This window comes from Phaenicophaeus curvirostris, chromosome 5, assembly GCF_032191515.1.
Source record: "Phaenicophaeus curvirostris isolate KB17595 chromosome 5, BPBGC_Pcur_1.0, whole genome shotgun sequence".
Classification (NCBI taxonomy): Eukaryota; Metazoa; Chordata; class Aves; order Cuculiformes; family Cuculidae; genus Phaenicophaeus; species Phaenicophaeus curvirostris.
In genome coordinates this window covers 51,780,124-51,846,811 of record NC_091396.1, presented here as the reverse complement: position 1 = coordinate 51,846,811, position 66,688 = coordinate 51,780,124, and the positions used below count along the sequence as shown (strand labels likewise).

General features: G+C 41.7%; 1 protein-coding gene across 1 annotated transcript; it reads left to right on the top strand.

Annotated features, from left to right (window-relative positions):
• The first annotated feature begins 6,584 nt into the window (after positions 1-6,584).
• On the top strand, positions 6,585-42,277 carry TC2N (tandem C2 domains, nuclear). The gene is made up of 13 exons (XM_069858733.1): positions 6,585-6,807; positions 15,205-15,423; positions 21,329-21,453; positions 22,112-22,345; positions 25,574-25,738; positions 28,799-28,890; positions 29,488-29,563; positions 30,606-30,706; positions 31,574-31,690; positions 32,552-32,743; positions 35,473-35,587; positions 36,061-36,260; positions 38,617-42,277. Exons 3-13 carry the CDS (start codon positions 21,387-21,389, stop codon positions 38,725-38,727), a joined length of 1,470 nt encoding a protein of 489 aa, XP_069714834.1. The 5' UTR covers positions 6,585-6,807; positions 15,205-15,423; positions 21,329-21,386; the 3' UTR covers positions 38,728-42,277.
• Positions 42,278-66,688: the final 24,411 nt, after the last annotated feature.

The window sequence follows — 66,688 nt, the reverse complement described above, 5'->3', positions numbered from 1 at the left end:
TGTTGTGATTTCTGGGATGGCTTTTTGCCCTCACATCCTTCAAGCAAGGAAAATGAAGTTTACTTTTGCCTGAAAACGAAGGGGTAAAAAAAAAAAAGAAGAGTTTTACAAATGTAAACAGTACACAATTTTTTGTGCTTCAAAGGTTGGGCATGTTTCTTGACTCAGTCCCTTTCAGGAAGGACCTTCTGTGTGTTGCCTTGGCTCTGCGTGTGGGTGACACCTGGCTGGCCTCTGTGTCCCAGGGAGGGGAACATCTGCTCATCCTGGGCAGTCCTGTGTGGTTTTTTGGGAGACAGGCCAGCTCTGGGGCCCTGAGCAGACCCCAGGGAGATGATGGCATGAAAACACAGGGCAGGGCACGGTAGCACCTGGCACTGAGGTCCCAAAAAAGGGGAGGAGAGGAGAGGAGCTGGGTAGGCATTTGGACATCTCCTGTCCCTTCGGTGGCTGCCTGCTCTGCCCTTTGCATGGCTCCAGGGAGGTGGGAGGGCCTGAGGAGTTGCATCTCATCACCTTTACCACCTTGAAAAAGGCATTTCTGGGCAGTGTCACAACCAAGATCACCTTCTGCAGATATGAGCTTCACAAATAGCCCAGAAAGCATCCCCTGAGTCTGGGGAAAAGGCTGCTCCCATGAGGTTTTCACTGGCCGTGCAGGAGAGGAGAGAGGGCGAGACTAGGAGTGATGGTCTCCAGCTCCCCACAGCCCTGGAGTCCTGCCTGTCCCCAGCCCTAGGGACGTGCCTGGTGCCAGGGCTGGGGCTGCCTGCCTGCCCTGCTCCTCAGCTGCGCATGCAAAGGGGTGGCCTGGCCTTCCCCTCAGCCCTTGGCTTCCCCAGCTACCCAAGCTCTCTGCCAATTCCCTCCTCGCTGCCTTCATACAGCAAAATTACAGATGTGCATTTAAGTGACTGCCTGCATTTGGACCTCCCTTCCCAACCCATTTACAGTGCTCAAACCCCACAGATTTTCACTGTAAGCTGGTTGCAGCTTTCATTCCTTGATTCACTTTCGAATCAGATGAACTAAAATAGTTCTGTGAGATCTGTTATGTCTCTGGCTTGTAAAATATAATAATTTCTTACTAGGTTACACTAATATTTCGTAATTCATTATTAATATTATTCTTCAATAAAGCTCTGCACAAACATTCTATCTCACAGGAGGAACTTCTGCCAGATCCCAGATGTCAAACACATTTGCTTCAAATACAGGAGTTCATGACCTTTTATGTTTGTTAATGTGACGCCATGGAAATTATTTATAATAAATAAGCATATTTCAGAGTCAGGTGCTCCATGGGGCCTTCTTCAGTGATACAACTTTCCTGAAACAGGTTTTTCCTGTTTTGTTTTGGTTTTTTTTTCTCCCTAACAATGAAGGTTTGGGAACTGTTTGAAACCCTGTTATTGAATTGAGTCCAACTACTGCACTGAAAGGTGGACAGGAACTTAAAGATATCTCAGATTTCAAATCTTTCCTGAAATCAGCAGCAGATAAGGTTGTTCCTTCCCCTTTTATCCTTTACCCTGCAAATGCAGTTTTCAAACAGCAGACTGTATGGATCCAGACAAACACTAAATATACTGGCTTAAAGCACTGAATCAAACAGGAAACTACCGGAATTGTTTGAATCCCAACAACAGATTTGATATGCCATGTGATTTTTGCACGTAGCATGTTCATTTTGAAGCTCAAGCAGCACCATCTACCCACAATCTTGCAGGTGCAAGAGTTCTCGAAAATATCTGAAGGTGTCAATATGTTTTTGATAACATTTAATCCTATGATCTTTTTTTCAGCAGGTGTGTCAACGTACTCCCAAACCTGTGCTCTTAATGAATCCAGGCAAGAAAAGGATCCAATTGGAAATCACTGGAAGGAGAATGCCTTGGTTCTGTTTCCTCCTTTTGTCAACCATACGTGAAGGTTTAATAATGCCTTTTGAGTTTATTGGATTCATTGTCTTCGGTTCCTAGACAGTAGCAACATCAAGAATTGTCTCCTGAGGAGGAAATGGAACATTTTTCTCCTGCATAATTATGCACCCACAGGCATCCCTCTTTGTCACTCCAGGCAGGAGTTAATGGCGTGAAATCTCCAGCGTAGGCCTAGCACAGCATCCCTGTGCCTCAGTGGTTCCCCTTCCAGCAACCTCACCTTGCCTTGAACTAGTCTGGGGTTGGCAGCCCTTTACAAGGTCGAAGACTGCCAAGTAGCTCAGGAGCAATTGCTGCAGCCCACACATATGTGAGACTGGCTGTGGAGATGCAGGGCCATAGTGTTCTGATGCACAAAGGACCAGCCCACCTCAGATTTATTTTCAGAATGTATATTAATGATGTGTTTGTGCACAAGGAAAATCTGGCTTATAGCATAACAAGACAGAACATCTCTTTAAATTCACAGTACATCAAATCTAAGTAAGATAAAGAGAGGGTCTAATTCAGACAACAAAATATCTCCATGCAATTGCTCCTCTAGGCATCCCAACAACATTTTCAAAAGATGCAAGACATTGTGCAACAGAGCTGTTCTGCAGCACTGCGGGAGGAGGCAACTGGCTGCAGTCTCAGATGGTGGACAGAATTACAGCGAGTGTTGTCAGGAAAGCGTGACATTAAATAGGCATTTGAAAAAAGAGAAAACAAAAAATAATAGTGTCAGACTGAATTACAGCAGCTTTCTATAATGAAGTGTGTGGACTCCACCCAGCATCTGTAGTAGAGAGGGAAGGTGTCTGCTAAACCCAGAGGTTATGATGGGAATGGAAAAAGCCAGGCTCCAGCTGAGAGTAGGACAGGGAGGATGAGGAAACAGTTTCATGTTTCTCCCAGCAAAACCTCAGGGGATAAAGATTATTGCTGAAAAAACTTTTATGGTAGTAAAAGCCTCTGGCTGCAGAAGTTGTTTACAATGAAGGTGTATTAACTGCTTAGAGACTTCAGCTGAAGTCTGACTACGACATTTGAATGAAATCTAAGTCTGCAAAATCATTTTTTCTCTCTCAAAAAGCCTCTCCATGATAAAACTTAATTTAGTGTCTATACAAAGAGTTTGGCTGTGTGACACTCTGTACTGTGTGGTGGACGCGTCCTGATAACGCCCTGCTTTTAGGTCTCAATAGCTAAGCTCATCAGTTGGCTGTTGCAGGATACATTGGATTTTAAGTCTCGTCATAAGTACATGAATTCGTGTGAGTTTCTGAAACTAAACTATTTCACAAGCAGTAGTGTTTGTTAGATGCTTGCTTGGTCTGATGGATTCTCAGAATAGCTGGGGAAGCTATTTGCAATCAATTGCTTAATCACATTTGATCTTTTGCAGGCTAGGCAAGAACTACTAAGCAATGATGTTTTCTACTTTTTTGCTTGAAAGATTTCAGTCTGCTCTGTGCCAACATGATTCAACCTCTGAACTGCTTGATTTTTAACATGGAAGTTTTCATGATTCATTAAGTGTGCAGAAGTGGGATCGGGTTTCTGATGCAAAGGATCACGAGGGAGAATTCAGGTTTGATTTATGTAAAGCTGCAGCCTCCATCAGAATTCCTGCGTAACACCTTACTCAATGGAGTATTTGCACAAAGTGGAAAAAAGAGTCAGTCTGAAAGCTTTTGCAGATATAAAGAATTACTCGAGAACATCTGTGCCAATATTTATACATGGTGGTTTTATTACTTCAAGTCTACTTCCTCAAGGCCAAAAGATGATAAGCTCCTGCTTGTAGCTACATTCTACAGTCTTCTCTTCTAACTACTCTTCTTTCACTGAAAAAAACACTGGGAAGTTGTAATCCAATAATATAAACAGCCTCGGCAACAAGTGAAAAAGTGTGCTGTGCAGAGGTTCAAAACAGATTAGACAGGCCTTGCTGGGGGATATGAGAGGTGAAGCATAGCTCAGACTAATAAATTCTCCTCTGCAGGCTTTGCCCAGGGCTGCTCAAGTGTCTCAGCCCTGCATTTCTGGAGCTGAGAGCACCATGGTTTGGCACAGCCAGCCGAAGCCAGCCTGGTTTATTAGCTTTGTCCCAGCACCTGGGGTGTTCTAAGCAGAAGCAGCATGAGGAGGCAAGAGCCACTGCAGAACACCAGGAACTAGTGAGGACAAGTGGTTGCAGTGACAGACTGGGAGGGACACAGGAGAGAGGGGCTGAGAACTGGTGTCAGTGGGGCAAGGGAATATCATCAGGTTTCTTGAGCGAGGTTCAGTTACGGAGAGATCAGCAATTGCTAGAGTCAAAAGAGCCCCGGCCATGTGAGAAGAGGCACCCTCAAATTACAGAGAATAACCTTGCCTTGAGAAAGAAGGAAGGTGGTCTAGCAAAATGTTCTTTGCCTTTAACTGCCAAAAATAGCATGTTTAATGTCCTTTCCTTCATCAGAGAGGCAACCAGCAGTGCCAAAGGCTGGATGTCACCAAACTGCTGATTCCAGCAGCTGGAGAGCCACTCACACAGAACTGGAAGTTGCTGAAGAGCCTGAAAAACCCTTGAGCATGAAAACACTGATGTAACCTAATAGCAGCAACTTGCATACAGGGACCTTATAGATAGTCAAACAGCGCAGTTCTCGGAAGAGTGAAAACAAAGCTGTTCGATCATGCAAATTAATTCAGTGAGAAGCTTTGAAATGTGTCCTTAATGCGGACCTCAGGACAGCTCAGATAATGTTGGAAGCATACCAGGCTACTGGTATTTCTTTAAAGTAGAGATCACGCATAATCTCATGAGCCCGGTTAGTAGGAATCAGAGCTGCTCTGCTATGTGATACCCAGCACTGTGCAACTGCCTCTGTGCAGGGGTGAACAGAGATGCTTTGTGAGCCCAGGTATTCTGAGTCTGTGCTTTTGGCAGAGTTTCCCTTTACAGTGGCTCTGGAGCTCGACACAGCTGCGTCACACTGCATGATGACAGGCATGAAAGTCTAAATTAGCTATCAAACTTAAAGTAAAAAATATCATCATAGAAAACTACAGTCTTGGTGGATGGAGAGTTCACTAAAGGCTGGAGTTCAAGAGCTATCAGGACAACCATGCAAAACTTCACTGGCTGGAATTTTTAGAACTCCTAGGATACTGCATTTCATTCAGGAAAGATTCCCTATTTCCCAGAAACACAGTTCCACTTCTCACTCACATTTGCTTGCTGGGGTACTTCAGCAGTTCCAGCTCTTTCTCAGAGACCTGAATAGAGAGGGAAAAGGGAGATGGAGAAAAGATGTGAGCACCTTGACACTCACAAAACCTTTGCTTCCTGCAGGGAAATTTTGGAGCCAGAATTTCCTGCTGACACTTCTGAACCACTCCACCCTCTCTGATCCATAAATCAACCTACAGAACGGGCACGTTTTGGCAGGGGCTTTCTCTCAAGAGTCTACATAAACCCTAATTTGAATCATATCATAGAATCATAGAATGGTTTGGGTTGGAAGGGACCTTAAAGATCATACAGTTCCAACCCCCCTGCCATGGGCAGGGACACCTCCCACCAGCCCAGGCTGCCCAAGGCCCCATCCAACCTGGCCTTGAACACCTCCAGGGATGGGGCAGCCACAGCTTCCCTGGGCAACCTGTGCCAGTGCCTCACCAGTGTCACAGTGAAGAAATTCTTCCTTATGTCTAGCCTAAATCTGCCCCTCTCCAGTTTATACTCATTGCCTCTCGTCCTATCACTACAAGCCTTTGCGAACAGTCCATCCCAGCTTTCTCGTAGCCCCTTTAGCCACTGGAAGGTCAGGCCTTATGAGGAACAGCTGAGAGAGCTGGGGTTGTTTAGCCTGGAGAAGAGGAGGCTGAGGGGAAATCTCATTGCTCTCTACAACTACCTGAGAGGAGGTTGTAGAGAGGAGGGTGCTGGCCTCTTCTCCCAAGTGATAGGGGACAGGACAAGAGGGAATGGCCTCAAGCTCCGCCAGGGGAGGTTTAGGCTGGACATTAGGAAAAAAAATTTCATGGAAAGGGTCATTGGGCACTGGAACAGGCTGCCCAGGGAGGTGGTTGACTCGCCTTCCCTGGAGGTGTTTAAGGCACGGGTGGACGAGGTGCTAAGGGGCATGGTTTAGTGTTTGATAGGAATGGTTGGACTTGATGATCTGGTGGGTCTCTTCCAACCTGGTTATTCTATGATTCTATGATTCTCTCCTCCAGGCTGAACAAACCCAACTCTCTCAGCCTGTCCTTGCATGGAAGGTGCTCCAGCCCTCTGATCATCTTTGTAGCCCCCTCTGGACCCGTTCCAACAGCTCCATATCCTTCTTACGTTGAGGATTCCAGAACTGGAATTTCAGGTGGATGTGCCATTTACTAAGACCAGTTAAAAAAAAAAATAAAAAAAAAAATTTAAAAAAAATCAGAACTTTACTATTTTTTCTCGCTGAAACACCGTCCGTGCGGTGCCGCTGCCCGGCGAGAGGGGCAGGTCCCGGCAGGTGCCGGGCGAGTGCCGGGCGGGGCTGGGCGAGCGAGCGCCGAAGGTGCCGGGCGGGGAGCGGGGGAGCCGGGGCTGAACCGGGGCTGAACCGGGGCTGAGCAGCCGGGCTGAGCGGGGCTGAACCGGGGCTGAGCCGGAGCTGTGCCGGGGCTGTCGGGCTGTCTCGCTTTTGCGTAGAGATCGTTGCTGCTGCTGCTGCTGCTGCTGCTGCCGGCGATGGTGATGAACGTCACGGCCCCGTGTGTTGATAGTTGGAGCATTTAAACGTGAACACACGGCGCTACCTGTGCAACCCGCGAAGTATTGTTCTCTCGCTGTGTTCCTATAAGGCTCCCGGGAAAGGAAAAACCTAAAGATCGGTTTTACAAACCCGTAAGTATTTCACTTGATGCGTTCCGATGGATGTACTGAATGGGACGGCACGTTTTTAAGGTCAGGATTCGTTAACGATGTCAGCATATTGATCTATGTGGTTTCTTAAATTTGGCAGGCAACTCGGCTTCTCTCATGGGCTGAGGAAGGCAGCGTTAGCGAGCAGTTTGTGCAACAGGTGATGCCGCACGTCCTTAGGGCCTCGCCACCGCACTACAGGATCAGCAGGGATTTTGGAGTTAAGACCTTTCAGTTCCTGGGGTCGGTTTGTTTATTTATGGCTGTAGGGGTGGTAATTTCACAGGGTGCTCCCAAAAGTTGGCTTGCGACTATGTTTTCTACCAAGTGACAGATGTTGAGAAATGGAGGCAGGTAGAGAAAGAGTTACTACAAAGTTATATTTTTATATAAGTTAGGTCAGAGATTAAACTGTATTTAAAACAGCCTCAAATTGGTATTGCTATAAAAAAATGTCCTTGTCAAATCAAAATCTTCTATGTCAATTAACATCTAAGCATTACCATAGGCAAGAAATAACTAATTAGAGCACTGTCTCTAGAAGCACTTAAGGTAATTAGAGATTTGGTTTTGCCGAAATTCAGAAGGAATTTGTGAATATAGTTAAGACAGTGTCCCTTCTGTCCTGCAGAACCTTGCTCAAGAAACCTGGTGATATTCAAGCTCCACCAGGGGAGGTTTAGGCTGAACATTAGGAAAAAATTTTTCACAGAAAGGGTCATTGGGCACTGGAACAGGCTGCCCAGGGAGGTGGTTGAGTCACCTTCCCTGGAGGTGTTTTTAAGGCACGGGTGGATGAGGTGCTAAGGGACGTGGTTTAGTGATTGATAGGAATGGTTGGACTCAATGATCCTGTGGGTCTCTTCCAACCTGGTGATTCTATGATTCTATGAAATTAGCATCAGTAAATACATTATCTTTATTGAAGTTATAACCTGCTGTATCCTTGACTGCTGTGAAAGCAGCAGTGATGATCATAAGTGGTTTCAGACTGTGTGGTTCAAAAGCCACAGTGTACTTTTTTAATGCATACCATATAGGTGGATTCCTGCATGGTTCAGATCACTCTAGCTATTAAACAGAAGTCTGAACTAAGTATCATCTTAAATTAAGCTGGTCTTGTTACTTTCCTTTGATGTAGAAATGTGCCCTCTGTCTCACGTGATGCATTTCTCTACAATGGGAAGGTCGATATCGGGGCCATTCCTTCCAGTCAGTGCCATTGTAATCGTGCAGGATGAGAATTAGATCTCAAGGGACATACACTGGGCTACAGCTGTGAAGTGCTTGGGCTTCTAAATGATCCTATAGGCACCTGCTCCTCAGAGCTAGATCCTTGAATTCCTAACCTCAGTCCCTGATCTGTGCACACTCATTTTTTTCCCCAGTAATATTCACTGAACGCATTGAAGTCTGCTGCTCGGTGGACCTCTGGTTTTGACAGTGTTGATGAGTTAGCTGCCCCAGCTGTCCAGGGATCCAGAAGTGAGGTGTTTCTTGACAAGTTGCTCTTGGAAAGCCCAAGTGTCTTCAGATTGCTTCTAGATGATCAGAACCATTTAACATGTGGGGGAGTACACTGCCATCTTTTTTTATTCATTATTATTATTATTATTATTATTATTATTATTATTATTATTATTATTATTATTCCTAGGCCTTGTCTAGGGCTGTTACTCAGATGTGAAGAGCCAAGTTCTGAATTTACATCTTTCATTTCTCAAGACAGTGCTAGAGCCATAATCCTGTCTGTTGTTCTGGGCTGATGGTCTCTGCCTCCTTACTTCTGAAACTGTATTGCCTTGCCTTCAATACAGAAATATTCATTGGATGAGCTGTGATGCTCCAATTCAGTGGCTAGCGCATTAATCCAGGAGTGGGGAATTTTGATTTCTAGTCCTTATTCCAGCTGTATATTAAGTATTAAAAATATTTTTGCAGAATGAATGTGGTTAAGTATATCGAATTTCAAGGAAAAATTATATTATTACAGTGTTCCTTGATTCTTGCAAATACTTCTAAAAGTCAAACCTACTAAAAACACTGCACCCAAAGGATATGTTGGACTCCACAGAAGTCCTGTCAATTCCACTACCCTTCCCTGCACTTAATTTAGGTGATGGATCCCCAGGTGACTAAGTCCTCTTTCTTATGCTGTGGAACAAATGAATGTGGGCAGGGTTGTTCAGTCAGTCCTCTGCGAGTAGGCTTTTAATTCACAATGTTAGGGGAAAGGCTCAGACTCTAGTCTCTCTTTCTTTGTCCTAATCATTCAACTCAGTGATTTTACTTGTTTGTTCTGTCACTTGTATTTTATATCAGCTGGTTTGCTTTTTGCTCAGCCTCTGTTTATCGTCCTGGTAGGTGTTTCAGTTTCAGACGTACTTCCTCTAAAGGCACTCCCCAGAGTTGTGGGTTGGCTGTGAAAAGGGCAGTCCTGCTGTGGCCCCGCTGTGTTCCCCACTGCGCATTCTGACCCCACCTGGTGCAGTCGGTCATGAGGGGAGTTGGAAAAATACTTTTTTTTTTTTTAATGTTTATTTCAGTGGTTAGGTTTTCATCTAACCAGTGAGCTGGGCCAACTCATTGTGCAGCTGCATGTTTACTACATCCAACAGGAACAGTTGTTGGCAAGTTGCCTCTCTCAGAAGCAGCGAGCGCTTCAGGGAATTTCAGGAGAGAGGGATGCAGCCTCCATGTTTGGTGGGCTGAGCCTTAGCATCCTCCACTAGGAAGCCAGACTTTGGCTGCCATCTGCCTGTGAATCCTACCTGCTCTGGTTTATACCAGAAGTACCCCTTGACTTCAGTGGAAGCATTTATTGAACTTGCTTCCTTGATAAAAATGCTACTTTGTTTAGTGAGTTTTGCATGATGCATATCCTGACCTATTGCTCCCCTCTTTAGACTTTTGTTTCATTTTGTAAAAAACTGACTTTGTTTACTCTGTATTGTTATCTCCCAAGATACCTTAAATCTGGTAAATATTCTCTCTCTAATCTAAGTAGGACAACACCCAATCTCTGTAAGCAGAGAACCTAAGATTTCATCCCTTTAAAGCAAAAGGCAAAGCAGGCTCTGACATTACGTAGGACAGGCTGAGTGTGGCTTAAGCCATGTTGTCATTCTGGCTAATAATGCTGTGCAGGCTCCCTCAGCAAAATTTCTTACGCAGAGAAAAATGATGTTGATAGCCTTTTGCAGCTGGGATGAATCTTCAGACCTAAACCGATGAGACTCATATGGGAAAAGGTTCAAATTCTGGGTTTGGTTTGAAATCATCTGTATTGCATCATATTTCTTACTATGTTAATACATCAAACTATGTAGAATTAGTGAGGACACTTCTCTTAAGCTTAGTACAAGTGTTTGTTTGCCTCTCTCCACAGCTGAAGTTTACATTAATTCAGTGCCCCCCAAAAAAATTATGTCAGAATTCTGATGCTTAGACTTCCTGTTAATTGTACCGCGGTGATTTTGTTTTGAAGCTTTGCTTTTCAGTGATCTAATAAACCGTGCTTAAAGTGGACAGAACAGATAATTAGGTCCCAAATGAAGGCCCTTGGTATTTGGAGCGGGAGGTTGTGGGCATTACAATGAGCTTTGGGTCTGGCCTGAAGAGCAGGTTCTAGGGTTCTAGTTCTCTGGATGTGAGCCTGTCCACCCTGCTCATTGAAGCTAGACTAGCATGCACAGCATCAGGTTGTTCATGCAGCCCAAAGGTGACCCAGCCCTTGACCTGGACTTGGCAGAGGCTGGGGGAGGCTGGTAAATGGGGGCTAAGGAAGCTTTGAATTTGCAAAATTAAGCCACCCACCATACTGTGGAGACGAGGGTTAGAAGGCGGTGTGAAAGTATCTTGAGCTAGCAGCGCTTTTGTGGTTAGCAGTGAACTGGTACAAAAACTAGTTGTGCTTCCTGTTTAAGAGATTTATGAAATGTGATTTAGCACTGAACTCCTAGGCAACAACAAAGCATTCTCAAGACCAGTTTCCTTTCACAACAGAGGAAAATTCAAAACCTCTTATTTCTGGGTTGGGTTTGGGTTTTTTCTTCCAATTTACTTTTGCAAAATGGGATTTTTGGCCTCTAGATTGAGAACTCTCGGTCAGTCTTTCATTCGGGTTCTCTGTCTGCTGAGCAGTGACTGGAGTAGCTAAAATTTCCTCCATGAAACCTCAATCAAACCCAAAACATCACCATGCACTCTTCTGGCTTTCGCTCAGTTCAGTGATACATGTACTTCCAGATTTCATCTCACCAATGTGTGAGATCATCGGTCAGAAATCTCCAGCAGAGTGTTTATTTCAACTCAGTGGGATAACACACCCCTTCTCCATACGTTCATGGTGAATCTATTGGGTTTTTTCAAGCAAATCTGTCCTGAGAGGTGGAAAAGAGAGTGATAAGCTTATGCTACCAACTTCTCTCAGGACTTCTGTCTTCTCAGAAGGGAGTGGAGCCTCATCACTGTGCCCCATAGTTGTAGCAGAATTTGACCAATAATAATTGGCATGTTAGATACTCCCATAAAATGGAGACAGTTCTGATTTCTTCTGTTTTCTTCCAACGTCTACACAGAATTATTTACAAATAATTCTTTTCTGCAGTGCCTGTTGACCACTCATTCGCTTGGGCAGCTGCCAATTGCTCCAGCCAGTACAGCTCTTTGAGGGGCACTGCTGGGGCTGTTAAACATGGCTTCATCATTTTAGAGCAAAAAAAAAAAATTAGTTGCATCTTATAAAGGCAGGATCCTCCTGCCTCTATTTTAAAGTGTGTTTAGGCAGATCCTTGAGCTTGGTGCACATGTCCTGCAGAGCTATACTCCCAGTCTGGTTTGGATTTGAATTAATTAAGATTACTTCCCATTTCCTGTTCTCAAGTCATTAATTTAATCTGTTTTCAGATATAAGATATGCTGGAGTCACCTGTTTCCTTGCCTAACCTCAGCCATAGTCTCTCAGCCTTTTTTAATACGATTTTTATTTCCGTCTGCTCCCTACAATGTTGTAACTGGTTACAAAGTGTGACAATGAAGAGCAGAACTGCTGAACAGGGAATGCTCCTTTTGTGGAAACTCCATAATATAATGTTTTTGTTTTCATCATAAAACAGGATAGTAACTATATGTAAAATAAAAAATAATTCATGTAAAACAACTAATAAAAACCTCTTTCACCCAAAATAGAGCGGGGGTGTTGGTTTGCATGTATATAAAAATAAATACTCTATCCTAACTCTTGTAGGTCAACAGGGCTACCATAAAATTCTTTTAATAGTAACACAACTGTATTTTTCCATGAAAAACTGTTTGGGTTTTCTTCTTTTTTTTCATATATACAGGAGGAGCTATTTTTCATCAGACATCTGGATATTACATGTGTACCCATGTGGTTTCTGTGTAGCTCTGTGGTCATGGCAGAGGCTGAGAAATCCTGGATGCCATTCAGTGTTCTCAGTGTTGCATTGAGTTGGTTTCCAAGGCCCATCTTTTCAAAACTAGACATGTTTAGCCATGGTAGGCAATCCACTGCACAGGCAGATGCTTCTGCCTAAAATACCTTCTTCCTGGCTGTCCTGTTGAAAAATGCATCCAGATGTTTCCAGTTCTCTTTGGTATCAGGACTATAGAGGGACTGCTGAAAGTTCTATTTTTGTGGCTTCCTGGCATTACTGCAGAAGGAGAAAAAAAATGGATTAAAACCTGATACAGAATACATAAAGTCTTACGTTTAAAGTTAGATTATAAAATAACCATCGGTGATTGTCATGATTTTTTCCTAATCTGCTTAGAGCGAAGGACTTATCTTACATGGAATTCTTTCCATGTTCTCATCAAAAGCCAAGTTCTTTTTACAGAGACTTTAGTCTCATAAATTTTCTTTTCTGGTGTCCTGACTTCAACTCTTGCTTTGCTGTTTTCCATCTGAGTCCGAAATGATCTGCAGTCCAACTTTTATTTATTCTTTTGTGTTTACTGCCCCAATACATACCATATTGTACATCTCTGGCCAAGTCAGTGAATTTATCTACAGTTTGCAGGAACAGTGTTGTCAGTTCAGTAATTGAATGAATTGGTTACTTGCCTAATGCAGCATTAGGAAGAAACACTATCAACTTTTACAGCCTAGAGCACAGGGAATTCAGCGTATTAAAATCCCAAGTTTTAAGCTTTATCATGGGATAGATTTATAACGTTCCCTCCTTAATTCAAATATAAATCTTGCATGAGAAAAATTGGCTCAGATTTATGAAAATTGTTCTTTTGGCCCTTGTAAATGATGTTATTAATCTTCTGCATACTGGGGCAGGCTTGGATTAAGTTTGCATTTAAGGCTGCAGGTGCAAGCCTAAGCCAGAGTCAGGGTGTCCCTGGGGGCCGTGTTAGTAGGATGACTTTGGATCATGTACTCATGCCAGGGCTTGTTCCCCTTCTCCAAGGGGTGCCTGGAAAGCAAAGACAGTTGTTCCTGTAGTGCACTAGCTCAAGCACACACACCTGCTCAGATTTATTTTTCTTCAGGGAAGTAGGCAAGAGCAATTAGTTCCTCGTGACGTACTCTGTCTGGTGGTCTGTGCCTGGGCTGCGTGTGCGGATGTGCTGAAGGCCATTTGGCCTCCTCCAGTCTGGAGCCCTGGGAAGAAGCAGCTGCTGAGCTGAAGGAGACCATAGCTAGATTGCACAAATGCTCTTTCCGTAGGGTTCATCTCAGGGCCTGCACAAGGGGAGACATATATTAGATCATCTTTGTCTAGGCAGAGAAGCTGGAGGGAGAAGGGAAGGTTGCACTGGGACACAGCATGGTCTCTCACAACTGCATTTAGGAAGACGTGGCTGTTTCTGATTCAGTTAGGAGCTAGACCTCCTTGGCAGAACAGCATACAAAGCAGCTCATGGGATCACAGCGAGCTCTGCTTTACCACTATGAGAACAGTTCAGCTAAACATTGACTGCCAAGGTGGTTTCTATGCCTCAGGAGAAGCCTGCTAAAGGTGAATGAGTAATATTTTTGTACAGTTGTCACATCCTGACTGGTAGCAGTGAAGTATTGAGGACTCCTGCTGATTACAGGGATTTTAAACTTTATGTGCAGCTGTTACCTCTAGGAGAGCCCAGTAAACAATACCTAATCTGAATGCTTCAGCAGTCACCAGAGGGACTGTGGAGATGTTCTCTGCAGGCTCCCATCCTCCTCCTCTTCTCCACTCATGCAGAGTATAGTTAGGAGAATGCAGAGGCAATGGTGGACGAGTAACAGTGTGGAATCTCAGTACAGTGCTGTGGCAATGCAAGCAATCTTGCCCTTACAAGTATTAATTGATGAAATACATTGTCACCTGAGATTATGCCGTGACACTGAGTCTGAGGTGCATAGTTCAGTTGTGGTATCAACTTGAATAAAACTGGTCAGAGAAGTGGGATAATGTTTTGAGAAGAACTACAAAATAGACTCAGATGGTGTAAAACCTACAGGTTTAAACTTGTCAGCTTGGCTTGCTTTGGTCTACTTAGCTTACTGAAGAGAAATATAAGAAAAATGCAGATTCTAATCTTTCAAGATCTGAATGAAAGAATACTGCTGATAATGAACACTTAATATAGCAAAGACATTAAAAGTTACATTGGAAATAGAGTTAAAATGTTAACACTGAAAGCCATTGTCTGTTGGAATATTTTCTGAAATAAAGCCCAAGTACCGTCCTACTTAAGTTGCTTAGTGTGGGATGCACCCTGTTGCTCAGCGTAATGGGCCTTCTGGTCTTCAAAAGTAGGATTCTGATTTAGCAAACTGTAAATGAATGAGAGGAGTTTGCTCCTGCAACGCACTGTGCTGGTTTGAACCAATGGTCCATTCAGTTCCCTTTCCTGTTTCTGGGATCAGTGAGAGGAACCCATAAAGCTTCCCCCGAGGGCTGTTGTGCCATCGTTTACCAGGGCAGGAAGGTGCTTCCTGTGCCTAGGCAGTTAGCGGTTTGTTTGCGTCATGAAGCATGACACTTCCCAGCAACTTTTACCATCGATTTCTGTTACCAGGTTTAACTGTGTAACTACTTAAACACCACCGCTAGGCTCTCTGCCCCAGGAAAGTGTGCAACAGTCCATCATAAATTCCCTGTCGTCTAAACTAGGTTAATGATGCATAGTCGATTTTTTTAGTTTAAAATATGTAATTGCCGTTTTTCTTCATTTCTTTGCTGCACTGGGAGAGCTTTGCATCTCTTTATCCAGTTTCTGTCAAATTACAAGTCTCTCACAAGAATGATTTTCTGGCTGTGTCCTTCAAAAGCCTTCTCAACTTCTCCTTTTCGATTGTGTGATTTCAGTATCTCCTTTGTGATCCACTGCATTCAGGGTGAAATCTCTTTGTCTTTCCAGGCACAAAAGAATGTTTCCCTCATTTCGTTGGACGGCAGAAGAACTGGAATAATCTCTGTGTGCAGATTCTCAGAGCTTTCATATTTTCCTCAGAGTTGCAATTGCAAACAGAGAAGGAATGTATGTACACCACCCACCCACTGGTTACTGCAGATACCACTGTTGTGTGGTTCTCCTGAAACAGACATAGACACGAGCTATTTATCATGTACCTGGTAGGTATGTGTTCACGTGACATTTTTTGTTTCCTTCTTTTTGTTCTCTTCCTCCAGGCATCCTACTGCTGCCGAGGTTTATGATGAACAGGAACAAAAGCTTGTGTCCTGTCTTTTTACATGCTTGGACCCACTTGAATTGTCTTTCTGTCCTGCATGGGTGACACAAATCACACCTGCCTACAGTTCCCAAAAAAACAGGGCTTGTGTACGCCCCTGCAGGGCACTGTGGTGTAGGTGGGTGCATGTGCTGTCCTTGCTACTACAGTAGCAAAGTACCTGGAGGCAAATTACTCAAAAATATTTAAGGTGTTTACTAGTGCTCACTGTTTTTGAGATGCAGCGCTCACAGGTCACCTCTCTTCAGACAAAGAGCTGCGCTCAGACTGGTGCGCAGCTCCTCGAAACAAAACTACAAAGCAGCTGGACATGGAAGTTAAAACTTTTGCAGCATCTCACCATCAAAAGAGAATCCATCTGACCTGCAGCAGAAGCAGCCTTTGCTGTGCTGTGTTTTTGTTAATCATCTGGAGACCTGTGGTGCTCTTTGAAGGATTTCTATGACTGGGATTGACTGCATCTCCTGGATCTGCAAGGCAGAAGGACACAGAGGCAGCATAGATGTGGTTCTTGGCTGAGGTGTGAATTGGCAAGTTTGAGCTCGCTTTCTGCACAGGACAGGTCATGGGTCCACTGGGGCTACTGGAGCTGTAGACACTAATGTCTTTGGAGAATCTGTCCCAGATGCTGAATAACAACCAATCATCCCTGTTTCTGGATATTGTATTTTACACCTCCCACTTTGTGAGGACTTATTGCTACTAGAAATTTTGCCATGACGTGTTTCTGGAACGCAGATCTGGGAATGTGCTTTATACATTTATGGCTAGCAATAAATCTCATAACACTTGAAAGCTGTGGTTTAGCCAGCTTGCCCAGTTTGAGATCAGCTATTTCACCTTTGTGTCTATTGCCTAGTTTTAAATGTGTTATCTGACCAACTCCTATGGAGCATATTCCTAAATGCAGTAAAATACATTGGCAGCCTACAGACTAAGTGCAAAACACACCCTTTCATCATAAGACAGCAAAGACCTGACATTTCAGACAGCTTTCAGTTTTTCATATTTAATAATGTGATCATCCATTTTCTATCATGTTCTTTTTATTTAATGAGTTGCTGAAAATATTTACTCTCTTCTCCAAACATCTCTGTCTTGTAGTCATTCTGGAGGCATCTGGAACTGACGTCTTTGAAACTCTGTTTATCTGATTTTAGCTCATTCAAAATTTCTATCAGAGTAATCTGGAAATCATTGAGATAATTTATGTTCTCCATCTAAACCGATTAAAATAGTAGTAATTGTAATTCTCTAGGCTCTGTGTATGTGTGTGGTTGGCTTTTAAACTTTGTTGTTTCCAGGATGTTCTAATAACCTTGGCTCTCCTTCTGACTTAGTGTGGAAGGACTATTCCTGTGTTACATTTGATCATCTTATTTTGCCTTGATACTGGGAAGAGTGAAATTAAAAAGCTCACTGAAATTGATGGAAAACACCAAGAAAGAGAGAGAATCTGAGACAGAGTGACAAGATCTGTGTTCAGCTCCCTCTTTTGATGCAAGTGTTTTCATTTATCTCAGGTCTGTGAGCTGAAAATGAAGGATAATTCTGCTGCTCCTCTGTCCTATTCTCAGTCTAATATCTCCAGACTGGCGGATGTCTGTGACATGTGCGTTTTGTCTAACAAAAACTGACCCCCAAAAGTTAGAGATAGGGTCAAGGAATCCTAAGGTTTTGTTAAGATGGATGGCATTGCTGGGAAGTGGAGTGCTACTTCGGAATTTCGTAGTCCATCTAACAAACATCTTCTACAGTTCAGGTCTATTTGGTAAATTTAGTCGCAGAACAATGCACGGTATTACAATCTTTGAGCAACTGTTAAATGATATACTGAGGGTTTTTTGGGTAGCTAACACCAGCAAAAGGTTCTAGCATGTAGGAGAAGTTTAGTCTTTGATAGAAATGTCAGCTTCTGTCAAGATCACAGAATACTTGTTTAACTGTCTACAAGATTTTAGTTAATTTGTTGTTAATAAAATAGATAACAGAACCTGCTACATTTCTCTCTGTCCCACATGGTTAAGACAAAAACGTTTGCATACAGGGAAAGTTGTGTAAACTGTAGACAGCTTGGGAAATACAGATATGAGAAAATAAATTAACTGGGATCCAAGCCATCTAATTTACTGCCAGGATTGCTCTTCTGAACTAAATAAACTAAATATACTTATCTCTGTAGCTTAATTAGATGAAGTAAATACTTATAAAGTAATTGAGACCATCCTAGTTACGATTTCATGAGCAAAGAAAAGCGCTCTAAGTGGAATGAATGAGCACTGTATCAAACTGCTCTGTCCTTCAGAAAATGCTGTCATTTCTTTGTAATGTGGTTGTAGTATAAGTCTAGGAACACAAATGCAAATTTTACCACTGAAACCATTACATTTTTAACCTTAAAATGTAAAGCGTTACTCTTGGAACTTTATTTTCAAAATACTGTATTTAAGCTCAAACTGAACTGGAGACACTAAGCTATGATTCTACATATGTTGGCATTGGCTACTGATAACTACCTTGCCTACAAAAAAAATATCTGTAAGTAATGTATGCTCTTCTGTACAACAGGCAGTGATGAATTCCTTTGTAATTGTCTTTAGATAGACAAAAAATTTATAAATGCTTGCATATTGATAAATGGCTGGGGGGTGAGGGGAAGGTAACAGTAAAAGACCACCACAGGTTATTTGGTCTCACAGTGAAAAACATTATAATTTTTTAATGCTAGAAGTGCAAAAAATGTAGAATTGCATTATTACTGTTAGATCCTCAATACTCATATGTAGACCTTTTTTTTCTAAATAAGACACTCAGTGTTGTGATGGAAAGGCAGCTGCTTGCAATAGATGATTTACATTTGGTTGCTTGCTCACATTAATTGTTCCAGCTAAAGTTCTGAGGAAGGAAGTAACTACCATGAACTGAATTTTCTGTGATGCAGAAAAACTTATTTTCCCACTTCATGTAGCTGTAACACAGCACACTTACTAATATATTGGTTTCTTCTCCAGCAGCAGGGAATAAATTCAGTCTGGACATTTTGAGATAAAAGACTCTTTTGCCTGCAGAAACTGCCACTGAGGCTTAGATACCATTGTTGCAAAGCTTAAAGCAAATGAAGCAGCTGTTTCAGCCCAGTTTAAATGTGGTGAACAACAGTAAATCATATTAACTCCAGCTGTGTACTGATAACAGTTGGGAGGGAAAATCACTGTAAGAAAATCTTCAAGTAAACTTTGAATTCTAGCAAGCCTAGCTATCGTGAGTGTGCAGCTGAGGGAGGAGCATCAGTGAAAATTTGATCCTTAGAAATGTGGAGAATGTAATGAGAAATTCCTATGTCTTTCATTGTGCTTCTGTAAAGATGCAGAGCAGGTTCTGGTGTCAGTGGCATCGCCTCTGAAGATCGCATACTGTATTATGCTTATGGGCAATACTGAGATCAGGGCAAGTACTGAGTGATGGATTCTGTGCAGAGTAGCGGTGTTCCTTTTAAAGCAAGATATTGCACCCCTGCCCTGTCTGGTTAGAGACTGCGTTGTAACCTCTAGAAGAGTGACAAAGCTGGTGAAGGGGCTGGAGAACAGGCCTTATGAGGAACTGCTGAGAGAGCTGGGGTTGTTTAGCCTGGAGAAGAGGAGGCTGAGAGGAGACCTCATTGCTCTCTACAACTACCTGAAAGGAGGTTGTAGAGAGGAGGGAGCTGGCCTCTTGTCCCAAGTGACAGGGGACAGGACAAGAGGAAATGGCCTCAAGCTCCGCCAAGGGAGATTTAGGCTGACCATTAGGAAAAAGTTTTTCACAGAAAGGGTCATTGGGCACTGGAACAGGCTGCCCAGGGAGGTGGTTGATTCACCTTCCCTGGAGGTGTTTAAGGGACGGGTGGACAAGGTGCTGAGGGGCATGGTTTAGTGTTGATAGGAATGGTTGGACTCAATGATCTGGCGGGTCTCTTCCAACCTGGTGATTCTATGATTCTATGATTCTATACTTCTGAGCGGTCACTTGCTTTTTGTTCATTTTCATCTACTGATCACGAAAAGCAGTATAAAATTAGAGGAAATAATTAATGTCACTTAGTGGTAAAACCAGCAAAAAATTATTCAGAGAAATTGTATTAAACCAAATCCTCCCTTAGGTCCTTGTTGCAGTAGAATAATGACTTAGATTTAGGTCTAAAGAAATATATTTTAAGGATTTCCTTCTAATCAGTTCTCTGATAGCTCATGATTAAGAATCCTTCTGGAACAGTTACGTAGCTGTAACTGAAATCTTCACTAATACGTCTTCATTGTATTTCACACTTTTATTTTGAAGATAGCAAGTCAATTCAAGGCTTCCTCATGGAGCCGTGTGCTCTCAGTGACTTTGCAAAACCCTTAATTTTAAACATAAGTAGCAGTGCTGAGGCACTGTAGAGCACAAAAGAGCCAGTCAGTATGTGCTGCATTTGGTCACTATTTGCAAAGTGAGATGTCTGTTGATAACTTTCAGTTGTACCCCACCTGTGGAAATAAGTAATATTACAACAAGAAAGCCTGTTTTCTAAATTACAATGAAGTGTTGGTAGCTTAATATCTCTACCTGGCATCCATCAGAGTTTTGAGGCGCTTTTGAAAGAAAAGGTTTTTTGGATATTAATGGTATTTCCATTAACAGTATTCATGTGGTTCCCTAGCTGTTTTGAATAGACATACAAAGAAAACGATGGCACTGTTCAAGCTGCAGGTGGGAATGGCTTCTGTGCTGGAGCACAGAAGCTTTCAGCAATTTCTTGCAGTTGAGATAACGGAGAAAACATGTCCATTTTTGTGTAATTGTCATCTCTCTGAGCTTTCCCCCTTTCTCTCACTTGTCTTTCCCATCCCTTCAACTTATGTTCATGCTCTATTTGGTGTCGTCTTCTAACCTCTGTGGAGCTGGAATCATGTCTTGGGTATGTTCTACAAAGAACCTTGGGTACTTTAGGTACATGTAAAAGGACTAGACTTAGACAGCTAACGTTTTGGACAGGAGGCAGCGCAGCTGTCTGTCTCTCTGAAAAGAGAACAGAAGGATATGGATAAAGACATTTAAATGAGGCCAGTTAGAATTGTCATAAAGTTCTTTTAATGTTAACCAGCTGTTATAGACTTGTTCTCATTGTTTAGTAGATTACATGCCTCTTATTTTGCTGGAAGTCAGCATTCTCTGTATGCATAGTAGACAATTATATAATAAAGCAGGTCTTCAGTTTCATGTGTGTACAATTATGAGAAAGCAGTAGTTCCTCAAAGGCAGCAATTTTGGCATCACTCATAAAGAGCATTTTCAAGTCGGGAGCATGTTGAGTGAAATATGTAGATGCATATGGATGTATGTGAAAATAGTGCCTGAGTAAAAGAGAACAGGAGAAACACGAACAAGGGAAATTGAATAAAAAACATATCTTGCAAGTGACTTGACAAGACCACATCAAAACAGCTGTAAAGCTGAGCAAATTCCAAAGCCAAATGACACACATGAATACGAGGAAAATTTCATTGCTCCTGAAAGACAGGGACCCAAGTGGGCCACTGAAAATACTTGGATACTGTACTATAAAATTATTTGCTCCCTTCCCATGCTTTTATATAAAAAATTATTTGTCTCAGTGAAAGAAATCTGATGGCTCTGATATTTTTATGACTGAAGTAATGTTCTCATTGACCCTGGGACTGTGTCCAATAATCAACCTTCAGTCCTCTGCAATACTGTTTTTTTATTCCAATTATTCCCATCTAATATGGTTTATTTTGTTGCGCTTTTCAGGTTTGATAGCTACACTGGATCTTTAATTGTGGTCTTCTCTAAATTGCAACTGAAAACAATGGCAACAGAATGTATAAAAAACTGCTGTAAATGGTGTTTCTGCATGGAAAGAGGAATAAAAGATCGTAAGTTCCTGCATAATGACATCAGCTAAGGAGTTTGCCGTTCTAGCTTCATTAATGATGAGATTTCCCTGTGTCACCCCTGATAAACTTGAATTCTTTTACAACATCCAAAATTCTTTCCATACCTCCACTTGGAGATTGAACACATGCTTGTTAGTGTTATGAATTGGAATTGGAAATGAAAAATAACAGTTATCTGAAGTCTGCTCCTTGCAGCCTGGAATGCTGTCCAAAAAAGCCAACATTTTTTACCCAAGTCTGTGAAAAGGTTTTGTATCTTTCAAACTCTTAAGAGTGAACATATTTTTTTTAAAAAAAAATTGGTTTTTAACTCCCTGTGGATTTGCTGTTAGGATTTTCTTTGGTGTCTTAGTAGTTTTAAGAGCTATTCTATGAGACAAGTCTACCTCTTGTTAAAATTCACTTAAGAGGAAGGTAGCTATAAATATACAAGCTTGAGCAGCAAAGAGTTTGGATCAGTACAGGTGTCATGAGGATTAATATTTTTTTCCAGGTGCAAGTCCTGAATGCTAGTAAAACTGATTACTAGGAGCCATTAAATTATATATCAAGCACAGATCCTATTAAATGAAAGAGATCTTTTCATTGTATTGTTCAAAATTTGATGCACATATGCACTGTTTTTCTTTGTTTTTAGCAGTTTCTGTGCTGCAGGGATCTGAAGCAGTAGCTGCAAGCAAGCCAACTATTGTAGAGAAGCCTCCATTGTCTTCTGTGTCAGTGAAGCGTCAAGTTGGCTGTTCAGAGGATTATCTGCTGTCTAAATTGCCCCTGGATGGTCAGGAGGTACCTTTTGTGGTCCCTCCATTCAGATTGGCTTATGTACAGCCAAAGAACCTTCCTACTATCTCACATGCTGGAGGTATTCAAGGTAAAATATAAAAAGCATTGCTGAAATATTTGTTTAGCTTCTGCTACTCCTTGAAAGTTGTCAGATGTTCCTACTGAAAACATGTATTTGCAGAACTTTACTAGAAGTCTGGTCTTGTTTCTTTCCTCTGTGAACATCCAGAGAGGTTTTGGGAAGCATGTCATCCTTCTATGCATCTCAGTGATGTTGCATGAATAAAAGTGAAAGGGAGGATTGCACCCCAGTGCTCATACTCCAAGGTAATGGAAGACACTTAAAGTAAACAAGCTTTAGTTAAGAAATTATTACAGGCAAGGAAAGACCTAACACATCCCTAGCTTCCAGATCACCCAAGTAAAGAAGGAATATGGTCTGGCTTTCATGTTTAATGTACTGACAGGTTTTAACATGCTAACACAGCTTTCTTTTCAAATTTCACCAGTAGATAGCATGTGCTACTACATGGTAAATTTTTTTCCCCTACCATTTCTTGCTCTTTTTGCTGCTCTTTGGGAGACCAGGGGTCACAGATTTTAGTGGTATAAAGCTGTACGTGATACTGTGATTCTTTGCTTCACAACAGTCTTGTATTTCAGCCTCTGCTGTTTAGTCCCATGCTCAGACTGCCATACTGATGTGCATGGAATTTAGGCACAGTAGCATTTTAAAAGAATAGGAGCCTGGCCCAGCACCATGAGTTACAGAGCATATGCTGTCACTAGGCTCTTGGTCCTGCCAGGAGATGCCTAGAATCAGATAAGGGAAGGTTTTGGCACAGGGGCATACCTGAACGGTTAATTTCTGTAGAGTTGCTTTGACTCGAGGACATGATAAGCTGATAATATGCTTTTAGTCCCCTGTGACTGCATTTCTTTTCTGAGGGCGGAAAACTTAATAACTGAAAAAAGTCAGCCACAGGTTGCATAATAACCAATGCAGTACTACCTAACGTTTTTTGTGTGTGTATGGTTTTATTCCCACCCTTCTCTCTTCTCCCCAGGTTCTTGCTGTGGCTTCTTTCCTCCTCCTGCATGCCTATTACCAAACTTCCTCCTGACCCTTAACAGCCCCTGCTGGTAACACTGGCACCAAAACTAGGCTGATCTGGCTAGCAGAGCTTTTCAGAACAGATTGGTCATTCTGTCCCCAATTGTTTTAGTGTATTTGTGGTGTCCACCTCACCAAACATGGACAGGCAACCTAACAGTTGGAGGTAGAAATCATATGAGGACTTCTTCATCTCTAAGTGTGATCTCTTTCAGCCTCCCTTCTTCCCTGCTACTTCAGTAGCTAGTTCTTTTAAGTGTGTGCTTGGACAAGGTATGAAAATGTAGGACATTATGCTGGCAATCCCCTTCTCCCTGGGTCTGTGCTCAGGCTCTGCCTTACTTTGTCCTACCTCATGCTCAAGATACTGTACAGAGAAGTCCATCAGGGACTCTGAGGCATGAATTTTCTCCAGGGAAAAGGAAGATGTGTCTAACAAATTTCAGATAAGTGTTTTCCTTGTTCATGCTGTTCTGCACAACCTTATCAGTCAGTGACTTATAAACCATAGACTTGTCTTCCTCGGGAAATCTGCTTCATCATCATTTCTGAAGAACCTGGTGAACAGGTGGCCCTTAGGGTATAAAGCCGGTAGCTCTTCTGGCAGGATGACCTGACTTTTCATAATTGTCTCTCTTGAGCAAATATTTTAAATTCTTGAACAAACATTTGAAAAGTGACGTATGTCAAGTAAGTGATTTCCATTTCTCTTTCCAAATATAAATATTTATTTTCTAAAGTACACCTTTTTAAGCTTCATTAAAGTTATGTTTAAAAATGCAAAGTTTGCTTTTTAGGGAGATTGACTAAAAGCATTGAAGTGTATTGTCATTCCTTCTTCACAATAGCTGAAACATATTAAAAAATGTATTTAGAGTGTTTGCTTCCTAGGCTGTTGTTAAGTATCTGTAGAAGTCCAAGTTCTGCTCTCAGTTCCACTCCATTTTCTATGCATGTCTGACCATTTTCCTCTAGTGAAACAGGACATGCTCAGTATTAGCTCTTAGCATCCCTTCTGAAAGCAGTTAAGTTCTCCCAGCCTTTGTCTTCAGTACTCACTGCAGCGTCTCATGCTCTTGCTAAAGTAAGCTAGCAGGAAGGAGTGTGCTCCTGCTCTGAAACACTAGGTCTTCCATCATCTGCTGTGCAGCAATTCTTTAAGACCTCACTTCTAGCATTCATCCTAATTTATGTCTTGTTCAAGCCTATTATACTTGAATTCTTGCTTTATCATCTCTCATGTTCTATCTCATTGTTTTAGTTATTCCTCTTTATTTACTCTACTAATACCTGGAGGAAAGTATTTGACAGCAGTAATAGCTTCCCTCTTCTGGTATAACACACTTGCAGAGCTGAATGCTCTGTAAAAGAACTTTTTAACAGATAGGTTGAAATCTAGGGTGGTGAAGTGAAGAATGGAAATGTCAGAGCTTGGCAGAGTTCATGTCATCTATCCCCATTCTCCACTGCACTGCTATATATGACTTATTTTCACTCCAGACAAAGTGAAGCACTACAGCAATGTTCTTTATTGTTCTGCTGACCAAGATGAGTATGTTTTTTCTAAAATGATAAAGGAAAGACAAATAGGACAGCTGTGCTATATTGGGCTGAGTAAAGGGCTGGGATTCAAGCATTCTTGGATCTGTCTACTTGTGCCTCCACCAACATTTCAAGTCATTTTGGACCAGTGATTTTACCACTGACAGATTTCCTGTGGAAATTGGATGACAAGGAGACTGCAGTCACAAGTTGCATTATCTTACCATACAAGACCCTCCTGAAGGTCTGGGGGCCCATTAGCTGAGGGGGAATGTCGTGGGGGTAGGTAGCTAAATAAGTCAGAGGGTTTCTGTACACATGGCCTTACTTTTCATGTTCATTTGTGTCTTGCTGTCTGTCTTTGGACCCTTCTATATTTTAATTAGTTAGGCATTTATTGTGGAGCTCCAAGACAGAGTGTGCATAGCTTTTTATGGCCAGTTTAATTCCAGCATTTGCTAGCACACTCTGGAAATCTGAGATAATGCATATGTGTATTTGCTTTGCATTTGCTTTTTTCTTTTTTTTCCCTTTTCCTGAAGTAGATAATATTGAAATATTTTGTCCTTTGCCCTGAAGGCACTCTGCCTGCCTTATGAAGCCAGCCAGCATGTGTTATGTCTGAAACTCTTGCATTTGATGTTTACTTGTGCTCCACAGAATCTGCCAGAGCCTCACTGGGTGACCGGAAAGCAGAAATGCATGGCATGTACCAATGGCCCAGCTATGACGTGTACAACCCATTCTATCTGGAGCATCGAGTTTCACCAGATCTGATTAGACGCTTCCAAGCAAAATCAAATAATGGGAAATTATATGGATCAGGTGAGAAGGACCACACTCTTACTTTTCTGTCTTCCTTCTTTTCCCAAGTTTATAGGTAAGAGAAGAAAGCCAAGAAAATTCTACGGAAGATGTGTTTAATTATAGCAGTTCTCAAACTGGTCTGTATGCTTGGTTAGTGAATCAGTCTGTACAGACAGCTCTATTTGATTTCCAGCTGTGCTGCTCCTTTCTGTCTTTGGGGGGCTTGCTTGCACCACATGAAGGTAGGAAGATTGGCAAAGCAAGCTAGTGTAGCTGCCTCAGATCCAATACAGGCTGCAGCACTCAAGATTCCAGCTAGCAGTAACAGGAGTGTTTGAGGGAAATGGAAAAAAGGAAGTCAGGCAGCATGTTGAGAGGAGGAGTGCTTGAGAAGTATATATAGAGAGAAAGGAACAAGCACCAAAAAGCATTCAGGAGCAGATGATAATGAGGAGATGGAACATGGGAAGTGATGCTCTATGCCAACTTTTATGTAGTTTGCTTTTGAAGACGCAGAAATGTTCCCATTTCTCATTACATGTTTAAGAATGGGGAGGGCTGTGAGGTAGTAAAAGTGTAGATACAAAGTGTTGGCTACCTACATATTAATAAAAATTTTCTTCTGGCTGTTCATTGGTGTATGTATCCCATAACAAACGCTGTCTAGAGTGTAGTAGGTGACTAAGTGTTGCCTGCTGTAAGTGATTGCTAAGGCAAACACATTCAGAAATCCCATATACTCAGACATGTACACACCTCTGTTGAGTCAGAAGCTGGCAACAGCATACATTTTTGAAGATGTTTTATTTAGAATGGTATAGCATGCTTATTTTACATCTAGGGGAAGTGTCTCAGTATGCATACTCTTATAAAAAATAATTCTGAATCACCATAGAAACTACATGAAAAGTCAAGGACCATATATATATATTTAAGAGATCTAAACACATGTAGAATTTTAGCAGCCTTTAATGCATGTGGTTTTGCTAGGCATTGTAAACACCTGTGACAGGAGCCAAATGGGTTTAATAAAACAAACATCTTCCCTTCAGTTCATCATCTCTTTTTCCAATTTTCTTCAAGCTACGTAAACCTGCACTAGTTATGTCTTAGTAAGCTTAAACGCATGAACGTCACTTAAATGTGTCTAGAGTACAGTCCTAAAATGCCTTCTTCATCCAGAATTTTTGACAGCTGTCTCAAAAGCTGAATGATTCTCTTTATGTGCACCTACAGACTATTTAAGGAAAACTCTAAGACCATTTTGTTGCAGCAAGTGCAAAGATACTTTCCATGTGTATGGACTTAGAACTATAGAACGTGTTTATTTGGAAGGTATGAAGTGAAATTCTTGACTTTTCATGTGAAGTCACTCCTCTTTATTTAAAAAAAAAACACAAACAAACAAAAACCCAAAACCACAACACCATAACAAAAGACCTGAAAAATAAATTGATTAATATTTTTCCAAATTTCTAGTTATTATTGGTAAGCAACATATAATTATGGTTAATTTTTTTGTACTTTTTTATAATTTACAGACAGCTTTCTCAGTGTAAAAATTGTCATTTTTTCCATTGAAAATGGAAGATTTTGAAAAATATGCCATCTCTTACCCTCACCATCCACATGTTCTTTGAACATTTTAGCCAGCTTTACTAGGAACAGCAGGCCAGACTGTCTTTAAAGTATTTGGGTGACTTGTAACCTCTAGGCTGCAGTGGATGTTTCCCAGTGGTTTGCAGAGATCATGAGTACAGAATATGGAACTACTTTCCAACATAATCAGTTTCAAGCCAAGTAATGGGCTGATCTTTTCTATTTGCTAGCATTACATCAAACAAAGTTTCTAGGTCTTACATGGTATTATAATGCTATTTCTGTACCACATTCAGTGAACAGCTCAGCCCTTTTGTGTCATGCACAAGAAAGAATTTAGAACTCTTACTAAACATACAGACCCTCATTAAATTTTATCTAAATTATGTTGTTACTTTCCTTTCCCTGCCACGGGCTGTTGAAACTTTCTTCATATTTTTTTTTCTTTTTTCCTAGAGAAAGGTAAAGAATTATTCTTTATTGCCACATCTGACAATAAACATAATTAGCTATTTCTTTCGATAGCAGTTAAAGGGAGATAGTAACAAGTGATTTAATTCTAGTAAGATATGATCAGTAAATTGTAATGGAAATACTGTAACACAGCACTGCAACGAAAAGTAATCTGTTGCATCAGATAGTCCTCGAGTTTAAATCATGCTGCTTTGATTAATTTCAGTATGGGTCAGTTTTGAAGTCAGGAGGCATTAAAAACCCCTTGAACATTACTGGACTGAGCAAAGATTCCTGAAACAGTGTCATTAGTTTAGCTCTCATTTTCTGCTGTTGCTGCATAACGTGCATAAACAATGTTCTTTAGCTCTGTACCGCTCTGAGGTCAAATGAAAACTGATAGGACCTACCTAACCACCTCGAACTGCTGCAGAAACTACCCTTCTACAAAATGAGGGTCTTGTTTTTGTGCTATAGCAAAGCACGTGTCACCTTAGAGTTAAGGCTTGCTTTTTGTGAGATCCAGTAAGGGTGCAGAGTATGGTGCTTTAACACAGTGATCAGTAACGCCAGGGAGACAAGGCCAAGTTCAGCAGGCAGCATGGTTTTGCCACTGGGCAAAATTTACATAAAGTTTTTAAAAAGGAGACCAGACAAAGCCCCAGTTCTGGTTGACTGGATTTAAAGTACGGCTTTTCTGTTTTGCTAAAACATCTGCTAAAAAACATTTCCCTTGTGGAAATAACCTTGAGGCAGACTCCCCATTCTACCAGTGCTACCAGTGTGACCAAGTAAGTGTGAACTATTACTAAGATGGCATTGATGAAGATATTTTAATGGCTTGTTCTTCATTTTGTCATTTCAGGAGAGTGTTTTGGGAAAGGTGCTGATATCCTTCTTTAGATGTTATTTAGCTAGGTTTCAATACTGCCATAGGTCTACGTAAATTAAGAAAAAAGCTTTTAACTTACTTTTTTTAAAGCAATGATGCTCACATGTTTTGAATTGTTCTCTTTGTCTCTTTAGTTAGTGATTTAAGACCTAGTGCTTTGCCTGGCTCATTTGATGTCAGTCGTTCAATGTTTGATCTCAGAAGCCCACCTCATCGATTCATGAAGGTGAGTTTACTTAGGTTATACTGAAAGCTCAGCTTGCTTGTTATATCTGTTCCTTTCAAGTATTTTCAAAGTAAACAGTCTAGAGCATTGTGCACTGAAAGTACTAGAGGGAAAAGTTCAATGTCTTAACCAACTTCAAGAGGTTATTTCCTGATGCTTTCTCTGACTCCTGCTGTTCTGGCTGGGCTGTTGAGAAACCCGAGTAGGCTGTTAGGCAGGACAAGACAGACAAGAGGTTGTGGTTTGTCATCTTGTGGCTTCTTCATCAGTTAAAAAGTGGAACACTAGAAGTGTTCATTGATGTAAAAAATACTGCCTTTTTCTTTTTTTTTCCAAATAATCATCTTTTCCATACAGATGAAATTGCACATGTATCAGTGAACAACAAAATCTGTGCTGGCCATATGTGTCCTGTATTAGGTCTTTGCGTCAAAGTAGTAATTCCGTGCTGCTGGATCAAGAGATTAGTAGGGAAGGAAACAATTACTTGAAACTGCATGTTGTCTTGTTTTCATCATGTCTTGTCTGATGGTAGGATCTCTCTAGCTTTTTGCATCTGTTGCTCTGAATGAAGTGACTTTTTTTTTCTGCCCCCAGAGATATGATTCACTCTCTAGTGTACCTAGCAGTACCTCTTCCAGGAAGGATTCGCAAGGCAGTAACAGGAGTCTGGGTAATGCTTTATTTTGTTTATCTTGTGATTAAATATTTCCCTTTGCACTTGAAACATTAAGCTGTCTCTGCTGTTGCTGATTCTTTAATTGAGATTAATCTGATTAGCAAGTCAGTTTGGAGATTGTTTTGCAATTTGAAATTAAGAGTTTGGGACTTTTGCCTTCCTGTTGTCAAGAGACTGAGCAAATGAGCCTTTGAGAAGTTCTTGTGCTTTTGAAAACTTCATCCCTTGATTTACTACCCCAGTGAACTAAGAAATTACAGATGTTCTGTTAGGATAGAATGCAGCACCTTGGTCACTGCCTAGTCCTTTTTCATATTATCAGTGGGGTTTTTTGTGGGAAGTGCCTCAAACCCAATACCCATATTACACTGAGAATTAGGCAAGAATATTGCATGCAAACCTAGTATCCTTATTTATGAAAGAATGCTGAAGAACTGGAGATACTGCAAAACAAACTCTCAAAAGTGAGTCAATCCCCCATGAAAGTCACTCTGCTGGAAGCCAGACTTTCACCCAGACCCCTCAAAAATAAGTCGGGGGAGTGATGACCTCATTTCAGTCATGGCAGAGAAATGCAGGATATTAATAGGCTCTTCTGACTTGGAGAAAAGCATAATAATAAAATGTTTACGAGGTTGGAATTGTAAGTCTGAGAAAGATAAAAAGCAGCCAATTTGTAAACTTATCAGTGAAAGTGATTAATCTGAGGGAAGTGATAGGTTATAAATGTGTTCTGGGTGTCTCAGGCACATCTGTTTTTTCTTTCTAAAACTTGCTCTGAGTGCAACACAAGTTATTAAATTCAATAGAGATAACTGAGGTAAACATGAGGACTTTTAGCTGTACAAAAGTTCAGGCTACAGGACTTCATGGATATTTTGACCTTAAAATGTTGGTGTTAAGATGTTTCAAACTTATTTTGAGAGAAGTTTTCAACGACAAGCAGTTCACCTACTAATGAGTTCCCTTATTCTTGGAAAAAAACTTTTAAGATACTGCGTTACTTCTAAAAACACTAATTGGCTTTCTTCTATAGATACTATTACATTATCAGGTGATGAACGGGACTTTGGAAGACTGAATGTGAAATTGTGTTATGTTTCTTCTGTAGAACAGATTTGGATCACAGTTTTACACGTAAGCAAATACAAATAGCTTGATTACTATCTACTCAAATGACTGTTTTACTTAGTGTTAATTCTGATTAAATTTAGCTGTTTGTTACTTTAAGGAATACTTTTAGGAGAAAAAGAAAATTACTTCTAAGTATTAGTATTAACAAATTAGTTCAGTCAAATATAATTCTAGGCTTCATTCGAAGTATCTTTCTTTTTTTGCAATCTCAGTTCTGCTGCAGACAATAGTAATAAGTAGTATATAACCCTTTATCTAATTATACATATCTTCTGATTGTGGAGGCAGGAACTGCTCAGCAGAAAGAAGAAAGCTGAGCTGGTCTTAGGATGGTTCTGCTGTGGAAATTTTTCCTGTGGAAATCTGGAAATCTGGAGGCAGCAGACTTTAGAGGCAGTATTTAACTGACTTAAATCTAACAGATCTTTCAGGGCAGAACCATAACAGCACTTTGAGTACATATAGCTTCTTTGTGGCTTTTTTTGTTAGCTAATGTGATACTGTTCCACTGGCTGGTTTACACACTTCCAGGAACTGTGAATAATTTTTAGGCAATGGAACTTTGAGTAGTCAGAAACCTCATAACAGCGTTAAGTGATAAATATTACATAAGGGATTTCATGATTTATCTGCTGTCAAATTGCCATATAATGAAATAATTCAAATCTGCCAAGTAACTTTATACCCTCTGATTGTGAAAATTAATTATTAAATGATCTGAAGTGACACAGTCATTGCACTGGCTCTGATTTATAGTCACGATTACAGGAATTATGCATAATTCTAGACCAGTGTAGAAGACCCTGTTTCTAAGTTGTCTGAAGGCCAGAGTTTTACATTGTCTAACTGACTGTGTTTTCAATGTTGCAGTGCAAAGACCTGAGCTGGCCTTCTAGCTGTGGGGAAAATCCTCGTATCTGTGTCAAGGGAATTCTCACACTGCCCAAGCCAGTGCAGTTCAAGTCTTCTGCCAAGGAAGGGTGCAATGTAAGTAGAGGCAGGGAAACAACCAAGAAATCTTCTTTCTCAAAAATAATAAAAGCAAAATGTAAATGGACTCTTAAAATGGACCAAACATCCACTTCTATGCCGTATTTTCTGTGGTAGCTCAGGTTCAGGCCATTGGGTTGGTTTTTTCCCTCTAAATTCTCAAAATTCTATTAAAAGCCTTGTTACACTTCCTCCTCCTCTATCCTCTCTTGCATTGTACAGTTGCTTTCCTTTTCTCCCAAGGCTGCAGAACAGTTATGCTCACAGGGGACTCAATCATGAGCTGCTGACCTTGGCAACTCAGTGGTGGGTGGGGGACTGGAGGAAACCTGGGCTTACCTGTAGGTGAACATACACCTCAGGGAAGGCAGGTGATATTACTGCCTCTCACTAGGGTAGGAGACAATGTTTATGCTTCCTCTCTGCAGAAAGTAGTAAGAATTGGTTGCATGGGACAAGACTCCTGGCAGTAAAGAAATATTGAAGGAGTGGAATGTAAGCCAACTTAAACCTCCCATAATGTGAATCAAAGGTGAAAGAAAATAAAATTAGTAGGAGACACTGAAGCAAGAGGCCACTGAAGCAAGAGGCCATGGGAGGATTTGCTATGACAATGTGTGTGTGGTGTTGTAAAGCTCCAAAGAGATGTCCTCAACTCACTCTGGTAGTGAAAAATAGTCCAGAGCCTTGTCCCTGCTAGGGTGTGACAGTGAGGTGGTGACTCTGGAGGGCTTACCACTGAAAAGCACACTTTTCCGTGGCAACCTAAAATAGTATCGGCAAGCCTTGGTTTCTAGGTTTCAGGCTCTGAGCGACTCTCTTGCAATGGTGATGTTATCCTTCTGTTTTTCTTTCTAGGACATTGAATTCATGGAAACTTTTGTATTTGCTATTAAACTGCGAAGCTTACAGGCTGTCAGATTGGTATTTAAAATCCAGACACAGACTCCCAGGAAAAAAACAATTGGAGAGTGCTCCTTGGCACTGCGGGAGCTCGGCTCAGAGGAGTCAAGTCACTGGCTGGCTATATCTCTTCCTTCCAAAACACCTGTAAGTGCCAATACTGCAAAAGTATGTTGTTGTATCACCTAGAAGGAGTTGCTTGAAGTGAAAGTAAAATAATTCAGTACTAAATCAATGTTAAGGATAAACAGGGGTTTTTGTTTTCTTTCTCTTCCTCTACTTTCTTGGGGAGAGACATTTTGATGGGGAAAAAATGCAGACTTTTGAACTATGCACATAGTTGTTCTGGTCATAAACTGCAGCTGTTTCTGGGAAAAGAGCTAGCACAAGCTCTTCCACACCATGGCCCACAGCTTGAGGGAGGGACGTTCTGGGGAAATGTTCACCAAAGGACACCGGGTAACTGCCTTTTCTGACCAAAAAAGCATCAGAAGATCCTTAGGACGCACAGCAAGAGCTCAGAGCAAATGGAATCTGTTTTTATTGTGGAATAAAAGTGCTAAGATCTTCAGTGGCTTGAAACTGCAGAGGTAGTTATATATTTAATGTTCAGGCTCCATGCTGTGAAGTAATAATTCAGACAGTTCATTTCCATTAGCATAATGAGAAGCAGGTGGTTTTCGCAGTGGGATTTCTTTTTCCCCTACCCTCACTTTTTTTGTTTTTTTTACAGATTGTGTCTAGACATTTGTATTTTCAACAAATTAAACTTGAATTAGCAATTCTAAAACAAATTTTAGCTAAGTGTATCTGAGCAATATAAGTGATACTCTTGATTTCTAACATAAGTTGCACTTAACATTTTTCAGTTCTAACAAGAATAAGCATGTTGCTGCAAAAGCAATAAGATTAAGTGAAAGAGGAAGCTGGTTTAGAAACTGCTTCATCCCAATGTAAATTCCTGAATCATCTTGTAGTTTCTCTCTCTGTGCTGGCTTTCTTCACAGTTATATCTGAGAGCCCTCCAGACTCTGCTGGAATTCAGCCCTGTACTACCCTGTGCGGCAGCAAACTGCCTTCACTTGCAAATAGAGCCAAAGCTCAGAGCTGTGTAAGTGGCTTCCTCTCAGGGTTACATAGAATTTTTTTGGCTGAGCTGCTAAGAGGGTTTGGGTTTCTTTGATGAACTGGAGCCTGATTTTTCTTGCTCTACAGAGCAATCTAGACAGGCTGGATCAGTGGGCTGAGGGCAATTGTATGAGGCTTAACAAGGCTAAGTACCAGGTCCTGCATTTGAATCAACCCACCCTGTGCAACACTATAGACTTGGGGACGGATGGCTGGAAAGGGGTCAGGAGGAAAAGGACCTGGGGGCGTTGGTCAATAGCCAGCTGAATATGAGCCAACAGTGTGCTCAGGTGGCCAAGAAGTCCAGTGGCATCCTAGCTTGTAAGAAAAATGGTATGGCCAGCAGAAGCAGTGATTATCCACATGTACTCAGCTCTAAGGAGGCCACACATCTTGAATACTGTATTCAGTTTTGGGACCCTCAGCACACTGAAAGACCTTGAGGGGCTGGAGCACATCCAGAGAAGAGCAACAAAGCTAGAGAAGGGTTGGGAGCACAAGTCTTACGAGGAGTAGCTGAGGGAACAGGGGCTATTTAGCCTGGACAAGAGGAGGCTGAGGGGAGACCTTATCACTCTCTGCAACTACCTGAATGGAGATTGTAGTGAGGTGGGTGTCAATCTCTTCTCCCAAGTAACAAGTGATAGAACAAGAGGAAATGGCCTCAAGTTGTGCCAGGGGAGGTATAAACTAGATATTGGGAAATATTACTTCACTGAAAGGGTTGTCAAGCACTGAAACATGCTGCCCAGGGAAGTGGTTGAGTCACCATCCCTGGAGGTATATGAAAGAGTGTAGATGTGGCGCTTAGGGACATGGTTTAGTGGTGGACTTGGCAGTGTTATGTTTATGGTTGGACTTGATCTTAAATATCTTTTCCAATCTAAACAATTCTTGTGATACTGTGATTCTCTTTGTTTGACCTGTTGATGTCTTGCTTGGTGCATTTTGCTTCACTGAAGTTTGTTAAAGCTTGAAGGAATCAGGACTAGCAAAGTCCTTTGAAATGTAAGCTGTCAGGAAGGCTGGGTCTCCACTAGCCTTCTGCTGTTCTTATGGTGTTCAGGGTATGTTAGCATCTAACAGGAGAGTAATGACAGTGAGTTAGTGCAATTTTCCCACTAGCAGAAATTTAAAAAAAAAAATCAAACTTGCCATCTCAGTATGTTCAGAGTCAGGATGTGTGGGTGTGGGTGTGGGTGTGTTTAGGCACATAAAAACTCCACAGCATGCAGTTACCTTAAACATTCATAACATTGTGATGGGGCTTTATGTCTAATGAAAGCATTGCTTATATCTCCATATTGCAAAATTCAAAGGTGTGGGAGAGGAGCTCCAAAGGATTTTGTGTTTGTGGAGCACACCTGGGCTCTCATTTCCACGCCTTGGGTTTAGTAGAGCATGCCCTGTTCTCCTTGTGTTTGCCTGCTCTTACTATAGAGCAATCTTTCCAAGTAGAAAACCAAGGACTCATTTACTTGTCCGGCATCTCTGGCTGCAGCCCATGAGGGCCACCCATGCCCCACACACAGCAGTCCCTCAGAGGAGCACTTTCTGCAGCTTTAACAAGTGCAAGATGCACTTACTCACGGTGCATCTGCAGGTTGTGTATACAACACATGCTTATATTTCTGTCCAGGAAATCCCAGATAGAAATGTAGGAGCCCAACATATGACAGAATTCCTGTGTTTCCTGAGTTTGTAAGCAACTTAATCCAGATGTTATGGCAACATTCCTCTGCTTGTAGGTGTGCTGTGCAGAACTTCAAGTAGGAACTTGTTTTCAAGCAATAAACAGGAGGATTCAGTTACAGATTCTTGAAGCACAGAACCTTCCAGTTTCATCTACACCGCTGTCTTCAAGTAAGTTACATCAGCTGTCTCATGCCTGCTGTCTGGAAGCATTTGTAACAGGTAAACTGCTGCTCAAATGGGTTGGCAGTTCATAACATTCCTTACAAACCTCAGACTAACATTTTGTGCAGGAGATTTCCATTGCCAAGGCTTGTTTCCACAGATGTCATACTTAATTACTTTTTATTTGGTTTGAAGCTACGTGTTTATGTATTTTGGAAGATTTTTATCCCAATATTAATCCTGACATACGAGAGCATTAGCTTGCACTTGCTGTTTGGATATTGTGTTAATCAATTCAGTATTATTGAACATAACTCCATTTGTGTGACTAGTCAGGAAAGCCATTGTACAGTTATTTTGGCCAGACTTTTGGGAAATTGCTGCAATTTGAACCATACATGTGGTTGTCAATTCCTTTTTGGGTGTGTTTGTGAGTAACCCTTTGTGTGCTATGTCTTTTTCCTTCCCTTTTGTGCTAGATTTCTTTGTGAAAGTTGGAATGTTTAGTACAGAAGGGCTGATCTATAAGAAGAAGACTCGTCTCCTGAAGTCCACTAATGGCCAAGTGAAGTGGGGAGAAATGATGATTTTTCCAGTTAGCCATGCTGAACAAGGAATTAGCTTTCTTATCAAGCTCTACAGCAGAAGCTCAGTGAGAAGAAAACACTCCCTAGGACAGGTTGGTTTCTGCTAACTAGCATGATATCCTTTATTTAAAATCCAGTTCCACAGGTTTCTTGGTACGAATTTAAAATGATTTAACTAAGGTGGGATATAAAAAAATAGTAAATTCTAATAAACTCTTCTGGATTTAACCCAAGGAAGAATAATATGGGGCTTTTAAACATGCACTGACATCAGAATGAGAGTTGACATTTTATTTTGCTTTTAAAAAGAAATTCTTGAGTCATTTTTGTGTGGAGTTTTACTAAGTGAAAGATTCCTTCCTGCAGACAGACCTATGATCTCCTCCTTGCCTCCAGGCTTTCTAAAGAAAGCAAACACAGCACTCACAGGAGCTGCCCAACCTACAGTGCACTATATAGAAAGGGAGTCTGTTGGCTCCCCATACCAACACACTTAAAAACAGGTGTGTGTAAAAGGAGGTATCAACCACTATAATATCGACTGCCTTCCTGGGTAAAACTATGCTGAAATCAGCACAATGCTTTAAATATGTATTGGATAACATAGGTGAACAAATACCAAATTATTTTTTATTTTGTAGTTGAGAGTTCTTTTTTTCCTCTCTGTTCTCTATTTTTTTTCCTTTCAGCTGGAGCTTCAGAGCATCTCTTTGAAAGCATTTGTGTGATCAGTTATTTAACCATCATAAAACTGGGTAGTCTGGTCTCTTTTTATTCTCTCTGTCCTCTTCTCCTGGTTGTTCTAATTTACCATCATGCCATCCCTTCTTTCTCTTCTTTTCTTGTTCTTCTAGTGTGTCACAGCTGTTATTAATGTTCTGTGCTTTCCCTGATACAGCTAGATTTAGTGTAGAATTTTAATATATGCATAAATGAATAGTGTAGAATTGATTTTGAGACCCCAACTGTAATGTCCCTTGTCAAATGAAGGTACAGAAAATGATACTGTCCTGTCCTGGTGATGTTTCTTGGACCTGCTGAGGACATGCAGTTATGGGAGATGCTGATGCGCTATAGTAATGATGTGCCAGCAAGAGTTATGTGAAGTTCCTCCATTTTATGGAGCCTTGTGTCACATGTTTTCCATCTTTCTGTGATTTCTGATGGTGGAATTGGATAACTGGATTTGGAAAAGGAAAAAGGAAAAAAAAATGTTCTTTCTAGTTGTGCTACCTTGTGGCAAAAATAACTGCGTATGATTTTGCAGTCACTTAGCCATATATGAGCTCATCTAAATCTGATGAGTTACATTAAATCATGGATCTTATTTTTTGGGGAGAGGAAATTAGGTACTTCTGCTCTGCAGAGGTTATTTGGAAAAGGTTGGTTTAGCTCATGCAGGCAGACATCACCACATAAGACATGAAGACATAAAATATAGCTCAGGGAAAAAAATGTACTTTAAGCAATTGGCTGAGTAGCTGGAAAAAAGATGAATATAGCTGGATCTATTAACTTTGTTCTTCAGAGAACGATGTTTAATTGGATGCTGTTCTAAGCAGACAATACTTAGATTAGGCTGCTTTTATGGCCATGTCTTTAATCATGAGCAAGGTGTATATTGAACCTCTATGGATGACACATCAGCTGTCTGTGGTATTCTGGAAGGCATTATTCGCACTTCTTGAGGACTCACGCCTCAGCAGTGTAGCCTAAATGTACTTTATGGTGAAAGTTTCTGAGAAGTCTTAAAAGGACTTAATCTTGGAAGACTTGAGGAAATAGAGTCCTGTAAACAATGATACCTACTTACATAAGCAGTATACATTAGGCAATAGAGGCTGATGATAATGTTCAGGGGAAAAATTTCCTATTTGTACCTAATTTCCTCATTTAATGATCACTATCCATTACTTGAATACTGAGAAGAAATGGACTCTTAACTGCCTGACTTTGTGTGTTATGGGCATACTAGTCACCTCTGTGATGCAGGTTTGGCCCTCTTTGTTGAAGCGTGTAGTTTTAAATGCTCTTGAAAATGCTGGACAACTAGCTCATGGTGCCAGATGGCTTGCAGCCAACTGGAATTTGAATCCATAGAGCCATCACTGGCCCTAAAGAACCCTTGAACCCCACCATGTGTATTTGAATGGAGTGAGGAACGCTTGATGGAAACATCTTATTAAGAAGATATTCACATGTACTGAGTTCTCTCAACTGTTAAGTTAGAGGCTAAATTTAAACCCAAACTCCCTGTGTTCCCAGCTGAAAGCCAAATTATGTTAGTCGCAACAGAACTATATTTGTTGCTGTGATGCTTTGGTCGCAGTCTACACATAGTATCTCATTCTACACCTCTGTGGTATTTATTTGGAACTAAGAAAGGCTGGGCCTCTGTGTTGTATCAGGTAAACTCAATTTGATTTTTCTTTTTGTATCTCAATGCAGATCTGGATAGGTTCTGATAGCAGTAACAGTGAAGCAGTAGAGCAGTGGAAAGATACTATTGCCAACCCTGAAAAAGTTGTTGTGAAATGGTACAGAATTGGTCCATCATGAAGACTGGATATGAAACTCAGGACTGATTTTTCTACAAGCATATTCCTATAATGTTTTAAATCATGTAAATAAAAAGAAATATATTGCCTACACAAGTTCTTCAGAAGTTCTCCACTGCATTGCACCTCCATGGAAACTGGGAAAATTCCATTTCACCAAGAGAAATACCAGCTCAATATCATTAAGGGGAAGACTTAGGAACTGAGGAAAGTACTCACTTGATTTAAAAAAATCCGCGTTGAAAAATATGTAACAGAAATCCAGTCTTGGAAAGAAGCAGCTTGAATTGGCATCTTCCTCACTAGTCACCGATGTCATCCTCATCTGTAATCTTATCTTTGGCAGGCTCCAAAGTCCATGGGAATCAGTCTGGTCAATGGCTTGATCCTAGGCACCTCTGAGCCTCTGGAGTTGCACCCCTGTTGACACCATTTGATTGGAGTAATGTGTGCCTGAGCAAGTCAGAAAGCTGAGGCTGTAGGAGAAGCCATAAAGGGGACAATACAATAAGACAATACCCAAAGGCTTTTCTAATTGCTATCTTTGATGAAGGGTTGTTCAGTACCTTGACTTGCCTGTACCTTGGGGCAATAATAACTCTGACTAAGTGTGGTCTTTGCAAATGGAGCTTTCCAGACACGCTCCACTTGGGTGAATTCTGGTTGGAATCAGTGGAATAATACAAAGATTCCTGCCTAGGATCAGGGCCAATATTTTTAGATAAATTATTTTATTATGTTGAATTCTTATACATAAACCACTTCCTATCTAATCAACAATGTTCTAGCTTTTGCTTACATTGCTAAAAGCCAGACTAACATGTACAATGGAGTAAGCAAATATTTACTGACATGAGTGCTTTTTGATATTAATTATAATGCAGCACAGTAAGGGACTTTGTTTAAAAGGCGGACTACTACTGCAGAAGTATTTGTTACATGTCTAGGATGCTGAAAAATTATGTGTGGGAGAATATTTTTGTTACTTGTTTCTAGCAAGAAGAAATTACTCTATTTTTATTGCAAATTATATTTTTCTTACAAAATCTTAAGATTTGTTTTTCTGTTAGTTCCCATATTTTCAGGGATTTATTCATGGATATCTTTAAGGTGGGAAAATGTCATGTATATGATTGATAAAATATTCTTCTAAAAGCTCAGACTTCTTTGCACTACTTTAACTACTGGATTTAAAATATATGTATATTCCATTAAATTCACCGCTACACACTTACTATTGGCTGTCTCGGCTGTACAAATATGTATGTTTGTATAGATGCTGAATAACTGTATGTTTTTTATAACTTGGATCCTGTTCAGACATCTGACATGAACTAGAGTGGCAGTGAGGGCACTTGCTGCTGGAAGGCAAAGGACCAGTGCGGGTCAGAGAAAACACTGTAACAGGAAAGCACCTCATGTACTCAGAGCATCTTTAATTTTTTTGAATTTGAATAAGCATCAGGAAAGAATGGAATGTCTTAGATCATTTTTTTTAAATCATCTGATAATTGAAGCTTTTAAAACTTCAGCCATCTAAATTTTTGTTGTTGAAATATTTTTTAAATGGACGAACAAAAGGATTTTCCCAGGCTCTTACATAATCAGCATTTCAACCATTTTTTATAAATGAACTGAAAAAGTTTTTGCATGTTACCTGGAGAACAAACATCACTTCTAGCTAACACTCATTGCAAAGCTCCCAGTAGGCCCAGTGGATCTTGACTGACACTTGGGGTGAGCCTCACCTGTTGAGCAAAACAAAAAAAGGACCTGGATCAAGCTGATATTCTTGGAGTATCTTTACTTGAATATGTGGATCTGTTTTATTCGTTGTGGCAGAACTGCAGTAAACAAAAGTGCAAACTACCTGTTTCCTTATGCAGAATGCTGCTGTGTTTGAATGAGAGGACAGAGAATATATCCCAGTGTTTTGGAGGCTTCAGTTACCATGGAAGTGGTTCTACAGAGATTACCAACTCAGTGGATACTGTGTAAAATGGACTTTTGGGGCTGGTTTAGGACACCTAACCTTTTAAAGGCTTAACTAGTAATGTCTCCTATTTCCTATGTTAATATTTAATCTATGTGTTTATAATAAAAGTTATGAACAGAAAGTATTCCATCTTTTTTTTCCCCAATTGTTTATACTAGTGTTTACCAGCATCTCAAACAAGTTCAAGCCCTATTTTTTCTCTGAGAAAACTCCAACTAAGGAACTCCATTCCATGTAGTGTTGCCTGTAGGGAAGCTGACTGTTAATGCACTGAGGAGATTGATAAGGCCTCTCTTTGCAAGATTTGTGCGGGTACCAGAGCACTCCTATGCGCTGCTTCAACCTGCATTCATTCCCAAGCTTTCTGCATTTGTCTGTGCATTCATGTAATAATTCAATGGATTCATAACAGTTGGCTAAAGACACTGTGCTTTTTTTAAAAAAAAAAAACTGGAGCACTTAAGTTGCATGTTGCCTAGATTTGTTCCTCAGTTTGTCCAAAGCACAAAAATGTTCTTGAGGAAGCTGACTATTTCAGGTTTATAAAGCAGAAAGTCCTTTATTTGTCCCACCACACAAAATTTGGCTCTGCTTGTTACTAGTCTCAACTGACTCAATGCATGCTCCGTTGCTGAGAGCACGGGAGCAGAGCAGTGGGATGTCCATCTCTGGGTAAACTCCAGCCTTATTGTACATAGTGGGGTAGAGAGGTAAATGAGCTATACTCAGCTGCAATAAGATGATGAGGAAAAGAAACTTAGGTTGCACTGTTTTGGTCTTTTCTTTTTCAAACTGCTGTGTGTAGCTTGTGTTCTAATTACTGGCTCCCAAGATCCTTTGAGGAAACCGGGAATTCTCTTTGCATTCAATACTGAGGAAAGTCATCTAGGGATGGAAAGGGACCTAACCAGCTCAAGAACCAAAATGTGCCCATTCATTGCATCAGCATTTACCTTGTAAACAGAACAAAGTTGTGCTTTGAACAACCTGTCTCACCTGAAATTACAGCCCAGTCCTCCCAATAACACCTGTTTTGGTGCTTCCAAACATGAGACAAGGGGATAAATGTATGTTCCTTGCACCAGTCCCTGGGTACAACTGACAATAAGATGGGCTGTTTCAGCAGGCTTTGTTTCAGCTTGAATGTCTTAAAAGGCCAGCTAGAAACCACCTGAGTTTTCTTGCCTCTTAAGTGCATAACATTTTGCTTTACTGCTTAGTCACTGCCTCACTGTTGTAATTTGAGGTATATTAGAGTCTGTTTCATGATTAATTCAGTTCCTGTAAGTAACTTTATTTCTCTGAAAACTAGCTGCACGTTTTTGAGACAATGTTCTTCTCTAAAGTGATAATACAGGGCATTGGTATGCACAAAGGCCAACACTTATACCAAGACCATCCTCAAGCTGGCAGGAAAAGGACCGCACCTGCGAGGAGCGGCAAACAGGGCGGGTGACCCTAAACAGACCAACAGAGTATTCCATATACATCATACTCAGTACAAATCGAGAGATCATAGAATCATAGAATCATAGAATAACCAGGTTGGAAGAGACCCACTGGATCATCAGTCTGACCATTCCTATCAAACACTAAACCATGCCCCTTAGCACCTCACCCACCCATGCCTTAAACACCTCCAGGGAAGGTAACTCAACCATCTTCCTGAGGGTCTTATGATCGTCTGTGATGGCTGACATCCAGTGAGGACCTCATCTGTCTGGTTGTTCCTGATCCTGGATCTGTGTCTTCCTGAATCGAGTTCCTGGGTCCAGATCCCTCCTAGCCATGGATCCATCCCCTTGTGTCTGCTCTGCAGTATTTGTGGTGATGTATAGTCATCAAGGGGTGGGGTAGGAGCACTATCTCATATATTTGTGTGTACTTTATTACTTTCTTAATATTTTTATTATTATTATTATTTTCATTAAAGCTGTAGCTTCAGTTTCCAACCCTTAAGTCTTTTTCTTCTCATTTCCCTCTCCCTTTTCACCGGGGGGCAGGGGAGGATTTTAGAAGCTCAACTGCACAGTTTTTAGCTGCTGACATTTAGCTAGGTGAGGCTAAACCGTGACACTCACTATAAATGCACGTGAGACTTTGGTTCCTCCAAATTCAGCTCTTGGCTTTTTTGAGACTAAGGCAGTTTTCCAGGAAAGGAAAATGATGCATCGCTTGAAGACCAGTCCACAACATGAATTAGCAAGGAAGTTCATGCACTCCAGGATACATGCAAGAAGAAGGAAAAAAACTGTCTCAGAGCACTCCTCTATTACTGACAGCTGTATGTTGTCCCTTTAATGCATGTTCAGTCACTATTTTGATTGTTACGTCCAAGTTTACTGTCACTGAAAATATTGTTATGAAAGCTGTTTTGTCAGTTCACTTAATTTGTAGATAAAAGGCCCGCATGGTTTATAGTTGGATTTGCTGTTGTTTCTAGTTAGTGACTCACTCAGCTTCTAAACTTAAAACAATTTTGATGAAAGCAGCGGAGGTTCAGAAGCTGTACCAGCTTTATTTCAATCATCAGCTCCAAAATGGATGTAGGTGAACTGGCACAACAGTTACAATCTTACATTAAATGTTATTCATATAGAGATCTGTGCCTGCTTAGTTAGAAACCAACCATAGACTAAACTTAATCAGATTTTCCAGAATGTGTGTATACAATTTCACTGGTTAATCAAACAATTCTGTTTTAAGTTTATTTGTTTGACTCAAAGCATTCTCTATGTAAACAAGGCCAACAAATTTATTTTTCCAGTCTTTGCATCTCAATGGCACAGCATGGCATTCTTTTTGAAGAAAATAATGTAAGATTCTGTCTCAAAAGATGACTGAATGTAGCAGTTTGTAAACTACATCACCCTAAAACATTACTTGGCAAATAATTGTATTAGACTGTCTTTTGTGATCACAACATAAACAGTGCCTTATTGCTCAATCCATTAGACGTCCCTGGTTTCTTCTTTTGTTGGCAGGACATTTGCATAAAACAAAAGGTGATTTTGTAAGCATTTCATTAAGCACATATGCTGTTTGACTGGAAAACTGTCTGCCTAATGGAGGTTGCGTTTTGAGTCGATTTTGCAGCCAAAGCATGAGGTTGTCTAGAAACTGGGGTCAGAGTTGTCCCACTTCTTACTTTCATCCTGCCACCACATGTATGACATGGGAAGGAGGCTGCACAGTTGCAGAAAGATTGGTATAAATCATCACGGACATGATATACCCTCCTTGTTTTTCCAGCTTCTGCTGTAAAATTACATCACCACGTAAATACAGTCCTGCACATGATCTCATGCTTGGTGCATAGAAAAAGCCACCATGAGAACCAGTACCATGTTCTACAAACACTGCTCAGCAGCTTTACAGCCTTTTCTCTAGCTTGCACTGAGGGACAGTCCATTGCCTCTCACAACCAATGGCAAAACTCCCATTGCCTTCAGCAGGAGCAACCAGTCTTCAAAGCTGGTTTAGTTATCTCAGCATTGTGATGGAGTTATTTAGCTAACAAAAGGTTACACACAGCTTAATTTTTAAAAAATAATTTTAAAATAGATCAAAAATCTGTTCACAGTGATGTTTATGTATAAAACTGAATTTTATTTGAAGTGGATTTGCATCTGTTAAACGTAACACAGTTCTTCCCAGAGATTTCAGTGGCTTTGAAACAAATTCTCTGTGCTGATTTGCACATATATTGACTGTGCAACTTTTTCCTTCATTTTCTTTGCCTGTAGACTGCTCTTCTTGCTCCCTCAGCTTGAAGTCTTTAAATGATATCTGCTTTTTGCAATTAACTTTCTTCTTTTCTAGTAATGCTTTACACAGCATTATACGTGTCCTATCAAAGAACTAGCTACAAGCAGAAGGCTTTCAGTCCTAGGGCTTAGATAGTGCCTGATGCTTTGCATTTCTGAGCTACCTTTGCCTGTAGCTTTGAAGGTATTGTTCTTCTGGAGCTCCCTGAATTTCTATGTTGTCAACCACCACTGCGTAGAACAATGGGATAGATTAGTTCTAAATTCTTATGTGTACGTGGGTATCTTCACTTGCCTTTCTCCTCCAAAAAGCATAGAATCACAGAGTTGCTTGGTTGGAAAAGACCTTTGAGATCATTGAGTCCAACCATACCTGTCCACTACTAAACCATATCCTTGAGCAAAATGACCTTAGAAAATCATTTTGGGTGATGAGAAGGACCAAGCTCTTTTTGCTTCTGACCTTTAAGGACAGCATGGTTGCTTCACAGCCATTATCTGTGCTGTGAGACAAAAAGGAAGGCTCAAGGAAGAGTCATGAAAAGCTGCACCTCCAGGTAGATTGAGGCTTATACCTCCTGTATATATGACCTGGTAAATGCTTATTAGCCTGGGGGCTGGAATCCCTGACCCCCTTCCAAAGTGAGGGATTGTCATATTGTGCTTCTTATTCTTTTCTTGCAAAGTCTCTGGAGCTATGGAACAGCTAAATAGGGAAATTTTCCATAGGAGGAATGGTGCAGTTCACAGATTTCTATGAAGCAGAGCACTGACTGGACATTCTTGGGAGTCTTTTAAAAGAGAACAGTCACAGGAATGTACTTATTAGTTTTAAACATAGCCAAGCTTTGTCACTTGTCATAGGAGAGCAGTGAATTCTTAGTTTGTGATAGACAGCAGAAGAAGAAAATGGCAAGTACAGCCAAAACAGGGCTGGGTCTCCTCTGCGTTGGTATTTGTTAATCCTTCAAACACTGAGGTGGAAGCATACACACTTATCTACCCCTTTTCTTGCATTAAGGGCAGGTTGGGTGGGGGACTGTTAAGGGCAGGTAGAGAGGTAGGTAAAATAAAAGCAGTGCTTTTGTTTTGAAAAACATTGTTTTACTAAGCAATGTAACATGCCTGTAACTATTGACAAAGCTTTTATTTGAGTGACTTAAGATACATGATGACACATTTAGGTATTTGCTTAGGTTCTTTCAATACCTCCCTGGCGTAAGACTGAATTCATCCTCTTTGTATCTAAATAATGCTTCATTCTCCTGTGTTCATTGACCTTTGAGCTCCAGACCTAGCTATGCCCGATTTCGTATGGATTCACTCCTTGTGGCTTGTTGACTTTGGTGTGCAAATCAGGCTTGACCCTCCTGAATCTTTTTGATGCACATCAGGTGGTTACAGAGTTTCTCTCCCAGATTGATTCTCTGATTTCTGACAAGAATTGAGCTCACGACAGCTATTCCTTCAGCTGGGAAACTGAGATCTGGCTCTTCTTTCTCTACCTGAATGTTTCTGGGTTGTTTGTTTTTTTAAAAAAAAATCTTTGGAAACAGAATTATCTGTGACGTCTTTTCTATCAGTCAAATTTGGCTGCAATGGCTAATGGACTCAAAAATTGGCCTTGGAGAGAATGAGAGAAAATAAGCCATGCTGCTTCAGGACCCTGGGGCCCAGCTGTGTTTTCCTCTGTTCTGCCACAGGCCCCAGCAGAACATTGCTGATCATTGTTCCAGCACTACTAGTTCTCAAGGCAGCTCAAGAATTTTCTCTGAAAACACATTTGTTAATGCCTGCGTGTTCCAGAGCAGTGTGCTATGGAGCTGACCACCTCCTGGGTGTAAGGCAGTTTTAACAATCTGGGAGAATAAAGCTTTGATATACCTTGAAATTACCAGTGAATAAAAGCAGAAGCATAGGTTTAATTAAGGTTAGTATGAAGAAATGCTTTAAAAGCTTAATTTTTAGATGATAAAATAACCAGTAGCAGCAGACATTAAGCCCCCTTCTAATTTCCAGCATGTGCATCTAATTAGGACTCTGTTAAATCTCACAGGCAATAATAATGCCTTTTTTAAACCACTAGCCTTGCTAGATTTAACTTGGCACCGAGGCTGAAAAGCTGTGTTCCACTGGCAGAACACTGACTTGGACAGCTACAAACTGTCCCGAACCCTGGGAGCAGGTCTGAAATTCTGACCATTGTTCTCAGATCTACCCTGGGACACGTGCTGAACATCAAAAAAAATCCCCACTGCAATCTGCTAGTTTCGGGTAGTATTGCATAGTAATTAAAATGTAGTATTTTATGCCCTTATCTACGATAGTAAATATCTCCAGGAGTTAAAACTGCAATGATTTTTTCAGATATTTGCTTTATTTTCACCTGAGCTCCTGCATTTCTGACTTTGGGCAATGCAAATAAATTGGCCCCATTTACTTTGAGTGAGACTGAATTTCCTTTATGCACTATTCATTCAGTAAGTGGTTTTCTGTAGAGGATGTTTAGCAACTTCTTTTGTTGACTGAATTCTATGAAAATCTGAATTTTGGTTTCATTTTAGTATTATATTGCCTCTTTATCTGTGGTTATACCAAATAAAATCTATATAGGTTGTCAGAAGCAAAGGTGGCAAAGCATTTACAGGAAGGTCAGGTCTTGAAGGATACTGAACTGATTACCAAGCTGTAGTTCTAACAAGTTCAAATACCACTCTTGCTGATTATCCCTGGAAGTGGTTAAGTGTTTGAGATTCTTCACCAGTCTGTGCAAAAACAATGTGATGCTTTAAGTCCAAGGATGTTTCCTGCTCTCAGAAGGTATCCACGTCTGTTAAAAGAAACAATAGGAAAGGTAAAAATGAAACGGGTTATTCCTTGATTGTGGGCCTTTGGGTCAGGCTTGAGACACAATAGAGAAGCATCCAGAGGCGAATGGCTGCTACTCTTGCAGCATGGATTTTGTGCCAAATCAACTTCATTCTCCAGCTCTGTTACCAGTCATGGGACTTAAATCATAATACATAATATCTAATAATAATAAGCTTGCAAATGTTCCAATGAACCACTTTTGTGCAGCAAAGTGATTTCTAGCTTCTGTGTTCCTCGGTTTTTTTACAGGGGAACCAACAACACATGCTTGGAAATGCATCTGCTAAACAATTAGCCCAGCAAACCTCTTCAGGATTTAAGGAGTTCTGCAGTGCCCAGCCTTCCAGGTACTGCAAGCACATAGCCACACAGAGCTATAATGCAAATCTTAGTTCCAAGGATGAAATTTTGAGAATTTGGAACATTAAAAAATAATTCACTAGAAAGAATCTGAAAGCTTCTGAATCTGCAACACATAAAGATTGCGGTCATTTCAAAGCATGCTCAGGGAAGTAGGAGAGCAGAAATACAGGAAGCCTGGTATTTAGGTGCCACAGCCTCCTGAGGGCACAGCTGACAATGTGGTGCTTGAGGCTTTTACCCCTTCTTAACATAGATTTATTTTCTAATTAATGAAGATTAACTTAACCTGTCTACGAAGCTGTCTTACAGAATATAAGGACTGCACTATATGTAAAAGTGAAAATTACTAAATTCACATTTTTAGAAAGAGAAGGTGAAGTGTATTACAATCTCTCCATTTGGAGGAGTTTATTGAGGCCTCAGGAAGAGACCAGATTACATCTGGAAACTAAGATAAGAAACTGTGGGTCTACAATTAATTTGTGATAAAACCACTGGACTTTGTAAAGCGGTGGCAGTCATCCAGCTCACAGAAGCTCCTGCAGAATAACTAAGGCCATGACAGAATGTATGTAATAGGTGATCCAGAATAGGAGAAGAAGGTTAAAGAATAAAGGCATACAACACAAATGAAGTGGTGATAGGAAAAAAACAAAAAATCTTGATTCCCCATGCTGCAGCAAATAGCACAAGCTAAGACAATGCTCAGTATTTTGATGAAGATGTAAAACCTGCAGTAGATTGAACAGCCACACAGGAACTTCCTCATGCCAGTACCCTGTGCACCGAGGAAGACGGCAGCATTGCTACCACAAAGAAATTTTCCGTGGGGAAAGGCTCAGGAGGCCACGTTGTGACAAATAAAGCACACAGTCCTGATAAAAGCACACCAGCTGCTGACTGCAGTCACAGATTGCCCAGGGAGACAGAATTCATATCATCTCCCTCAGTGAAGTTGGCATCTTTCTCTCTAGATTTTGAGCTGGCAGTCAGTCACTCCAGACACAGTGTCCACAAGCCTACACCACATACTTCCAAAGAAAAGGCTGTCCAGTACTCTGGCAGCGAATCTTCTTCTTGTATCGGTTGTAAATGTAGAAAGAAGGCAAAAAACAACAGAAAGTGCAAAGGGGGGCATAGCTTAGTGTTGCGTTTGCAACATCAGGCATGGGGACTCTATAGACTCAGCCAACCATCAGATGGAAAGAAAGGCACGTCTTGGTACCACTATCCCAGCTGCTAGGGTATGATATGATGACATTGACTTGCATTCCATTGAATTTTGAGTGTGCAATCATGTCAGGGATAATACACCAGGGTGCTGAGGCTAATTGCATAATTGCTGTTTACCCAAGCTGATTGTAGGCCTCCCAAATTACATTTACTTGAAAGAGACTGAAACGTTTCCTGACGTCTATAATAAATTAGCCTGCTGTTGGAATTTACAGGAAGGAGCTAGCAAAGGCAAAATTATAGTGCAGTAATTTCTGGAGGTTCACGTCTGCTAGGGATGAACTGAGTACTCACATCATCACGGATGACAAGGAAGTTTCAGCTTAAAAAATATCAGCTTCAGTTTCTTAGACTGCTGAGCAACACATTAATGTCTCTATAAAATACTGAAGCAGGAAGAATGTGCTCAGATGTAATCTGCGTACCTTAAAAGTTCGATTATTGCTGAAGATGAATGAAAAGGTGGTTTTCTTTGCTTCTCTAGTTTGCTGACCTGCAGAAGTCTTTAAAAAATAGTTCTTACCAACAGTCCAAAAATGACATACGAAAAGTTTGAGTGAAATGAAAAGAATATCTCTTTTCATCTGGCTTTTTAATCCTTTCATGTAAGTTTGGCAGTTCTCAGAATTAAAACTGACAAAAGGTTTATTTTGCAAAGGGAATGTGAAGCACTAATGATGAGGAAATAACCTTACATAATTCACCCACTGGGTAGATGTATATTTCCAATACACTAACAGACCACATAGTAAACATGAAGTTAGTATTACCGTAAAATACAACTTTCAGCAAACACAGCATCTCTACCTTTTGTTTAATCTATTAATTCCTTACACTCTGTTCTATCCCATAGTTACTGTTCTATAAAGGCTTTCCATTACATCAGGTATGAGCAAAAAGCTATAACAAAGGTTCATTGACTTCCTCAGTCTGAGGCCTCATCACACATTCCTTGGGAGCCTTTCATTGCAAGGGGTGTGTCAAGTACGCACAAGGTTCTTGGTAATGTGGCCAGCCAGAAATACGGGTTTATAAAGAACTATTGAGAATGTTAAGTGTTGGTTTTATCTTATTTTGGAAACTCCCTTTGTAATTTTCACTCTCCAAGCCCACTTTCATCAGTTTAAGTGGTTAACAGTGACATTAAATGAAACAGGATAAAGACGCCTGCAGCAAAATCTTGGTGGTATACAACTGGTGTGGAATTCGTTCCAGTTCTCTCTCCTGGAAATAAGCAGGACCATACTGAAATCAGTGAAATGATTTTAATTTGTTTCCTTTCCTTTCTTTTTAAGTCTCATCCCATGGTGCCATCAGCTTCTTTTATACACAGCATCTGGAATCTGATATTTCTGCCTATGGAGACAGAAAGGATTTAGTCAGAGTGAAGAGCTACACTAATAATGTGGAACAAAACACTGGTAGCAAGGAAATAAATCCTGTTCTTCATTTAAAGCTGGATTTGCCTTAACTTGGTGAACTGGTGGCTGCTTTGACTTATTAACAAGTAACCATTAAAAAAAACCCCACATTCTATCTTGATTGGACACATGCATGAAGTAACGTTTAAGAAAGCAGCTTTTGCTTGATCTTCTCTAATACTACTCTAACAGATAGTTGTAAACTGAAGCAGTATCACAGGAACTACTTTTAAAAGTAGCTACAATTCAGTCCCAACCTATCCATATTTATAGTATAGTCTGTATTAGCAGATAAAATTGATAAAGCACATTTTGAATTTCAAATCCCTTCTGCGTTCACTCATATTTGTTAAGAGTTTGACGCACAAGCAGCTCTTTCTGATTCCTGAATGAGTCCAGGTATAACAGGACCAGGCCTACCATGTCTATGTTGATTTTCTGATTATGGTATTTTATTACCCTTAATTTACACACTGAAACTATTTTTTTTTCTTCTACACAGCTTCCTGTTGGCAACGTGATATTGTGTGAATGGCACATAGTCTTGACTCCTTTTGCAATATCATGTGGCCTAATGCCAACTTTTTGTTTAAAAAGGGTGTGAAAGGATTTGACCTATGAGAAAATGATGCTAAATATTAACTGTGACATCATTTAAGCACCTGCCTCAGGAGTAACCCCGGATACTCTTACAGATGCAAAGCAGAATAAAATAGAAACTTCTCAACTCTATTTCAGAAAGAATGCTGCCTCTTCTCTCTTTAGTTTCTAACTTCAATAAAAGTTTTATTCTTGTTTGATGAACAAAGAATTTTCAGCTGATACCAAACACCTAATTACTATAAACTATGCTCTGGACAAAGGCCAACTTCGATAACTGTATTTTGCCTTAGTAAGCTTCTAATTAATTTTGTAAGCTGTCCAATGTGGTTATCAATTTCCCACCTCCACTTGTGCAGCGCTGCTAGCTGCTCTTACAACACCTGTGTTTCACCTCTGCTCAGCCGACTTTGTGAGCTTTCCTCTGGGCACAGAAAGCTTTTAAAATGCATTGGCTGTGTTACAGCAATACAAACATTACAACAGAAATCATGAATGGAGACTTTTACATATGAGAAATGAATATGCAGAAGATCTTGTTAATTTTCTAATTACTTAGACTTTCAGCCTGGGAATGAGTATTTATTTCAATTAAAATTACACAGCCATAAGCAGTTCCAAGGTTTGCATGTGAAGTATTGCATGAAAAATGGAACTGAGTGAAGTGACTCAGTTGAGCACTCACTGTCATGTTGTCCTCAGAAGCTGTTCACTTGTGGAGTAGACAAAACAAAATATTATTCAGCTCCACCGCTAATTTTTTGTAAGAGGCTTAGGTCTTAAGGTAAAGTCTCAATATGAAAAGCTCTGCCTTCCCATCCCGTCATTATTACACAGATTTCCTTCTTTGTGTATAGCTGAGAAGAAGAAAGAGAGTTGCACCCTGGCCTGCCAGTCTTTGGTTTGAAAACATTACATCCCATTCAAACAAAACCAAAAAAATAATTGTAATGATGGCACTGATGGAACTGGAAACACACTATGGGCAGTTGGGTGGAAAGAACTAACTACATATCACCAAATTTGGCCACTGGAGACAGGGCCGGAGAGGTCAAAAGACAGACCAAACCTACATTGTAACTGAATGTTTATTTTTTGCATTTCACAGTAAATCAAAACTCCAGCTGTTCTACTGCTCTCTTTGAAAACAGGTTCCACCTCCAGTTACTCTGGACAGAGTTGGAGTCAAAACTACCTTCAGCTGAGTAACTGCTGTTTGCTTTACTCCGTTAATCAGACAGAGGAAGGTGGTCCTTGCACTCCCTTGAAATGCTGAATATTTCATTTTAAAAGAGCACCTATTATGGAGATAATGGCCCTTTGAAACCAATGGAGCTACTTTTGAAAAATAACTTCTAATGCTATATTGTTCCTAAGGAAAATATATCTTGTGCTATGAAGTTACAGAATCATCATTAATTTTATGTATTTTCTTGATAAACTATTCATTGCACCAAGCACACTCCACAAAGACGGAATAAGAAAGAAGCGGAAGACTTAAGAAAAGCCACACCCAAGGGAACATGGGATAGTAGAAAGCTGATGTGTGCTTCTCTGTCTGTGTGAGTTTACATGTTAGGTTTATATCTCTGTACAGTTACCTGTAGAAGGAACTGTAGAAGAAACTGTTAGAAGGACCGCAAGATAGTTGCGTACAGAGTAAGGCCCAGGGAAGAAAAGAGAAGCCCAAAAGGTAGCAGGTAGCTGACACATGAGCAGTAGAGCTAAGCTTGGCTAGATTTTTGGGCTACTCTGGCAATAACAAGTATTTGTGAAAACTGTTCAGTTATTCAGCGCACTCTGGCTGCTTTAAGATGCTCTGGAGTAAATCAAACCAAATATATCTTTCTTTCATAACTATCGAGTTACAGTATGAGGTGGCAGAGACTGAAGTAATTTTCATGCTCAAATGATATATTTCCCATACCTTTAATACACTAGATTTTCATTAACCTCAGTTCTGAGCTTCCTAGTTTTATCGTGTTTAGTTTAGGAACAATAGCAACATCATCCCGAAGTCATCTGGAAAAAATTGTCTGTATTTTACTCTACATTATGAAATCCATTTTCAAGTAGTTTTGTCAGAGAATGTAATTCCCAGTATTGGTTGAAACGGTTTTGGTGGAAAATTAGATCTTTATTAAATGCAGATTTTTAAACAAAAAGTCTGCTTTCTGGGGAAAACCTTGTTTTCTTTTAAATTAACTAATTAAATACTCAGAACTAATCTTGTAGTGAAAAGCTGAAAAGCCTCACATTGGAAATACTCCCATCTCTTGCCATGGGAGTTGTAGCTCAACTTGTTGTCTATTAGGACTTGATCTCTCTAAGGAGAGCATGGAGGCAGCTGACAAGACAGGAGACTGACAGACACAGTCACAATCCAAACCTGCACCCTCAGTTACAGCTCCCAGGATCCAGCAGGATGACATTTTCTGGACTCAAGATTTTGGAACATTTAGGGAATAGCTGGAAATGTGACTTCTTCTTGTGTTCCAAGACTCAACCCCCTTTCCACAACATAAAAGTTCCAAAACCAGTTACTATCAGTTTGTCTTCCTCCTTGCTCCTTAGAAACTAGCATTATTCATATATCTGAATGTGGGAACCATACAAGGTTTTGATGTGGTGGATGTTTGGTAGTACTGGTCCCACTATCTTCTGGAACAATCAACTGACAGTTAACTTAAATCATGCTGTACCTAGTGTCTGTAAATTTGTTTGTGTATGCCAATTATAATTTACATAACCCTGAACAATATTGTAAAAGAAAGTTCAGCCACAAAATACCCATCAGCATAGCTTAGTAAACAGCCTTATCTTCATTTACGTTAAGCTTCCACTCTTTCCCATTCAACATATGGTTTCACTTTGAAAGAGCAGACTTACAGTAAACTGTACCATAAATCCTGTAATTCATAACAGTATGTCTGTTGGAGGAAGATTTCCCATGCCTAGTGACTTCTTAATGGCTTTCTAAAATGCTAACTTACTTTATTTATTTCAACACTGTACATAGGAAAACAAATTACTGTTCTTGCCTTCCCCTCCAAGAATTTCAGCTTTACATTAATTTTACAAGTACATGCTGTTGTCTGGATACTTAACAGAGCTGCTAACCTCAAGATTCTTTGTACTCAAGAGACAAGTGGGATCTTAATTCCACCTCAATGCCCCTGGATTCACTGCTCTTATAATGTGGCATACTGGAAGTTCTGAATAGTGTAATTTACATTTTGTAATGCGGTGTGGTGCAATCACCAGGTCCCATGCTGGGTAGTAGAAGGTTTCTGAAAACCTGCTGGCCCAGATGAAGACGTGAGCCTGCCTATAGGAAACATTTTTGCTTGGAGGTCAGCAAAAGTGCAGACATGACAAAGGTCCTCGAGGTTTTTGAGGCTCCTTCTCAATTTTTTTTTCTTTCTCCATTTTGTGTAGCAACAAAGCTGAACGTCACTGGAAGACATAGATGATTAAGAGGTGAGGAAGCCAGTTCCCACTTGAACCATCAATGTCTTTTGTCCCAAGCAGTGAAACATCACTGCAGAATGACTACTGCTCTATATGTGGTAATTGTGGATGCATTTACACAGCCCCAAATGGAGGCAAACCACACACACCTTTAAAATAACAAAGCAAGTGCAGATCAATATCCAGTGCTTTGTTCTTGTAGACTCCAGCCTCCAAAGAAAAGTTCCTGGAAGAGTCTGCTCAGGTAGGAAATCTATTCAGCGTTATAGAGAGAATCAGATTGTAGGCCTGGAGTCTGCCTGGTAAAGTCCTGCCATGACCTGTAAACCTGGGAAAGGATTAAGGTCCTAACAACATGCTGGTGCAGGACGTTTATGACCAGGTTAATCATCCTGCTCGAAATGCAAACTTGCACTCAGCAGAAAAGCAAACTTGTGGTGCCTGGAGACAGAAACTTCCAGGTTCTGCTCTCACAGACAGGGTATCTGGTAAAGACAGATTCTGTAGATGGAACAGACGTAAGGCAGGAGAAAATGGAGCTAGAAAATCCAGGTCCCCTTCTCTGCATGGTACAGAATGCTAAGTCTAGCAGAAATCATCAGCCTACTCTTGGTGTTGGATACAATGATCTATGCCTCAAGACAGCAAGTCCCGGATCATTACGCAAAAGAAAGAGATGAACCCTGACCAAGCTTTTCATCAACCTTATCACATTATTGAAAATATGTATTTTGCAACACCTTCAGACAGATGAGGTCACAATGCAAATGCTGATTGTGACAGCATATTCCAAAGAAACACTGCGTTTGGGGTTTTTCCAACTCCGCGTAATTGCCACTGTTGCTGGGTTTGGTCATGGGTCCATAAGGGCACTAAATTTTTTTTTGCTTTCATATCCCCAAATCAAAGCTTTAACAACTAATAGCGGAGACATTTGGATATCCAAATACGACAAAACAAACAGTTTCTCTCTTAGCTCTCAGCAAGTAAATACTATATCCCAGTCTGGTGTCATGCTTTAGGCTGATGATGTGCTGGAATGGCTAGGAAAGGCAAGGTACCTTGAAAAGCCTCACTTTCCCAAGTGATACTGGCATGTTACTTTTCTGACTGACTGATATGAAAGCTGCTTTAATAACACACCTTGACTTCACTTCCATTCAGCTTAGATAAAGCTGCAGCTATTTCTCAGGAGAAAAATAGTTCATTTCTTACCTATATGAGCCCTTATATTGCTCCCTGCTTAGTGTGTAATCCATGATCAAGATTGAGTATTTCATTTCATTTTTGATAGGAATGGTTGGACTCGATGATCCGGTGGGTCTCTTCCAACCTGGTTATTCTGTGATTCTGTGATTCTGTGATCTGCAGCTGCTGATGACTGTTCAACAATTCACAACAAACTGTAGATTTTACAACCAATTCAGTTAAACATAGCACGAAGCAGCCATAAGCTCAGTGTCTAAGACAGGTGACTGGAACTAACAGACATTGCTGCTGACAAGTTAGCAACATATACAACCTGTATTATACTTAGGCTGGAATAAACTTCTATAAGAAAACAGTGGGAAGGCCTAGCAAGCAAATGGACTGAAATATTTAAGGGTCGCAGGGAGGATCCAGGGAACTACAGGCCTGTCAGTCCGACCTCAGTGCCAAGGAAAGTCATGGAACAGTTGATCTTGAGTGCTATCATGAAGCACATGCAAGAGAACCGGGTGATCAGGCCCAGTCAACATGGGTTCACAAAAGGCCAAACAAACCTGATTGCCTTGTATGATAAAGTGACTCGATTACTGGATGAGGGAAAGGCTGTGGATGTATCTTCCTGGACTTCAGTAAAGCCTTTGGCACAGTTTCTCACAGCGTTCTGCTTGGGAAACTGTCAGCCTCTGGGCTGGACAGGTGCACACTCTCCTGGGTGAAAACTGGTTGGATGGCCGGGCCCAGAGAGTGGTGGGAAATGGTGTGAAATCCAGCTGGAGGCCAGTGACAAGTGGGGTTCCCCAGGGCTCAGTGCTGGGTCCAGCCCTGTTCAATGTCTTTATCAATCACCTGGATGAAGGCATCGAGTGCACCCTTAGCAAGTTTGCAGATGACACTAAGCTGGGTAGAAGTGTGGATATGCTGGAGGGTAGGGAGGCTCTGCAAAGGGATCTGAACAGGCTGGACCGCTGGGCTGAGACCAATGGGATGAGGTTTAACAAGGCCAAATGCCAGGTCCTGCACTTGGGGCACAACAACCCTGTGCAGTGCTACAGACTAGGAGAAGTCTGTCTAGAAAGCTGCCTGGAGGAGAAAGACCTGGGAGTGTTGGTCAACAGCCGACTGAACATGAGCCAGCAGTGTGCCCAGGTGGCCAAGAAGGACAATGGCATCTTGGCTTGTATCAGAAACAGTGTGACCAGCAGGTCCAGGGAGGTTATTCTCCCTCTGTACTTGGCACTGGTGAGACCGCTCCTTGAATCCTGTGTTCAGTTCTGGGCCCCTCGCCACAAGAAAGATGTGGAGGCTCTGGAGCAAGTCCAGAGAAGAGCAACAAAGCTGGTGAAGGGGCTGGAGAACGGGCCTTGTGAGGAACGGCTGAGAGAGCTGGGGTTGTTTAGCCTGGAGAAGGGGAGGCTGAGGGGAGACCTCATTGCTCTCTATAACTACCTGAAAGGAGGTTGTGGAGAGGAGGGAGCTGGCCTCTTCTCCCAAGTGACAGGCGATAGGACAAGGAAGAATGGCCTCAAGCTCCACCAGGGGAGATTTAGGCTGGACAAAAGAAAAAAAAAATTTCACAGAAAGGGTCATTGGGCAATTTTATAAAAGCCAGGCTATGCATGTTGCCTGTCAGGACTAATATCACATAGGACTGTACCATTAGGAATGGAAGACAAACATTTTGACCATTAAAAAGTAGCAGAGGTTTGTAAAACATAAGTCTTCTCCATAGATTGTACAAGGCACAGATCCATTACAGAATATCTAAACATTCCCGCAATGAGCAATGAAGAAGTGAACAGTTACACTTGCATTCCTTAAATCTCTATTTTTTGTGAGTTTCCATCAAAATTATTTGCTTAAAATTTCGATCATGTTTCCTGAAATTTTTGAAAATCCATGAGTGGTTTTGTGCTTTTCCTGGTTTTGTAGCCATAGATTTCAACATCAGTCATTCCCATGGTAATGTTCAGCACTGTTCTCTAAACAGTCTGATATCGCCTGAAGTGTGTGGACACAATAGCTTTAGTTAAGATATGTAGGTTTGGATTGTTTTGGTTTGGTTTTGTCTTTTAGTTTGTCAATAGTTAAGCAAATGTGCTGAGATTGTAGCTTATTATCCACATTATGCCATAGACAAACATATTTGTCTTTTATTTTGTATTACCCAACTCTGTTTATATCTTTCGTCTACAAGTACACTGAGCAGGCACCATCTTCTCTCTCCATGCATGGGATGATTACTTCAAAGTGGCCCTGACTCATTTTTGAAGCTTTCAGTACCCAATTCAAAATTACCATGAAAAAACCCCACATTTTTTATTGAAACTCCAGATAAGGATGTATATACTGTCAGTAATTCTATTCAGCATCAGTCTTAAATACTGTGGTGGAGTTCATTAAAACCCTGTTCGTCTTCTTTGCTCTTATGTGTGGATAATGACATACTAGCTCTTCAGTTTGGTGGCCAGACTAAACAAATGCAAAATAATTTTGGTTTGAGTAGAACTTAAAACATTTTAGTCAATCCAAAACAAAAGGGTTTATTTTGATTTCTTGTTATGCATTGCCTGGAAAAACAAATTTAAAATGAAAATGTAATTTTAAGACCACAATTCTGTCAAGAGTTTGCAGGAACAACACATGTTAACCTTTCTGTATTAGAATCATAGAATCATAGAATAGTTTGGGTTGGAAGGGACCGTAAAGATCATCCAGTTCCAACCCCCCCTGCCATGGTCAGGGGCACCTCCCACCAGCCCAGGCTGCCCAAGGCCCCATCCAACCTGGCCTTGAACACCTCCACGGATGGGGCAGCCACAACTTCCCTGGGCAACCTGTGCCAGTGTCTCACCACTCTCATAGTGAAGAAATTCTTCCTCATGTCTAGTCTAAATCTGACCCTCTCCAGTTTATATCCATTGCCCCTAGTCCAATTGCTATATCCTTTTGTAAACAGTCCCTCCCCAGGTTTCTTGTAGCCCCTTTCAGGTACTGGAAGGTCGCTATAAGATCTCCTCTGAGCCTTCTCTTCTCCAGGCTGAATAACCTCAACTCTCTCAGCCTGCCCTCACAGCAGAGGTGCTCCAGCCCTCTGATCATCTTTGTAGCCCTCCTCTGGACCCGTTCCAACAGCTCCACATCCTTCTTATGTTGAGGATTCCAGAACTGGACACAGTACTCCAGATGAGGTCTCATGAAAGAGGAACAGAGGGGCAGAATCCCCTCCCTCTCCCTGCTGGCCATGCTGCTTTTGATGCAGCCCAAGATACGGTTGGCCTTCTGGGCTGTGAGTGCACATTGCTGGCTCCTGTCAAGCTTCTCATCAACCAGCACCCCCAAGTCCTTCTCTGCAGGGCAGCTCTCAGTCACATCATCCCCCATCCTGTACCAAAACCGGGGATTGCCCCGACCCAGGTGCAGGACCTTGCACTTGGCCTTGTTGAACCTCATTAGAGTCACACATGCTCAGCCTGTCCCGGTCCCTCTGGATGACATCCCGTCCTTGTGGTGCGATGACTGCACCACCCAGCTTGGTGTCATCTGCAAACTTGCTGAGGGTGCACTCGGTCTCGCCGTCTGTATTATTTTCAGGTCTTCTATTAAAGTTCAATCTTGACTTTGTTAATAACTCTGAAGTTGTGAAGCGTGTTTTTCATAATACTGGCTAAAACCAGGGGTCCCTGCTCTGCTGTGAACATGGATCAACAAGTTTTCCGTCTCTTTTAAGGTTTTAAAAGGGGGAAAGCCCTTTAATTTCCCCGCTGCCGTCGAGAGCAGCCCCCCGCGGCCCCGCTGCCGCTCCCTCCCCCGCCGGTCCCTCCCCCGCCGGTCCCCGCAGGGCTCAGTCCCGAGATGGCGCCCGCCCGGCAGCCCGACTCTTGCCCTCTCCTGCCGCCCCGCGGCGGAGCTCCGCCAAAGCGCCACAGGGGACGGAGGGGCGATTCCGCCCGGCCCCGCGCGGCTCGGTGCGCAGCGCCCGCAGCCCCAGCTCGCCCAGGGGTTTGCGCGTCCCGGGGCTCCCACATCCCTGGGCTCCCACATCCCTGGGCTCCCACATCCCTGGGCTTCCACATCCATGCTCCCACATCCCTGGGCTCCCACATCCCTGGGCTTCCACATCCATGCTCCCACATCCCTGAGCTCCCACATCCCTGGGCTCCCACATCCCTGGGCTTCCACATCCATGCCTGCACATTCATACTCCCACATTCCTGGCCTAAGACATCTGTGCTCGCACATCCATGCTCCAACATCCCTGGCCTCACACATCCATGCTCACACATCCCTGGGCTGACACAACTATGCACACACATCCATGATCAGACATCCCTAGGCTCCCACATCCATGCTTGACCACCCACACTCATGCATCCATGCCCCCAGCCCTGGGCTTCCATATCCATGCTCCCACATTCCTGGCCTCCCACATCCCTGAGCTCGCACATCCATGCTCCCACATCCCTGGCCTCCCACATCCCTGAGCTCGCACATCCATGCTCCCACATCCTTGGCCTCCCACATCCATGCTCCCACATCCTTGGCCTCCCACATCCATTCTCCCACATCCCTGGGCTCCCACATCCCTGGGGTTCCACATCCATGCTCACACATCCCTGGGGTGACATAACTATGCTCACATATCCATGATCACACATCTCTGGGCTCCCAGATCCATGTTCACACACCCCGGGGCTCACAAATCCATGCTTGCACATCCATGCTTGCACATCCACATTTACCACCCAGAGAGTGGTGGTAAACTGAGTTTACTCCAGCTGGAGGCCAGTGACAAGCGGGGTTCCCCAGGGCTCAGTGCTCGGTCCAGCCCTGTTCAATGTCTTTATCAATCACCTGGATGAAGGCATTGAGTGCACCCTTAGCAAGTTTGCAGATGACACTAAGCTGGGTAGAAGTGTAGATCTGCTGGAGGGTAGGGAGGCTCTGCAAAGGGATCTGAACAGGCTGGACCGCTGGGCTGAGTCCAACGGCATGAGGTTTAACAAGGCCAAATGCCGGGTCCTGCACTTGGGGCACAACAACCCTGTGCAGAGCTACAGACTAGGAGAAGTCTGGATGGAAATCTGCCAGGAGGAGAAAGACCTGGGAGTGTTGGTCGACAGCCGACTGAACATGAGCCAGCAGTGGCCCAGGTGGCCAAGAAGGACAATGGCATCTTGGCTTGTATCAGAAACGGCGTGACCAGCAGGTCCAGGGAGGTTATTCTCCCTCTGTACTTGGCACTGGTGAGACCACTCCTCAAATCCTGTGTTCATTTCTGGGCCCCTCGCCACAAGAAGGATGTTGAGGCTCTGGAGCGAGTCCAGAGAAGAGCAACGAAGCTGGTGAAGGGGCTGGAGAACAAGTCTTACAAGGAGTGACTGAGAGAGCTGGGGTTGTTTAGCCTGGAGAAGAGGAGGCTGAGGGAAGACCTCATTGCTCTCTACAACTACCTGAAAGGAGGTTGTGGAGAGGAGGGAGCTGGCCTCTTCTCCCAAGTGACAGGGGACAGGACAAGGAGGAATGGCCTCAAGCTCCACCAGGGGAGGTTCAGGCTTGACATAAGGAAAAAAATTTTCACAGGAAGGGTCATTAGGCAATGGAACGGTCTGCCCAGGGAGGTGATTGACTCGCCTTCCCTGGAGGTGTTTAACGTGCGGGTGGATGAGGTACTGAGGGGCATGGTTTAGAGATTGGTGGGAATGGTTGGACTCCGGTGGGTCTCTTCCAACCTGGTGAGTCTATGATTCTATGATTCTGTCACTGGACTCAAAAATCCATGCTCGCACATCAACACATGCTAAACCTTTGCCCAGGCTCTTCCCGAGTTCCTCAGCTGTTCTTTCCTTTTTAGATGGAAAAAATAAACACAAACAGTGAAGAGTTTGATTTATGCTAGTACCAATACTACCTCATACCCTGATCATTTGAAAGCAGGGCAAGAGCCACACTTGAATCTTGTGTGCCCTGCACAGTTGGTCCAGCTGCAAAGGTGGCCCCGTGCTGGTGCAGTTCTGAGGTGGCAGGACCAAGTATGGCCACCAAAACAGAAGGACTGTTTATCCGCATCAGTGCTCACAGGTATTATTGGTCTCTTGGTTTGAGCAGGTGTCTTGAACTGGTACTGAGCAGCACTGAGCTGTGCAGACACACCAAATTTCTCATTAGCTCCAGCCTCATAAATGGAGAACTGTGCTGAATCCCGCAGACATAGCTTGAGGGCTGCCAAAGTTGAAACCAGTGGCAACCACTATTAGTGAGTTGTAGAACAACAAAAGCAACTCCAGTAGGGAAGGAAGTACCCTTATATTACCTTGCAGTTGACTCAAAGAGAAACAGGTCTTCTCAAAGTTGTTTGGCAATGTCAGCAAATGTTGCTCCATTCAGTTGGGTGAGGGAACCTGCTGCTTTCTTCATTGCAAAGGATATGAATAAGCTGGTAGCAGGGAGGCTCTCTTGATTCATAATTCACAGAACTGGATTTATGGTGGCTGCAGAGTCTTTGGTTGGCAAACAGCATACTGAAGTAAGGAGCCATCTAGAATCATAGAATCATAGAATAACCAGGTTGGAAGAGACCCACCGGATCACCGAGTCCAACCATTCCTATCAAACACTAAACCATGCCCCTCAGCACCTCGTCCACCCGTGCCTTAAACACCTCCAGGGAAGGTGATTCAATCACCTCCCTGGGCAGCCTCTGCCAGTGCCCAATGACCCTTTCTGTGAAAATTTTTTCCTAATGTCCAGCCTAAATCTCCCCTGGCGGAGCTTGAGGCCATTTCCCCTTGTCCTGTCCCCTGTCACTTGGGAGAAGAGGCCAGCACCCTCCTCTCTACAACCTCCTTTCAGGTAGTTGTAGAGAGCAATGAGGTCTCCCCTCAGCCTCCTCTTCTCCAGGCTAAACAACCCCAGCTCTCTCAGCCGTTCCTCATAAGGCCTGTTCTCCAGCCCCTTCACCAGCTTTGTTGCTCTTCTCTGGACTCGCTCCAGAGCCTCAACATCCTTCTTGTGGTGAGGGGCCCAGAAATGAACACAGGATTTGAGGAGCGGTCTCACCAGTGCCAAGTACAGAGGGAGAATAACCTCCCTGGACCTGCTGGTCACGCCGTTTCTGATACAAGCCAAGATGCCATTGTCCTTCTTGGCCACCTGGGCACACTGCTGGCTCATGTTCAGTCGGCTGTCGACCAACACCCCCAGGTCTTTCTCCTCCTGGCAGATTTCCAGCCAGACTTCTCCTAGTCTGTAGCACTGCACAGGGTTGTTGTGCCCCAAGTGCAGGACCCGGCATCTGGCCTTGTTAAACTTCATGCCATTGGACTCAGCCCAGCGGTCCAGCCTGTTCAGATCCCTTTGCAAAGCCTCCCTATCATCCAGCAGATCGACACTTCCACCCAGCTTAGCGTCATCTGCAAACTTGCTAAGGATGCACAACACATCTGATGCATTTGATTCATGAGCTGGAAGCACAGATTTCACCACCACTCTGACCAACCTCAGAATGGACAGAGATTGCAAAACGTTTCTCTTTACTAGCCCAGCTTATCTTCCCAAAAGAGATAGATAGAGACACTACATTAGACTAGATCAGATTGACCCCACTGGCCAAGGAGGCTGTGAAACCAGTGTCTTGCCTTCTACTCCATTGTTGATGCTATTTGGCAGAATGAATTCATGACCTTCGTTTAAAAGGAGCTCTTTCCTTTTAAGGTTGCAAAATGTATAGTCAGTATGGTGTCAGTTTTCATTTATACTGTCCAAAAGAAGTTTGGCTTAAAAATATTAGTCAGTTATGAAAAAATCAAGTTTCTACATTACTTGAAAAACGACAGTCTTGCACTTCCAATACTTCACATACACATATGCAGAACAGCTGGCTTCTGGGTTGACTGATTGACCTCTCCATCCTTCATCCAGACTGACAAGAGAGACACTTGCAATCATTTTGATCATTGCAATAAACATGTAGAACCTGTGAGAACCTTTCTTCAGGTATTAGTCCCTGAGAATCATTACACTTGCTGATTCATTGTCTGTTGAAGCCAATGGTAAATTCTCCCTTGACTGACCCAGGGGTCATGGCTGAGGGTCAGGCAGGGAGCAGGCCTCTGTTCTGCCAAGTTTCAGCCAGAGACACACAAAAAAGGCAATACTCCTCCCAGAGAACTTAAAATCTAAGATAAAAGATAATAGCATTCCATCATTTCCTCCTGTTCCCAGTTAATGGTTTGAGGATTCATAAATTTAAAAGACCTCACTGCAAAAAAAAAATAAATTGACATGTTTGATGTAACTGTGCCAATGTAGTTTGTCTGGGACATCCTGAAAGTTTCTTTCCCCCATCCGATGATGAACATTCCAGCGTTAGTTCAGACACACATATTAGCACTAGAATGAACTTCAGAAAAATTTCTTTGTGAATAGATGCATTCAGCAAGAACTTTCCATGTTGCCTCTGCTAATTCTGGAGCTAAGTGTATTTGAATAGAAATGTATCTTCTTAACATTTTTTTTCTCTCATTTGGCTGAGTCTAGAGTGAACCTATGTTCTATGTTTGCAAAATGAGATTTGCTGCTACAGATATACTGCAGGATCAAGTGTGATGAAACAGTATGTTGATAGAAAGCAAAAGCCTTCTTTAAACAGAGATGTCTTAAGAATTACAGGTGCCATCCATGCTTAGCAAATAGAGTAGGGGGCTGGATCGCTGATGGCACTGATGATGAGTGATCAACCTTTCACTGTTAGACCACCAGTTCTAAACAAGCACAGAACAGTGATAATTACCAATTGCATGTTTGCATCTGATTATATGAAATATGCTTACTGGCTATTATCCATTTCACAGTGAACAAATGTGTGCTCATTAAAAACCTGCAGCAACATAATCATTGCTTTATCACAGATACCTATGAGTACAAAGCCTTTTTTCTTTCAGTAGCAGATCTTTTAGATTTGGATTGTGGGAGAAGAATATATTGTTCTTAGGCTGCATGTCTCCCACTGCTAAAGAGTTCAGACCTCTGGAATGTAAAGAAAGCACCTACTAGTAGAAAGAAATTTAGAAAATAAGAAGTCGGCTAAAACTAGTATATGAAAGTTATGGAGATTAGGCTTGAGGACAACACTGACCTTTAGATATTATGTGATGGGAAGGGAGTATGCTATTTACAGTAAGTATTTGGAAAGCTTTCACGGCTTCCTTGAGACTAAGAGAAATGAGTTTGGCAGTAGGGACTGCGCTATGACCTTCTTTATCCTTCCCAGTGACTGTTGGGTTTTTCCATGACTTACTTTCTAGTGAGAACTGAACTTAGCAGAATATTATTTTACCAACTGATTTCTTTCCTTGGAATTAAAGTTCTCTTTAAAAATGTTTTTTATTTCTGATTTTTTTGCTCATCAAAAATTCTCTCCAAGTATTCTTTCTGTGTTTTAAATGGTAATTTTCCTTACTAAGTACAACTTTTCACTGCTTATTTAATTGTCATGTTTCACTAGCTTATCTTTGCTTTTGCAACACAACGTCTGGCAACCATTGCTCTACTACACTGATAATATACTGGTATCATAATGACAACATGGTCTTATCTTTCAGAGACTGACCCAACAGCTTCTTTAATTCATAGAAATCTTTGTATAGATTACAGCATGCTTTGGATCAGCGTTGGATAACAGAAATCGAAATTCTGAGATCAAAAGTCTTTTCCTGGCTATGTTGGAGATGTTGTTAGGTGAGGGACGATAGTTTTCACCACCGTATCTTATCACCATCAGCTGTGTGACTGCTTGTTTTCTTCTCAGACATGCTGGAATTCAGCATACTGGCATTTGTAAAATACTTAAGCATCTTAGCAAACATTACTTGCAATTACTATTAATTCTATGAGATGAGCATTGCAATAGATAGATTGTAAGTTGTTCTAATGTGTGTTATCTGACAAGTTAGACTGTAAAACCCTTAGGGCTGTTATCACTTTCATAACCCCATTGATTTAAGGGGCTGTTCTGATGTGTTACAAATATCATAGAATAGTTTGAGTTGGAAGGGACCTTAAAGATCATCCAGTTCCAAGCCCCCTGCCATGGGCAGGGACACCTCCCACCAGCCCAGGCTGCCCAAGGCCCCATCCATCCTGTCCTTGAACACCTCCAGGGATGGGGCAGCCACAGTTTCCCTGGGCAACCTGTGCCAGTGTCTTACCACCTTCATAGGGAAGAGTCTCCACCTTATGTCTAGTCTAAATGACCATCCAACCAATTTCTTATCCTCCGAACAGTCCACCCATTAAATCCATATTTCTCCAATTTAGAGAGAAGGATGTTTTGTGGGACTGTGTCAAAGGCTTTACAGAATTCCAGATAGATCACATCTCTTGTTTTCTCCTGTGTTCACTGATGTGGTAACCCCATCATAGAAAGCCACTAGGTTGATCATACAGGACTTGCCCCTGGTGAAGCCATGCTGGCTTCTACTATTCACATCCCTGTCCTCCATGTGCTTTAATACAGCTTCTAGTAGGATCTGTTCCATGATCTTCCCAGGCAAATATCTCTGTATATATGTATGCATACATATACATTAATATGCACAGGGCATACGTCTATAGAAGAACAAGTATGGATAGTTATAAATGAAATGACATCTTTAAAAAACAGGGCCATTAGCTATTCTCTTTAGATTTTACTCTTTGCCATCTCTGGTCTGGAGGATAAAAAAATCTGTCATGAGCCCTTCAGAGGAAATAATGTAGCCCATAGCAATTAGCAATACTCAAGTGGTTGCAAGCAGATGTGTGAGGACTGTTTCAGATGTTGCTAATCCCTCCATTCATCTGGCTCCAAGCAGACATCTAATTGCATGCAGGGTAAAGCGAGATATGTTATTTTCCCTGAAGAAGAGATTGGTGGCAGGCAGCTCTGGTTGTCAAAGTTTGTAAACTGCTAAAGGGGAAAAAACAAACTGCTACTGCTGGTCTTCACAGGGTCAGAAGTGAAATGCAAGGGAGCTTCATCTCCATAAGGAACAA

What these genes read in the sequence shown, in the direction of transcription:
- TC2N (XM_069858733.1), top strand. Translation starts at nt 21,387, where the DNA reads ATGGCAACAGAATGTATAAAAAACTGCTGTAAATGGTGTTTCTGCATG. An exon ending in GGAAAGAGGAATAAAAGATC is followed by an intron (nt 21,454 to 22,111) that starts GTAAGTTCCTGC and finishes CTTTGTTTTTAG; the next exon opens with CAGTTTCTGTGCTGCAGGGA. An exon ending in TGGGAAATTATATGGATCAG is followed by an intron (nt 25,739 to 28,798) that starts GTGAGAAGGACC and finishes TTGTCTCTTTAG; the next exon opens with TTAGTGATTTAAGACCTAGT.